At 39.2% G+C, this 70230-nt stretch overlaps 5 protein-coding genes and 1 long non-coding RNA gene across 11 annotated transcripts in view; 4 read left to right on the top strand and 2 right to left on the bottom strand.

Moving 5' to 3' along the window:
- LOC102313935 overlaps positions 1–546 on the top strand; it is a 1299-nt gene extending 753 nt beyond the window's left edge. Inside the window, exons 3-4 of the long non-coding RNA XR_315730.3 lie at positions 1–93; positions 180–546. The exon at positions 1–93 is cut by the window's left edge and continues 21 nt beyond it. This is a non-coding gene — a long non-coding RNA (uncharacterized LOC102313935). The remainder of the gene's footprint in view (positions 94–179) is intronic.
- An 11600-nt stretch (positions 547–12146) lies between these two features.
- On the top strand, positions 12147–21530 carry egfl6 (EGF-like-domain, multiple 6). Of its 5 annotated transcripts, XM_005921374.3 has the most exons (14): positions 12147–12280; positions 12386–12564; positions 13887–13993; positions 14338–14430; positions 14577–14696; positions 14800–14919; positions 17037–17171; positions 17253–17375; positions 17832–17894; positions 18372–18620; positions 19955–20029; positions 20288–20383; positions 20478–20740; positions 20929–21530. In XM_005921374.3, exons 2-14 carry the CDS (start codon positions 12491–12493, stop codon positions 21028–21030), a joined length of 1620 nt encoding a protein of 539 aa, XP_005921436.1. In that variant the 5' UTR covers positions 12147–12280; positions 12386–12490; the 3' UTR covers positions 21031–21530. The 5 variants fall into 5 exon arrangements, with proteins under 5 accessions (XP_005921436.1, XP_005921435.1, XP_005921437.1 ...); XM_005921373.3 differs by having other exon boundaries at positions 12161–12564; XM_005921375.3 differs by lacking the exon at positions 17832–17894 and having other exon boundaries at positions 12161–12564.
- Positions 21531–22220: 690 nt separating this feature from the next.
- rab9a (RAB9A, member RAS oncogene family) lies at positions 22221–24594 on the top strand. Its single transcript, XM_005921372.3, has 3 exons — positions 22221–22429; positions 22758–22878; positions 22985–24594. Exon 3 carries the CDS (start codon positions 23026–23028, stop codon positions 23632–23634), a length of 609 nt encoding a protein of 202 aa, XP_005921434.1. The 5' UTR covers positions 22221–22429; positions 22758–22878; positions 22985–23025; the 3' UTR covers positions 23635–24594.
- A 208-nt stretch (positions 24595–24802) lies between these two features.
- On the bottom strand, positions 24803–26633 carry trappc2 (trafficking protein particle complex subunit 2). Its single transcript, XM_005921371.2, has 5 exons — positions 26519–26633; positions 26156–26292; positions 25718–25862; positions 25128–25213; positions 24803–25030 (listed from the first exon to the last, which is right to left on the bottom strand). The coding sequence occupies exons 2-5, from the start codon at positions 26246–26248 to the stop codon at positions 24932–24934; spliced, it is 423 nt and encodes a 140-aa protein (XP_005921433.1). The 5' UTR covers positions 26249–26292; positions 26519–26633; the 3' UTR covers positions 24803–24931.
- Positions 26634–26704: 71 nt separating this feature from the next.
- On the top strand, positions 26705–39488 carry ofd1 (OFD1 centriole and centriolar satellite protein). Its single transcript, XM_005921365.2, has 23 exons — positions 26705–26816; positions 26979–27094; positions 28063–28266; positions 28346–28414; positions 28512–28539; positions 28630–28734; positions 28828–28964; positions 29065–29238; positions 29615–29721; positions 29824–29943; positions 30364–30437; positions 30522–30613; positions 30784–30973; positions 31702–31832; positions 31973–32084; positions 32481–33191; positions 33387–33543; positions 33644–33735; positions 34474–34593; positions 34786–34940; positions 35061–35234; positions 35330–35400; positions 35657–39488. The coding sequence occupies exons 2-23, from the start codon at positions 26999–27001 to the stop codon at positions 35700–35702; spliced, it is 3165 nt and encodes a 1054-aa protein (XP_005921427.1). The 5' UTR covers positions 26705–26816; positions 26979–26998; the 3' UTR covers positions 35703–39488.
- Positions 35880–53058, bottom strand: gpm6bb (glycoprotein M6Bb). 2 transcript variants are annotated; one of them, XM_005921367.3, is made up of 7 exons: positions 49508–53058; positions 42135–42321; positions 41286–41442; positions 41015–41183; positions 40327–40400; positions 40146–40211; positions 35880–37912 (listed from the first exon to the last, which is right to left on the bottom strand). In XM_005921367.3, the coding sequence occupies exons 1-7, from the start codon at positions 49554–49556 to the stop codon at positions 37763–37765; spliced, it is 852 nt and encodes a 283-aa protein (XP_005921429.1). In that variant the 5' UTR covers positions 49557–53058; the 3' UTR covers positions 35880–37762. The 2 variants fall into 2 exon arrangements, with proteins under 2 accessions (XP_005921429.1, XP_005921432.1); XM_005921370.3 differs by lacking the exon at positions 35880–37912 and adding an exon at positions 38311–39733 and having other exon boundaries at positions 49508–51322.
- Positions 53059–70230: the final 17172 nt, after the last annotated feature.

Below are 70230 nucleotides of genomic sequence, written 5' to 3' on the forward strand. Positions count from 1 at the left end.
ACAAGCCTGACGTCACTGAGGTTACAACCTTTGACAAGACTAAGCTGAAGAAGACCGAGACTCAAGAGAAAAACCCACTGCCAACCAAAGAAGGTAGGTACTACACCGTCTGACTTTAATCCAGAGCATGTCTGCTATGCTGGAACTCTGAGACCCTAACCTTCTACCTCCTGTTGCAGTCATCGAACAGGAGAAGGCAGAGTCATCATGAAGACCAGGCCTCCTACGTGCTGTACATTTGACAAGCTTTGTCTCTATCAAGATGCATTTCAAGTTTCATAACCTACTTGAGAAATGGCTGTACAACTCACACTATTCACTTGGCTTGATGACCCTCTGTACAGTATGGCAGTGTGGCTTTATGTCACCTTTAGGACCTGGTCATCTGTTTGCATCAATGAGCAGGGGGGAAACAACTGACAAATCTGCACTTGGCAATTTGTAGCCCTACTCCGGTCACCTGTAATGCTCACAAGCAAGCTGTTGTAAAACCTGAAATGCGCAAGATTTGTTTAATATGCACAATAAAAAAAAATGTAAATTTCACGTGAATGTGGTGTTTTGGTTTTTGGGGGGGCGGCGGTGTAACTTTTGCTCAGCCTTGGGAGCTAGCATTGAATGCCCTTTTATCCTGAGCAGGTTTGACTGGATGGAAGCTCTCTATAGGCGTTTCAGCTTGTCTGCTAGCTAAACTGAATCTGTACCAACAGTTGGAACTAAAGCTTGATCAGCCGGTTCCTTTTGAGCACTGGTCCAACAGAAGCTGGTAATATATTGGCTCTGTATTTTTATATATATATATTTTTTTAAATTGTGCATCTTAAGCACTGCAGAAATTGTATGTCATCCCAGTGGGCTTCAAAAACACAACTTGACAATGCAGAACTTTTCGGAAGCCTTCGTCAACATCCAAAAAAGCCAGTTATTCAACCTTGTGGTCTGTAAAGGTGTTGTGCAAAACATTGCTGCCCTATCTGCCACAATTGTACTCAAGACTAGTCCTATATAGTCCACTTTTTTTTGGGTTTTTCTACCTTGCAGCTGCACTAGGCCCCTGTGTTAAAGGATGCCAAAGCCACTAGCTGATGGACTAGTTCCTTTAAAATGCCAGTTTGGAATAAGAGCCATGGCTCTCTATTTTGTGAAATGCAATTGAAACTGTCCAGTTATTTACACCTGCAGATGCAAAACTCTAAACGTGTAGGTCCAGTTACTAATCTCTACCTTGCAAGAGAAGTTTAATACCGGTCTGCGAAATGGGTGTTTGAAATGAAGCTGCTGCGCCTTGAGGTGCACATGAAAAAGAAAGCTTTAGGATCTAACAAATTCTACATTTAGCTGGAAACCATATTCAAGAACCCTTAATCATGGTGACTGTTTAATGTGTTAAACCACAGTACTGGTGCGGCAGGTGTATTTGGAGATTGTCACCTCCAAAAAATGTAAAGGGGTTGTTTTTTTTTTTGTTTTTTTTTCTTTCTTTCTTTCAAATTAACTGAACTAAAACAAAAAGGAACTAATTATGCTGTTTACACACATCAGTTGTCTCTTATGTTTGGAAAGTGGTTACATAATGCAATGTGTCTACAGACCATAACAGCTGTGCTGAAACAATAGGCTTTGCTGGGGGATTGGCACAAGTTCATCCTCTTTCCCATAAGGCCATATTCAGGCTACATTTGTTTTTAATAAGGGAACAGGACATGTTAGTTTATTTTGTATTTGCTGTTTTTAAGGAGCTCATGTAGACATTTGTGATGCCAGGCCCTCCTCTTCACCATCTACCATCTGTATGTGCAGTCTGGTCTGACAAGAACTGTGTCCTATAATAGTGTGTACTGTTAGACAGACCATATAGAATTTATGGATTTCAAGACAATACTCTGTCACTGGACTGTTTCATGTTTTTCTTTTTTTAAACTTTCTTAGACAGACAAAAGTACTTTATAGCGATAAATTGTAAGGGTTTAGCACTAGATCGAATGTTGGAAAAATACAAAATGTGTCCCTTTAATAACGAAAGCACCATATTTATGCGATAAAAATCTAAGTCTTTCTATATTTTTACTAATTCTGCCTTTATGGTTCTGGTTTCCATGACGGTGTCTGACAAGTTGAGACCTGACGAAGTCTTTGAAAAGGAATGCAAGTGACATGAAATGGCTGATTGAGTTGAACTTGGCGTAAGAGACCAAACTGCCATCTGCCACTGTTGTGATGGGCACCCTCTGAAATGGCTGTGACTCAGGGGTAACTGACAAAGAACACAGATATCCCTGAGACTGCTTATAGCTGCATACTGTACATAATGTGCCAGGAGGATGAGACCACTCTGACAGTGTTCCTGCTCCAGTAGCTGTATTGTACAGTGCCAACGACTGTATTGTACTGTTGGGCTGAGTGGATATGAATAACTCGACAAAAGATATGCAGGATTGTATAGAATACACAACAAATAAGCACATCTTGCCCTTGTCTCATATAGCTGGAAAACATAGTATCATGAAAGTAAAAAAAAAAATCAGTTTTATAAAGATCACATTTTTTTTCCTATTTTATTATGAACTGTGAAGTCTACTTTCAGACAAATATGTTGTATTTATGCTTATTTTACAACTAAGCAGCCAATTCCATTATCAGTGCAGTCAGAGTTGAATGACTTTATTTTTGTGTGTAACTGATGCACACATTTGTCTCAAATGATTCCTTTGATACATTTTAAGAGACGCAGTGTATACTGCTGTCCTTTGTAAGTCTATATAGGCTGATGAACCTGGAAGCAATGGCATGGGAATAATCACACCATGAGACATCACAAGGGAAATAAAGCAAACCCCATGAAATCATTTTACTTGTCTGAACAGTGGACTTGTTTAATTTCTGGAATTTAGGCAAAGCATTTAGCTTTTACTTTAAAAAATATTTTTCAGTGAATATATAATATTAAAACCAATGTAACACAAAAACAACACAAATAATGAACACCCCTTATTTGTATCACTTAGGGAATTATCACCTAGGTCCCATTGTCTTTTTAAGAGGAAATGCTAAAATAGTGAAACAAGCCTGTTCCTATAAGTTTTATTTTTACATTCAGGAGGAAGTGACAGAATTTCAGCTGTATGGTGAGACTTGTTTCTGTGTTTCTGCTGCTCACAAAAAAAACCCAGTCAGGTTTAAGACTGAACTTCTACTTTTCTCTGTGTTTCCATGGCAGCAGATGAGATTTTCCACTGTGGATCAAACAGTGTTGTTCAAAGCTCTAAATCTATTCAATTCTCAAGAGGAACTAATTTTTGAAAAGTATTGCTTGATCAGTGCAAGCAATTGTGATTTCAGGAATTATCTTGTTCATGTATGATGGTTTTGCTCTATGTGTTGTTTTTCACACTACCCAAGCTTTATTTTACCTTTCTGTTTTTTGCATTAATATCAGAACTGAAAATAAATGACCACACCTGGAGGTTTTTATTGTGGTGTACCAATAGGTTATAAGGGATATTCCTGTAGGAAATGAATGCCCAGCTAGGAATATAATGAGTCGACTCTGTTGAGAACAGCTGCTACGGACAGCAGACATAAAACAAGACAAACTCAACTCCACAGTGAAATATTTTCTGTTGTGTTCACAGCAAACGCTCGACTATCTTCCTTCAGGCGATGATGTAAAAATGTGTCTACATGCCACAGCATGTCTCTCATGTTAAGACACAGCCTTGCAGTTTTTTAGGGCTTCAGGTATGAAGCAAAGCGTAAACACTGTTTAGCACAGTTTACCGTTGCGCTCTTATGTAATACATTACCTACGTACACTGCTGTCAACATATAATTGTGTTGTATTCCACCAGATGAAGAAACAAACATGATTTATTTCGGAATAATGATAAAACCTATTAGCAGTCAGGAAGACAAGCTTACAGGCAATAAAACTGTTTATTATTGTCAGTATGGCACAAAGTAAAAAGAAGGGTTTGGAAAAGTCAGCCATAAAGTGATATTATGAGCATATTAAGAGTTAGCCATTATTTAAAGTAATTTAGATAGTCCCACAGTAGCACCAACCTAGTATTGTTTTTTGAATTATCATGGATGTCTTTCTCTTCTGGCAGAATACAGATACTGGCAAACACAGCAGATAGCACCAAAGTATCTGAATTGTTTGATTCATTTTCTTATACTGTTATTCAATATCAGAAAATCTATCAGTATAACCAACAGAAGACGTTTTTATTTCATTTTTACCATTGACTATACAAAGCCGAAGCTGGGACAAAAGAGTTTGGTCATCTGCCTCGTTGTGTTGTCAATTCAGAACGCATAAAAGAGGGGACAATTCTTCTTTGTCTTCTTTTTTATACCCGTGGTGGGAAAAAGCAGTTGTGTGAAAGGTAGACACAAAAGCTGAGGGTGTGAGCTGACCGAGGCAGTGACACACAATAATGGTTCCTGTGCGTGACAAAGACACCCACAGAAGCAGTCTTGTGCTATAGCTGTAATCAAGAGAAGATATCTGTCTGCACATCGAACAAAATAATTGATTAACAATGTTGTGGAAATAGCTAAAATATCTTGCAGATTTTTAGAGGAAGGTCAGGAAAAAGAAAGACTTTTTACTCATTTATTTGAAACCCTTTTGAAATAGAGCACATAAAATGGCAAAGAGTTAAAAAAGGGTATTGGGATAGTTTACAATTTCTTATAGGCTTACTATCATTAGTTTGAGTGTATGTACATGATTAGTGAAGCACACAGACTCCATAACTGAGTACAGGTAGTTCAAATGTTGCAAAAATATTAACTGACATTATATTTAAAGATTCTACAAACAATTAAAATATACAGGTGGGAGGAATGGAAAGGAACACTTATTGATAGCACGAGTGAGTAATCATATGACACAGCAAAATTAAAAATCATCAGAGGAAAACCTAGAGGTTTCTCCTTTATCAACAAGAACAAACTAACAATAGTATCACTATTCCGACCCCCAGTGCCTTACCCATCCCCTGACCCCTGAGTTCAACTCATTTCTCTACTAGTTCAACAGGCCTGTGTACAGATATCAGCCAACAGTTTACAAAGCAACGACATCATATGAGAAATGTATGCTCAAAATAAGGAACAGGAAGTTGAAGTTAACCTGCTGGCAGTTAATACATCCAGCAGCCTATTTTAAAGTACTGAGGTCAAGAGCTGTCAAACCAATGATAGATCAAAAGCTGTCAATCCAACTGGTGAACAAGCAAACAAAAAACCCCTTCAAAACGCTTAACCTTTTATTTAATTGTATAAGTGGTTTCAACCCTCTTCCCCACAACTGTATTCTAAATGCTGCTAATATAGACATCTGTAAAGTAACTTCTAAAACAGATGTAAAACATCAACACTAAACTGACCACAATATATTAATTTGTTATTTCAGAACATTTAAAGATAAATACAAATGTTTTAGGTTGAGCTGCACAAAGAAAACATAAAACCAGCTCTAACTAACTAGTGACTATGCTAGCTTGCAGAATGGTGTCTGCAAACAGATTTGGTGCAGAGATGTAGGGAGTGTAGAAGTGATTCAATGTGACATGTGCATGCAACCCTGCTGCTGTAGGAGAGTCAGCCTCTTGTGCATAGTAGCTCACCAGATGTGAGTCTGTCACTTCAAATGTCGCCGCATTCAGCGGCACTATCCTCGTGGTAAATGCTTATAAACAGAAAGATTTCACTGTGGTGCCAGTTGTGACTTTAGCCCCACCAGCCCTATGTGACATAAGCAGAATAAATGAACAAGGTGAGGGTTTAGGCTACTATGATAACTGTAATCAAGCTAACTTGTGGTTACAAAATCATGTGCAACATCTGAGACAGGAAGTGAGAGGACTAAGTATAGAGTGAATGCCAGTTTGCATGTTTTTAAAGAGGGAGACAGAAGTTTTGCAGCACCAATAGTGGGATGTAAGCAGAGGAAGTGAGTGTTTTTGTTCAAGGGGCAAAAAAGCACAACAAAAAGCAGCTCCTGGACAAGTTGTAGTCCAGATGTCTGCAGATGTGTGGCCCGTCATGGACCAGCTACTTGATAACACATAAAAAAGCAGAGTAAGTCCCCTGAGCTCCACATACCAACTTCTACGTCTTACACAGTAAATTAAGCTTCTGTAACTTACATTGTAGCTTTTTTAACTGGTGAGATTCGCATTTCTCTGAAATGGTTCAAAGTATGCTTCTGGAAACCTGCAAGGCACCTGTTATTTTGTGTCTGTGGTGACATTTGATACTGGCCAAGCAATCGCACTTTAGGTGGCAAAGAAAGATCACCATCGAAGACAGAAACGTCTTACCATACCCAAACTGTTAAATCTCCTTCGCATCCCACGTTGGGCAATTTATAGCTGTGTTAAAGTAGCTCAATTGTGAATTTGTCTGAGTTTCAAAGGTGTGTGACAGGATGTGGTTAAAGAGCTGCAGCACCAAACTGAAGAAGCAAAACTCCACAGTTGAGTTAACTGAGCTGATGGGCTTAAAGCATAAATACACTAATATAGTGTTGGAATAAAACATAAGCTTCAACTGACCTGATTCCTCTTTGCTGAACTTTGTAATTATTGTTTGTAAAACAGGTCAGTAGCTATAAAGTATTATAATTTTTAAAAATGTGCTTGTTTGCAACTTCGACATGGGCTGTGAACACTTCTGTTCTCTGTTCACACGAGGTTTAAGACAGAGGCATGTGCAGTGACTTAAAGCCATTTAAAGTGATGCCATCAGGATGTTTACTGTGTGCACTTCTATTTTATACTCTCTACCATGTCACAAACTGCCCCAAATGTCAGACAGTCATAAAACTATTATGTCCAGGTCAGTGGATCATATACCAGGAAGTACAATGATCTGTGAAAAGTAAAGTCAAAGTTGATAACTCATTAGCAAAAGCTCAAATGTTTGGAAATTCAGACAGCATCTCTGAGGAATGTGCATAGTGTTCCTATAGCGGATGCACAGTAAAGTGGCTAAATGCCTGGATCGATATATTGATTTTTCAAAAAGCCTCACAGCTGTTTTAACATTTGTGACCATGTCATATACACACACAAACTCTCAGGAAGTTTAATGTATTCCGCAGCTATGTAGAAGTTATAACAGCTTGTTGAGAAACAAGGCATCTGAGGCCATGGCATTCAGATTTGGTCTAGTTTAATCTCCCCTTAATTAATATGGATAAGCTCTGGTTGTGTGTGTGTGTGTGTGTGTGTGTGTGTGTGTGTGTGTGTGTGTGTGTGTGTGTGTGTGTGTGTGTGTGTTTTTGAGTGTACAGCTCAAAGTGGGTCTGAGGAAGCTGTCAAGACAAAGCAGGGTTTAAGTTTTTGCGCTGTAATTTCCGACCTCTGCTATTTATGACAATGTCTCTCTTCCTTTTTTCTCTGTTTCTAGTGGGCTGTTTCCACGTCACGCTGTGCACCCCTGCAGAGGAATCTGCATTTACATAGAGTAACATACAAGCCTCACCTCTTTCTGCACATATATCGAGCACTATTAAAACATTTACCACTTAAATGCTTAAACGGCTAAAAAAAAAAAAAGGGAATGAATGAAGTCTGCATCAAATGAATGTGCGTAACAATGATATTATATACAAGCCCCCAAAACTATAATTATAAGTGTGCTTAAAAAAAAGAAAAGATCCATGACTGGATTTTTATTATCCCTGTCTTTTCTGCATACGTACAGCAACAGCTTTAGAGCTCATTCTAACCAGAAACAGGAAATGAAATCTGGTTGTTTTCATTTTCATAGACTTTTGCTGATAGCAACAAAAGTCTGTAATAACAGCACAGCCATTTTTAAGGTATTATCAGTGGCCCTACCATAGTGCAGGAACATTACAGCTTTTGTACAAAGACATAGCAGGAGGTAAAAGTGATACTGCAGCATGTCCTATCATGTTAGGCATGCAGTTTACATAATCACTACACCAAGGTGAGGCTGTTGTCTTCTTAGGGTACATAGTTGTGTAATTATATCCAGCACAAACCTCCACAGTTAAAAGGAATAAAGGAGAGCTTTAAACTCTGACCTTTAGGGTCAAATGATTTAACAGTAAATTAACTTCTTACTAGCTTCAAAGAATAAGGAAAAAAATGGATATAGTACAAATCCGTATTATCTTGACAGGAAGTAACTATCATATTAACATGTGCCTTTGACTCCATATGTCTCATATTACAAAGAGAAAACATAGCAAGTATGACCTAGTTTTGTCAATGGAGTAATGTTTGGGGATTTTTGCTTAGAAAAATCTGTTGTCAGGGGTATCACAAAAATAAATAAATAAACACAGCAAATGCATGAGTTATTTTAAAGTATCGAATTATCATTTTTAGAAGGTTAGAAAAGGCCGTTTAAAACAGATATGTGTTAAAATATAGTTACATGGCAGGAAGTGCAAGAGGAAAGTTCCCCATTAAGTAACCACAGATTTTGAAGAACGACTCAAAAGAACATAATGCAGCTTCTGCAGGCACAGTACAGGTACATACAGTTTTCATTCTAATGTTGTATGTGGAGTCAGCATCTGCCAAGGAGTGAGAAACACTGAGAAATGAATTTCCTACATGTCTGGCAATATGCAAAGCACCTCCATCAGGTCTGCAAAAGACTGTGGCAGACTTACTATTCCACTGCAATGTTCTGAACAGGCAAGCCCATTAATAAATTATGGTAAGTCGCACACACTGACCCTCTTGAGACATCTGGTGCTACCCATCAAGCCAGCCTGAGAGCATGGCACAGCTGCGTCTGCTCCTGCATTATCACTAAAAGGAGAACAGGAGGTGTCCAGCTGAGGTCAATACTTGCATTTACCTCATCCTGCTAATCAAATTGAGGTGCATGAGTGAAAGTGTCTCCCAGACAGCTTGAATTCCCCAGGGTCTGTCTTTCTAGTTGTACTGGGTTCAAACTCCCTTAACATCAGTTCATTGTTTATTCTATATGCAGCCATCATTTTAGGGGGAACACCTGCACCTAAGATCTTCTGTCTGCAAGTAAAAGGAGATTTCTGTCAGGTCGCAAAACAAACAGTGCCATTAAATTACAGCTGCAGCAACAAAATATCAGAGGTGGAAGTTTCTTTGACTAAATGTTTGAGTCTCTTAAGCTACTAGTTGGAATGTGACCATCAGCAATACCTCCTAGATTTGTTGTATTAGGTTTCTACTCATGCAAGGTGATACTTTATGCACAAGCTCAGTATTAAGTTTCAAATTTATCACACTAGCCCTGCAAATAATAGGTTCTCTAATCAGAACTCTACACAGGCTGTCAAAATGATTTCTCAAGATCGCTTCGTTTACTGCAGGGGGAAGTAACAGTTCCCTTCCTGAACCGTGGCAGAACTTCACAAGTTATCAGATTTGATGAGTTTTAGAGAGACCACACTATAAAGTAAGCAGCTAATTAAGCTATTTTAAAAGGAAGCAAATGTTTGTTTTTAAACATGACTCATATATAGACTCTGGCCAAATCCGGACAACAGCGCTCAAAGATGTATTACCTCAAACTACATTAGCGCTGTGGCAGCGGCCCATTTCTACAGCAGTTAGTATTGTCTGCAGTGCATTCATTGCTCATGGCATCTTCCACTCAAGGCAGGATGTGGTTGTGTACACACATCACTTTCAAAATAACTCTTCAACAGCCTTGTCTCTCCTTTTATAGTAAAGGCCGTGCTTATTGCACCATAGCCCACAGTGAGGGACTCACTGGATGAAATGTGCGTGCCCACATAGAAGCAGCTGATTTTCTCTAAAAGTGGCATGTATCTTACAGGCAGAGGGTCAAACAGGGGTTTGTTATGCCCTGTACTAACAGCACTAAAAACTTCTAATGAGAGGGGAGTGCTGGCCTGAGAGGTTTTTAGGAAGTGGGGAGGTGCACTTCCTGAAAATCACCGATGCTGAAACAAGGTTCTGCATTGCATGAAGCAAGATTACAGAACCACTTTTAAAACACTAAGAGACAAACACATAAACAAAGACAATATGTAAAAATAATTCAGGTCTTTATTTTCTGTGCATGATCTAACACATGCGTTTGAAATGATCAAATTAATGATATGCTGCAGAGATGGTGCTGTTATTAGTAAGAGGGAAAGATGAAACTCCTGATCAACCGATAACTGTCCCTTTTTTTTAAACTGCCTTAACTTTGTATAATGCATCTTACTTCATTCCAAATCATATACAAACAGAGACTTTAGGTAATGGTTAAAAAACAAAGGAACACAGATAACGCATTTTAACTTTCTGATTACAACAGTAGACATAGGAACTTGTCATCTTTTTTCAGTTCCTGCTTCTTTATATTAGTAACTGGCTCCACCTTCTGGTAAAACCTGTTTACCTGAAGAAAGGTTTCAATTTTATATCCTATAAATAATATTGTCTATAGTTGTAATTTTTTTAAAAAAGGAAAAAAAAATAGCCAGTGTTTGCAGGCCTTATAGTAGTTTAGTATAATTTCAACAGCATAAATGCGCTGTTATTATGTAACAGCATGGTGTGTTTTATTTACCAAACACAAATGAAGCATTTTATGTGTTTTTGTTTTTTCTCTCTCTCCTGTGTTTTTCATGATAAATATATTCACATCCAGCTTTTCAGAGAAGTGTTTAAAATTTCAGCCCCTAAACTTCCACTAGATTAATTTGGTGTCTTGGGCTAAACTTCAGAGTTTTTGCCAAGACAGGTGAGGGCGCTGTTGTCACGGAAATGCCGGCTTTATCAAATTAAACACAGAGTCAACAGAACAGCACCAAAGAAATAGCACTAATGTCCTGTATAGCACGCATGACCTACATGCCTGACATGTGAGTCACATTTAGAGTCACATTTCACACCACAAATGAAAGGCAGTGTGTGTGAGAGAGTGTGTGTTATTGGACAAGGTCTAATCATTAACTACTGTATCCATTGGAGCAAACTGCCAGGTCTTCTACTCTAAGCAGTCGGTTACAGATTGTAACTGATCATCCATCAAGCTTATTCATCATACTTAGACTGAACTTTGTGGAATTGATCACAATCAGGGGACGCCATCAGTGTGTCAAATTTCAAGCCTTTTTTCCCCCTATACAGCAATAAAGAAGAAGACTGTTGAAGAAGAAGAAGAAGAAGAAGAAGAAGAAGAAGAAGAAGAAGAAGAATGATAAATGATGAGGAATGATGAAGAATATGTATGAAAAACTGTACTGGTTCCTATCCAGCATTGCTAGTTGGCCTCTTGTTAATCTTGCGTATCCTCTACTCTGTAATGGATTGTTGTTTACATAGATATGTCTATGTTAAACAGCCACGCTTACCACGAATGTTTATTATTTTCATAATAAATCTATGCAACAACTGGAGAGTCCAGACTGAATTTATTTTACCCTTCTCTCTATGCAAGCTAAACGAGCTATAACATCTATTTAGCAAGCTGAAACGTTTCTCCCTCCTGACATGAGTACCAAATGTCTGGAAAAATAATCACAGGCTTCTATTGTTCGACCACAGTATTTAACTGCACACTTCCTTCTCATCTGAAAGCTATTTCCATTGCAATTTTCAAATCATGTTAAACCTCTTTCCCCGATGTGACTCTGAGCAAAAATCTAAAGTGTAAATAAAGCAGATTTTGGATTTACAAGAAAAACAAACCCCCTCAAATGAATTTCAACAACAAATGTAAACTAAAGCCTGAAGCTCCAAAAGGAACAAGACCTTTTCATTTCCAAGCAAGCAGACGAGCAGGACCAGATGTTAGAGCGTACCCTGAGAGTGTGCAAACTCATTAAACACTTTTATGGCTGAACTTGAAATAAACGTGTGTGAGAGAGCAAAGCTTTATGTGCTACCTGAGAGCAAGACACCAAAGGGTACAGAGCTGCTAAGCACAAGCCTGTGCATGTCTGAGTTTGACAGTTATTTGATACAGTTGATTATTAAATAAAACAGAATCATAAAAAGCAGCTAATGCACGTAAAATTCATCAAGGAAAAGAAAAATAAAGTTCATTTGATTTTCTTTTCTTTTTTTTTCATTTGAGCTTCTGCAGGGTTTGAGTAAAGAAAGGATTACCCCTTAACATTTTCCCCACCCCCCTTACAAACCCACTCCTACCTCCAGAAGTCACCACCTCATCCGTCTCAGTCCAGTGTCATTTCACAGTGACAGCCAACCTCTGGAATTTCAGTGTAGAAGAAAGAGAAGCAAATCATGGGGCACAGAGTATAGCAACAGCATTGAAAAGAGTATGACAGAGATATTTTTTCCCTAGAGGAGATTTTGACTTTGCACTCTGGAAATACATGAAATCCGGTGTGTCTTGTGAAAAACTGAGACTTGTTTCTGTCTAGGCAATTTAATGAGCGTAATCCCCCTGGGAGGAATAGTCAGAACGCAGAGCAACCAAAGTCAGCCCCGTGGGAAACAAGGCGTTACGGCTGCTCACTGTGACAGACATGCAGCCACTTACTTTGGTCGGTGCTCTTTTTCTCCTGCTCCACATCTCTGCTGGTAGCACAGACGCCTATAGGTAAGTCAATCAAGTCGAGCAACAGGCCGTGTGATGTTGTATGGTGTGCTTCTACTCTGAAAAATCTGCAGCAGGTGAAAACTTTGCTAAGTCAAGATTCAAAAATAAGTTAAAGTATGATGTCAGACAGATGTTTACGTACCAAAGAATTCAAATCACATTTCAGGAAGGCTGAATGCCAAAAATAACACAGCAATGTTAATTATAGTATCGGATAATATACAATTCAACCTGCTTCCTCTTAAAAAAGGTGGAATCTCTAACAACTGGAATATTAGTTTCTCCACACACTGTTATTTTAAGTGGGGTTTAAGGAATAACACAAAGCCCTCTATTTTGCAGTGTAGAATATACATAAACCTTTAACAGGGGAAACTGTTATTTTGAAAATATGTACACACAACCTTGCCCCTGCTAACAGAAGACTAAGAGAGTGCAACTTCTAAATATGGCACAGCAACTGTTAATAACTGAAGAGCACCTGTCTCTCTTAGGAGACCGTCTCCTGTGGGCTATTCTGGTTGATTTCTATAAAGACACAGATTCCTCTTGTCCTGCCTGGGATTTAAGTGTTTGGCTGTCAGCCTAAAAGCAAAGCTAACGATGCTGAAAGGTGCAGTCAGATTTGAATGCAAGATTCTGCTATTTTTGGAATCACTTGCTCAACTAAGTTATGGTAGAAATGTTAATCGAATTTACAAGTTAAAATGTACACATGCAATGTAATCTATATGTACCACAGGTTATTTTGAGCACACCGCTGACTCTTTAACCACAAGTCAGTATAACCTTCCAGTTGATATGCATCAGCCTCCAGAAACAAGACAAAGATCAAAGCCGATTTTTAAAAGGAGGAAATATAGTGTGAGGGTGCCAGTGTCTGATTAGTATGTTTTTCTCCATCTGTAGCCTACATCCTGTCAGCTGGCTGTTGCACCATGGGGAGCCCAGCTTCTAGTGCTAAGCAAGCCTTGTGAGGAAACACTTTATTTAGGTTGCTTGTTGTTTGGACCATAATTAAAAGTGGATGCCAGAATGCCTGCAATTGAGACATCTCAGTTAGTGTGTGTGGGCCTAATTAAACATGATTCTATAATAACCTAAATTCATAATCAGTGGGGGTTTTATTTTTTGCTTTCTGACATGAGATTTTGTTTAAAGGCTTAATTTGCTTCATATATATATATATATAATATATATATATATATATATATATATATATATATATATTATAATATATATATATATATATATATATATATATATATATATAACATCATACCCCAAAGGTAAAACTGCTTCTCTTCTTCTCCTCTGCAAAGGCACTACAGGCAAGTCCTTACTGGAAACCAACCAGGTGTGTGTCGCTATGGTAGGAGACTGGAGTGTTGCTATGGCTGGAGGAAAAACAGTAAAGGGCAGTGTGAGGGTAAGAACAGTATGCATTCAAAGGCCAGTTTATAATCAGTAAGATAAAAATCATTACGGCACTTAAAAAGCAAGCAGGCTGAGACATTTAAACTAACATGAAAAGCTTTCTCAATAAACAAATATTTAGAGAGAACGAGCTTTACTGCCAAAAAACTGTATCCTGACTATTGTTAGTCTTTTCATGGGGGATATTTTTCTAACCCCCAAAAATGTGGAGGAAATTACATTCTAGATTTAAAAACCTTGCCTGTATAATAGAAATTTGTGGTTTTGACTGCAATCCATCATTTTCCACCACTGATATTTCTGGTGGTATTTTCTTCATCTTAAATGTTTTACCAGCCCAGTGTGAGCACGGGTGCAAGCACGGAGAGTGCGTTGGCCCCAACAAATGCAAGTGTTTTCCAGGATACTCCGGAAAGACATGTAATCAAGGTGGGTATTTGAGGTCATTAAATAATGTCTGGAAAGCAAACCGGGTACACAGACTAATTTATGGAAGGATTCACTTTTCCAGAAAGAAAATGTTTATCTGCTCGATTGATTGATTTACAAAAAGTAAAGATCTTTCTTATTCTTAGACCTGAATGAGTGCGGCCTGAAACCTCGTCCATGTGAGCATCGCTGCATGAACACCTATGGGAGTTACAAATGCTACTGTCTCAACGGATACACCTTAATGGCCGACGGATCCTGTGCCAGTGAGTCCCAATGTGGATACATACACTGAGTGGAAATGCAGAGAACAGCTGCATATCAGGATGCATATCTGATAATTTGTGTTATTTGTGTTTGGACATGTAGATTCTAGGACCTGTGCACTTGCTCACTGTCAGTATGGCTGTGAGGAAGTACAAGGAGAGATTCAATGCCTCTGCCCATCTGCAGGGCTGCAACTGGGGCAGGATGGAAGAACTTGTGTAGGTGAGCGGTAACAGATCATGCGTGCAGAAAAATGAATGTTTTAAGAAGTTAGTCTTATGCAAACAATGTGTTATATGAGGCAACAGCCTTTATATGAAATAAGAAACACAGAGACTCTTTCTATGTCACACAGATTGAAGGTAACTGCATACTGGACACACTGTGTGAGGATTATATTACATGGTTTTGGCATGTTTTGCTTGTAAATCAACTGAATGCAATTTAGTTATATATCTTCCAACAAAACTGCTTGAGCTGTGGCTGCACCAGTCTGTCATGATCACACAGGGGAGGTCATATACAAGTTCAGCGGCATTAAATTTCACGACTGCCACGAATGCAACACATTCAGAAACAGATTTACAACAAAAACATACTTTTTATTCCAAAAGCAGCCAAATTCTATTTTTACCACATGTACTGTACAAAAAATGAATTCTTATGAGACACATTTATCCTGATTGTATTCAATGTGACATTCCATATACTTTATAGACCCCAACTGGCTTTAGGTCCACACTTTCAGTTGCTAACCACAAATATAGTAGAAACATTTTAAGCCATAGCAGTAAAAGACAATCATTTGTCAAATGTAAGCAAAAGCAGAATAGAATTGCAAATAATTTGCAGAATGTCTATGCCCTATATTTGATTAAACATAGGGTATAAAAAATCAAATGTAAAACATTTTGCTTTTAGTTAAATTTTGCACACTCGCCTGAATTTTGGGGAATGAGGTTTTACATTAATTACTATTACAATTTAAAATAAAACCCTTCTTGTGCATATGTCCTGTTATGTTGAGCTGTTAATAATTATATGCTTATTCACCACAGACTGCTGCTTAGCTGCTTGCTGAGCTCCTAATCAAACACAATTCAGCAATGCTACAAGGCTTTGAGAGTTCCTATTTATGATTATCAAAATGATAAAGCCCCAAAAACAGTAATTAAATCTATAGAAATAACTGGTAACACACCCCTGGCAAAGCAAATAGCAAAGAGGAAGTGTTATTGACCAGAAGGTACTGGATATGACTGCATGTGAAAAGGTTTTCGAAGGACTCTATGCAGCTTTGAAAAACTAAGTATGCCCCATTATTAAGTGGCTTTTTTCGTATGATTTTAGCAATCTCTCACATCATTGTGGAGAAATTTGCTACTCTTCTTTGCAATGTTGCTTCTGTTTTTGCACTGATCTCTTAAGATCACTCAAAATTTCATGTAGATTGACTTTAAATGGGCCATTGCAACACGTTGATTCTTTTCTGTTTCAGACATTTTGTTGTAGATTTGCTGCTGTGCTAAGGATCACTGTCCCGTTGCATGACCCAGTTTTAGCTAATCTTTAGCTGTCGGCAGATGCCCTCACCTTTGACTCTAGAATACTTTGGTATACAGTGGAGTTCATGGTCAACTCAATGATTGCCTTTTGCCCAGGGCAAATGATTGCAAAAAATCCCAAGTCATCACCCCTCCACCATTGTGCTTAGCAGTTGGTATGGAGTCTTTGAGCTTGTATGCTATGGTTAGGTTTCACCAAAAATAGCACTATGCATTATAACCAAATATGTTCACATTTGTCTGATCTGTCCAAATAAGATTATTCCAGATGTCTTGTGGTTTGTTTTAAACCTAAACTGTGCTGCCATGTTCTTTTTAGAGAGAAGGTGTTTTTTCTTGGCAGCCATCCCAAACAAGCCATATCTATTTAGTCTTTTTCTCATTTTAATGTTATGAACTTTAACATTTAACATGCTCAGTGAGACCTGTAGCTCTTGGGTGTTTTGCAGTTTCTCCTACATTGAACCATCTGATCTTGGGGTAAATTTGCTTGAACATCCACTCTTAAGAAAACAGGGGCATTCTGTTAACACACACACCTGAATGGTCCAGACCAGCAAACTGCTAAACCATCTGCTTTTATATCAGTGGTCACATTTAGTGATGAGCAATTAATTAAGTGCATTTGATTAACAGCCTTTGGCTGCTAGTTACCCTCTTGATTTTTATGGAATTGGTAAGGGTGTACTTAGTTTTTTCACAAGACTACAGAACTCTTGATAATTATAAAAAACATGGGCTCTTTATTTTTTCTCCTGCTTTGTTTCTCTTTAGATATTGATGAGTGTGTAACTGGGAAGAACCTCTGCCCATACAACAGACAATGTGTGAACACCTTTGGCAGCTACTACTGCAAGTGTCAGGAAGGCTACGATCTGAAATATGTCAACGGCAAATATGACTGTGTAGGTAAGGTATACATGATCATTAAGGGGAGTCATCTCCTCACTTCAATTCCTAAAGGTACAAATAGGCTTCTTCCAATTCCAGACCTTGATGAGTGTGCAGCCGGCACCCACAAGTGCAGCCACCACGCTGTCTGTGTGAACACTCAAGGATCCTACAGGTGCAGGTGCAAGTCTGGCTTCAGAGGCAATGGCTTTGAATGCTCTGGTGAGATCCGAGATTCGCTGCAGAGAATTACGAATAAAATAATTTTAGCAAAGCCTTTCATTTCTACTGAGATTTGTCAAATTAAGGCATTCACGCTTGATTTAAAAAACAGACGAGGGTAATCAGTCAGGTAGGTCAGGAGAAGTTTTACAGCCACATATTTCATTTGGACTCTTTAAACATCTGCAAACAGCAGTCCTGCCAAGGCTAGTTTCCTGCCTTCAGACTCCCCTCCTCTTCACAGATGTTAACACCAGAGAGGCACAGATTGAAAACACACCTGTGTAAATACGACACTGCATTGTAGCTAGCCAACTGAAAAAGGAGAAATAAAGATAGTGCTGTACTCTTTGAACCAGACCCAGATAATAACAGGTGAAATCTCATGCAGCCAAATAACAAAAAAAAAGAGGTCAGGGCTTTCTGCGTAAATGAAAATGCCTTTATTTTCTGTAGTTAAGCCGTTTTATCAGAGTTCGTGGGATGGAGAAAAAGGCAGTGCAGATGATTCCCTGAATGGTGAGATTGTATAGAATCCAAGACTCTGTTTCTGCTATTCACTCCCTGCCCTGCAACCCCATTCACTCATCCCTTTCTCTTGTCTATATGTAAGAGCACCTCCCCCACCTCTCTCCCCTGCTCATGGCTGAAAATGTATGTCCATAGCACCCGCAGTCTGAGACCTTAAATCCTCAGCATGGCCTTATACAGTAAATTGCTTGAGCATTTAAGAAACTAATTTGAGCTGTGCCCGCTTATGTCTTATCTGCATGCAGTAGGAGAATCTGTTGTCTTAGCATGTTAGTTTGTTATAGCTCTGCTCCTGTGGAAAGCATATTATCAATGGCCTGGTAAGTCACCGCAGGGAAATAATAAATAAGAACTGCATCTGCAAAATACATGACAAACAAGAAAGACATCTGAAGTCAAATACTATGTTTGTCAGTCATGATTGCAGAGCCATATGTCTATTCTGATTCCTCTTCCTGCCTGCAGCCATCCCAGACTCCCAGGCGAAGCCTAGGATTCTGGGAGGTAAACTGACTGACGAGGACATCAAAAATGTAATCCTCGAACCAGTCGCAACGCCATCTCCCAACATCCCCCTGCAACCTTTTGACTATGACGGGGAGGTCTATGTTGGCACTACGACTAAAGGAACGCAAGAGGAGGGATTTCCTGAGGAAGAAGAGGAAGAGGTGGAAGAGGAAGACAACCAGCTTAATCCAAGAGGAGACGTTTTCAGTAAGGGGCATATTGTTTGGCAGCGCTATGATAAATGAGTTCCACTATTCTGGGTGGTCTGCAAAGTAAGTAGTAACCATAAACAGACTAAACAAACTCAGTGTGATTCAAAAGAGACTGTCCCCTCATGTTTACATGACATCTGAATGTAATTATGGATTTTCAGCTGAAATAACTGTCTGAAAGGGCAGCTCTGGATTAAGGCCTTGACCAAAGAAGAAAAGGGGGTGTTGCTTCAGATCTGCTGTTAACCTCAAACCCAGAGTTATCCCAGTCTCACTGACTTATCTATAAAGGATCAAAGGCACTATGATGATTATACTGGTATAAATAAAATAAATTGTCAACCTAATTTTTTTTTCTCAAAATCCTTGAATTCTTACTTACTCTGCTATATTAAACTATTGGTCACAACAGACTGAATGTAAATTCCCAATAATAACCCAACACTGTAAAATCAAGACTTACCAGCTTACATTTAAAACCTTCAAAACCCCATGAATGAGGTTGTCTTTCACTGATAATCTTGAATTTTATGGAAAGATCAGAGGCTGTGTAAGAACTCAGAAAGCAAGAGGAGACAGGCCCCAAGACATCCATCACCTCCAGGGAGGAATGTTAGTCTGCTGGCATGTGAGAGCCCAAGGATACAACTCATCCTGGGCCTGCTTCCCCATCCCTCAGGTGGAGGGGGAGGCGGGATGGGAATTTACAAAGCCCCTAAACCTTTTATTATGTTTTCCCCAAAACAGCTGTTGTGCAAACAGACTTGCCTCCTTGTAGGAAGGTCTGTCATCAGCACTCTAGACTTCTCTAAAACAGGCCTACTCTGACTGAGCAGCTTCAATAATCCCAGCTGTCACTCATCAGACTGTCTGTGGCTGCATTTCATGGGGGTGATTTTCTGCTAGAGCTTTAAATTGCTTGGAGGGGATATATGCTAAAGTTGTAGCTCCATTTTATGGTATGAGTGACAGCAGGGCAGGTCTTTACCTGTTGGTTAAAAACCCCTTTCTACCTGTCATCTTGAAAAATCTCTTTGCTGTATTATTTATGCATTAAGTTCTTTCCATTGCATATTTTTTAAGAGTAGTATCAGAGTTGTGTCAGTTTTTGCACTCATTATCTTAGTCTAGTTCGAGTCTAATACAAAATCCATCAGGAAATCACGCCATCAGCTTAAGTTGAAAGGTATAATCTAAATGAAGTTAGGATTTAGAGCAAAACTTTTGAACCAATGAATACCAGTTTAACTTAGGCATGCCTAATAGCTGAAAGCTTAAATGTGTATATTAAGATGAATTCACTCCATTTTTTTTAATCTCTAAACACAGTATCAGAGGACTTTGAGTCAGTGTTCGGACCAGCCACAGAAGTCAAAGAGATCCACATAGCGCCAGCTCAAGAAGGTAATCAAAAAGTGTGTTCATGTTTCATTGTTCCCAGGAAGTTGATTTTGTTCATCACATTGCGGTTTCATTGAGAGAAAAGTTTTGTCAATAATTCAAGTGACTTCTTTAGTCTCAAGACCAAAGTCGTCCAGATGAACAGAATTAATTTTCTGGGATTTCCTTACCTGGATGATTTAGCATATATTAAGACGTGTTATTGTTGTATAATCGCTACTCAGCTAATTTAAAAATGTGTTCCTAACATTTACTTTCTAGAGTATTTCATGGATTGCAACTTTGACAAAGGGGCGTGCGAATGGATCCAAGACAAGTCTGATGACATGGACTGGAGTGTAGCATACCATGACAATGGTAACGACCTGATGAATGTTACTTTTTCAAAGGAGAGGTATTCATTTTTGTGCATTCAGATACTGTAACTTACATCAGCTACAAACCTTCTCAGGTGGTGAGTACTACATGGCTTTGAGTGGGCTTGTAGGGGAGCAAGAGGATGTGGCCAGGTTGAAACTGCTTCTTGGTGACCGGTCCCAGTATGGCAGCCTCTGCCTTACCTTTGACTACCGTGTGGTTGGCCCTGATGTGGGCACGCTCAGGGTACTGCTGGACAACAATGTTTACCCAGTATGGGAGCAGAGTCAGAGCAGGGAGCAGGGCTGGCAGACTGAGTTTCTCACAGTGGCCTGGAAGGAGAAGGCCCCAGAGTCTGTAAGTCATTTACACACATTTTAGAACATTATATTTAAAATCTTCTCAATACTTGTGGCTAGCTATGATGGGATCTTGGCCTAAAAAGTAAATTCCTTTGATGTTCTGAAAAGGCAGCCATCACATTACTAATTTACTACTCAGATCAACAACCTTAATGTACAACTGTATGTCGGTTTGTGTTTCAGGTTATCTTTGAAGTTCAGCGCGGGAAAGGTCTTGGAGGTGAGATTGGGCTGGACACTGTTGTGCTGACATCAGGAACGTGTCAAGAGGATCCAGTCTTTTAAGAACATATGCCTTGACATTTATCCATGTTATGGTGTGTTTCTTGTGGATTTTTTCCCATTATTCCCTCAATGCAGACACACAGTCTACAGGGAACAATACATAAACTAAGTGCAGAGAAATTCATGTCATCACAAAGCTGCTACATAGAAGCACCCTGCTATAGTTTTTTTGTGATTTTCAAAATCATCTTTTATGGTACAGATAACTCAGATCTCAGGAAAAGGTGAAAATGCTAACTTTGTTAGTCTGGTCCAACAGTATTGTGCTTAAACCTTTGTTATGTTTGCAACAATGCATTTCTGAAGTTAATAGTTAAAAAGTTAATAGTCCACAATATGTAATGTGAATTGTTAGGTTAATTATATCTGCAATTTTAATTGATCAACGTTTTTGAAGGCTGTTTAGTTTAACCAATTAAAAAAAAAACTATCAGTGCATACATTGTGTAAGATTTGCTGTATTATTATACCATGTTATTACATTAAATGTTTTTTTCTAACTTCCTATCATTTATTTTTTTCCATGTACAGATTCCATAATGATGATTATTTTACAGTACCAAATGTTCAAAAGGTTTTGAGCTGCAACTAATTTCTTTACAGTTTGCTTCAGGCACTGGCTACTTTTTTAAAACAAATTTTAAGTCCAGACCTTGTACCTAACGATTTTTAATCAGTTACAAAAACACATCATCTACTTCCATATATTTAGTTACATCTATGAAACGGACAACGCTAACACGGATTAACGAGCATACAATATAATTTTAACAAAGTTATTCCCAAAGAACTATTATCACAAAATCCGGCATAACCCAGCAGGGGGTGTAGTGTCCTTAAAAAAATGCACATTTTCCTAGTAAAATATAAAGAAACGAGAGCCCCAAACTCCTATTATCTACTGCAGGTTTCTACAAACTGGGTAAAAGTATTGTGTGGTAACAGATGACAGCTACATGTGGCCCTCTGTTGGTGTAGCTTAACTACTGCAAAGATGTTGCGGTTAACTACCGTAAAATAAAGCGATGTTACGGCTTACTAATCTCACTCAAATAAAGCAAAAACACGAATGACTTTAAAGTCTGTGATATTTTGAACATTAAGAGTCATGTGTACGCTGTGATAAAATATTAATGTACATGTTGTATAAGTAGTGGTGGCCTGAGAGCGTATCTCGGCGCTCGTTGGTTGTTTCGTCCTGACCAGATCACATGACCCGACGTTACCAGCTTGTTAGCAGCTAGCTACGTTAGCGCCAGAGTTTACCAGGAAACGGAGAGCCCTGACGTTACCTCCAGACACGCCAAGGGAAGGAGCTGCCAAACAGATGTATTAAGATCATTTAAGTTATCTGGTGGCTTATTATTTTTATTCAACAGCTGCCTGGATCTACTGTGAGGTACGTGACTTACACTCTTATCTGCATGAAAACCAGGCTAGCTGATCTGGTACCCTACATTAACCTAACTCCAGCTGTTATCTTGTTTTCCTTCTTCACGATAGCCAGCTCAGCTAACTAGCCGGTAGTACCAACTTGGTGACTCTGTTATGTTACAGCACGTTAAAATATGTTTCGTATTGTGTACCATGTAACTACAAGCTAAACTTTAATACCTTGTTTGCATCTTAATGTAACGTTATCGCATGTTTGGTGGCAGATACGTTATTGCAGTGTACCTGCTGTCCCGGGCCAACAGAAAAACTGAGCTCTTATCTCTGTATTACAGCTAGCTGAACGCTACCTGAATGGCCTGACTCTTCAACATTAAAGAAATGAGCATGTGACCAGGGACTGGGGTTTAACAGCACATGATCCAGACCAGTGGATGAGCTCAAAATCAACCTAGGGTGAGAACAATGTTTTCAATGCCATACTTCTTCTTGCTGCAACTTTTTTTTTGTGTGTAATGGTGTACAAATACTAACAGTATCCATCACACACTCTTTCTACTAGGTAAACTATTTCAAAAGTGGTGGATTTGGGAGTAAATAGCCATGACAACAAAGACATCCTTGTTGAAAGTAATTCTGCTCGGTGACGGTGGTGTAGGAAAGAGTTCCATCATGAATCGCTACGTGACCAACAAGTTTGATGCACACCTTTTCCACACCATCGGGGTTGAGTTCCTCAACAAGGACCTGGAGGTAGATGGCCACCAGGTTACCCTCCAGATCTGGGACACAGCTGGCCAGGAGCGCTTCCGCAGCCTGAGGACTCCTTTCTATCGTGGCTCTGATTGCTGTCTGCTCACCTTCAGTGTTGATGATAACCAGAGTTTTCTGAACTTGGGCAACTGGAAGAAGGAGTTCATCTACTATGCGGATGTCAAGGAGCCGGAGAAGTTCCCGTTCGTAGTACTGGGCAACAAAGTGGATGTGACGGAGAGGCAGGTGTCTACCGAGGAGGCGCAGCAGTGGTGCAAGGAGAATGGTGACTACCCCTATTATGAGACCAGTGCCAAGGATGCCATCAATGTAGCAGTGGCCTTTGAGGAGGCAGTGCGTAGAGTGTTGGCAGTGGATGAAAGAACGGACCACCTCATCCCTACAGACACAGTCAAGCTTCACAGAAAGCCTCGCTCCACTGCCACTTGCTGTTCGTAACACCCAGGAGTTATCACCAACATGAATTCACTATTAGGCCCATTAAATGAGGATGTAGGTGTACAGTTCTGTAGTAACATCTTATTTAAACAAATACACTGTTGATGGTTTGATAATGCAAAGTGTTGGATTTGTTTGGGGGAGAAAAACAATGAAAAAACACTAAATTAATGCTAGTGTCATTACAAATACAATTAAAAGCATTTGACTCAACACTGCCAAAGGCCATTAAGTCAGGCTTACGGGAAAAAAAAAAAAAAAACATTTTGTGTTGACCCAAGACAACTTATAAATTAGAGTATTTTTCAAAAGGTTAAATGATTCCATTTTTTTTTTTTATTTGTTTAGATATGTGCAACCTGGAGAGTGCAATTACTGTAGGGCCTCTACACTCCACTCCCTAATATTGTAATGCAGAATGGTGACATGATAGTAATGAAATAACTGCAGAATTGAAATAACATATATCTACCAATAAACTTATTTCTGAAAATTATGAGGTAGCTAAGGAAATTCTTTGTATGACTAACAAATGGAAGCTTGTTATTAATGCACATTTAGGTCTTGTTTGTGCACATTCTGCATTGTGGATAGATTATGGCTGTGTGTTGAAAGCAATGAGGGATGAATTAATTCCCTGAAATATTAAAACAGATTTAACATGCATGGCATTTGGAATATTTCTGTTTCTGGAAACTTTTGTATTTTGTAAGCTCTTTTTATCATTGGAAAAAAACATGAATCTAACTATAAGCAGAATAAATAATGGAGTAGTGACATTTTTTTCATTGATGGGATTATTTAGCTAATGAATGCACTTATTTTTTAAATATATTTTCAAGTTGAAAGTCTCCCCATAGTTATTTAAAACTGTGAACCATATGTTTAAGTGTCATTTTTTTTTTCTTTCAAAGTTGTACTACTGGCATGCCAAGTGATGAATAAACCCCCTGAAAATTGCCTGTTATGCATGTTTTGTAGACTGGAATCTAGCTGATAAATCAGTTTAATATTTCCTGTGAACGTATTGGACTATGCTCTGCAGTAAGGCAACACTAACTTACAGATATTTTCTTTCTGGATATTTTTGCAGTGCACATGAAATTTGAAGCCATAATGTTACACAAAGCAGCCACATCCACTCTATTAAAAAAACAAAACAAACACGCACAATGCAAAACACTGTTTATACAAATCCACTTTTGTTCTGAACACATTGAAGATTTTTAAAGAACAGAAACAACTGTATTAACTATATACAACATAAAGACACTATTGAAATTTTTGTGTGAAGTGATTAACTCAGGAGATGCTTCTTCCCAAGGAACTGGACTTTCCTCTCAAAAGCAGTTGAGCGGATGGGCGCGTTGATTTCATAGAATGGATTCATTGCAAACTGAAAGACAGAGCAGGATAAGATTAAATGCTAAAAGCAAAATATACCAAATGTCACATCATGCTAAGATACTCTTATCACCTGGATAATGACTTACCTTGATGTATAAATCATAGACGTCGTTAAAAAAGTTTTTGATTCCATCTTCTTGTCGCATGTCGTGCAGCATGATGAATCTTATATGTGTTGCAAATAGTTAAAGAAAAGGAAGACATGCCCATACACTGAATCTGCCCGGAAACAATGATAACAAACTCATTAAGTCCCAAAATAATCACACTGGTGGCCCTGATTTCCATATTTATATTACATGTTAGATCATAGCTTTAAATCCCAATGATTTAAATGAATTAACATGTTTTTTAAGATGTAGATTAATAGAAGATTCAAAACTTGTGCTTGATTTTGGTTATTCAACTTGCTGTTTCGATTACAAATACTGTGTATAAACTACACCACTGAAATGAGATTATTTAACAAACGTACCCCTTTCATAAGTGTACAGCCCTTTGTTTTCAGCTGGGAGTTGTCTGAAGGTGCTATATAAATAAATTGCTTGCTCGCTTGCTATCAGTCTAAAAACAGTAATATCTTAATTAATGCTGAGCAAAGAAAAAATGTGTTTTCATCGGGCAACTGACACAGCATCAGGAAATAATTATCACATGAAACAGAACAAAAGGATATGTCCTGCAGTGACAAATGCAGAAACAAACCACTCGTTGAATTTGTCCACAGTTTTCAAGTACATATTGTTGGACAGCCACATATTTTCATCCACCAAATCCAGGGCTGCATGTGCAATGAACTGGTTTAGGTGACGATGATCATCCTGTAAGTATGATGTAAGTAAATGTAAGTAAGAACAGTTGTTTCATGATTTAATTAAGAGGGGGGCAATTATTTTTTTCCACATAGGGCCAGGTGGGTTTGATTAACTTTCTTTTTTCCCTTTAATAAACAAATTAATCGTTTAAAACTGCATTTTGAATTTACTCAGATTATCTTTGTCTAACATTGAAACCTGTTTGATTATTTGAAATATGTAAGTGTGTCAAATACACAAATAGAGACAAATACTGCGCTGTAGCTCAGTAATTGAGTGATTAAATTAAGCGAGGTTACCTTTGATTCGGGCTTCCCAGCTGGCAGGAACTCCATCTCAAACACAGGATTGTCATGATGACCAACCATGACAAAGTAAAAGCTTCCAGACATCGTCTTCTCCTCTCAGCAAAGATAAACTGATCTGAAATTAATCCCTCCACAACGAAATAAGCAAACTTATAAGTAGAAAATAGTGACAGCGTAACCTAAAATGACTGTAAACCCTCTGGATAGCAAGCTAGCACTAACCGCGGAGCTCCACGGATGCTTAAAGAAACTACATGACTATTGTAAGACCAAGATAAGCATTGTATGAATAGAAACAATAGAAAGGTATGTCATATATCTGTTTTTAAAGGAATAAAACCGGTGTTTGTTTACCTGTTAGTTGCGTTTCCTGGATCGCAAGAACAGCAGTCGCAAAATGATGACATAATAAAGTAGCGAAACTTTTTTGTACTAAATCTTTTAAATGATAATTATTTTCTAATGCACTTTTAGAAACAATGCTATATGAAACACTGAATGCATATAATTAAATTATAATAAATACGTTTTTGGTTTTTCGACGTGACGTCATAATTATGCGCATGCACGGAACCAAGCTTTTCCGTTGACGGTGGATTTAAATGTTTCAAGAACAAGAAAAGAGACGCGAAGGTTTGTGGTCGTCAGGCAGGTGAGTATTCTTCTTCTTAAGATACACATGGTGCACATGTTGCGAAGATAGAGGAATACAATTTTGATAACAACCAATAATACTTGGGAAAATTTTTGAAAGCGAAGGTTTTTATTCTCACACTCGTCGTCCAATTGTCTGCTTCTGTTTGTTTTATGTCAGGTCTCGCAAAGATCCCAGCTATGTCCTCCTCTAAGGAAGATGCGTTATCCCCTGACGAGCTGAGGAAAAGACTCTATCAGACTTTTAAAAGTAAAGGAGTTCTTGATACACTCAAGGTAAGCAATGTTAATAACGGTGCTGTTATTATTATACATTGCTGTGAAAAAGTATTTGCCTTTCTCGATTTCTTTCACATCACCATGGAGGACTTATAGTGCACTCTTCTTTGCACAATTGTTAAATTCATCCACATTGAAAGGTTTTTAAGCATTTATGGACTGTTTACGGTTATGTCAAAGCAATTAGAATTTAACATTCATCTGGCATTATTTTGAGGCATCCAGAGGTGGACTTCCTGGCAGGTTTCTCATCATCGTCCTGCTGCATAACCCAGGTGTGCTTGAACTTCAGGGCATAAACTGATGGCCAGACATTTTCCTTCAGGACTTTCTAGATCATAGACCATTACACTTCCACCACCATGTCTGTTGGTATGATGTTCTTTTTATGAAATGCTGTGTTAGTTTTAAGCCAGATGTAATGGGACTCAAACCTTCCAAAAAGTGAAACTTTCGTCTCATTATTCCGCTTTCTCCAAAAGTCTTGAGGATCATCAATATGTTTTTTTGGCAAATGTGAGCTGAGCCTTTTGCTCAGTGGTTTTCTCCTTGGAACTCAGTGACATCTTGAATGAGTTGTCATTTTGCTTTTAGAGTAATTCTGGTGGGCTGGGCATTCTTCAGAAAGGTCACCACTTTTTATAGCTCTAACAATTGGATAGTGAGACTGGCTTTAGTAGTGGTGATGTAACTCTTTCCACACTGATAGCGTGTTGCATGATGTGTTGCTTTTTGGGATCTTTTAGCTTACTTCACTTTGTGAGACAGCTTCTGTTTGAGTGATTACTTGATTCAACAGGTCTGCCAGTAATCAGCCAGGGTGTGGATAGTGAAATTGAGCTTGACTTTACAAAAAAAGATTAAATTACAGTTAATCAAAGGGGCCAAATACTTTTTCACAGCACTTTAGCAATGTTCAGTGTTTGGTCTTCATCCTTCTCTTTGACTATTCGGATCTTATTTAGGCACAGCTGCGAAATCAGCTCATCCAGGAGTTAAAGTACCCAGCTTTGGCAGGCCAAGAACCAGTTCCCAGGCCAGCACATGTGAAACATGAACCCATTTTAGTTTCAGCCTGTAACAGCATAGTGGCAGATCATCTCCAGAACTCAGGGTGTGAGTACACACTTTCTGTGTTCTATCCTGAAAGCGGATTATCTAAAGACAAGGTGTGTATGACTTTTTTATGTACATGTAGCTTGAGGTGTCAACAAGATGGAGATGAAGGTCTCTGATCTACTTTTACAGGTTTTTACAAAAGAAGACCTTCTTCAGCTTCTTAAAATATGCCCTGAATCAAACCTTTACAAGTCATTGGTAATTATAATTATTTTGAACCTCGAACATCTTTTTGATATAAGTATTAAGACATAGTGTAATTACTAATAACAGCGCCATTATTATTTTCTTACAGTCTTCAAATAAAGAAAACCATGATAGGGGTATGTACAGTGTCCTGTTCCTTCTACTTCTAATAAAACTGCTTTTGTTCCAGAGTCTCTCCAGTGATTTATTATGTCTTTATTTACCAGGGTTCCTGATCAGCCTTCTAACACAGCTAACAGATCATTATACTCGGAACCTGTGCCACGATGCCGACACTCAGACAAGTTTATCAAGTTATGGAGAGTCTCTTGGTATGAACTGATGTCTGACGGTGACTGGCCTTTTTATATTCATGCCCTCCAACAAAGAGTTTTAATGTGTTCTCCCTGTCTTTCCATTCACAGTAGAGAAGATGAAAACAATAGATCGGGAATACGAGGGTTTGGGGTACAATGAGGACAAAGTGTTTCCATTACAGTCAAAACTGTCTGCGTATAGAAAAGACATTGAAGTGCAGATGGAAACAGAAATGAACTTAAAGGTACACACTCGTAACAAACATGGTTTATTTGGTCACATAGTTTTTCCTCCAGGTTGGGTCGCCTCAATGTTGTCTTTTTTTTCTTCATCTTCTTTTGTAGATAGAACATTTTAAAGAAGTTGAAATTGCCAAAGTGAGGATGGAAGAAAAATCCAAATTTCATAAAGAATTTGAAAGGCTGAAGCAGGAGCTGGAGAGGACTTATGAAATGAAGACAAAGGCCCTGATGGAGCGAGAGAAAAATGCTATTGATCGATTGCAAAAACAGCAAGAGGTAAATGGCTGCTACAATGAGGTGCTCTTTTTCTCATATAAACCTTGAACATGTAATGTAAGATTTCAAAGGTCTGACACTCAGGTGAATATTTTACTAATAATATCACCTTAAATTTCTGGTGTCAGTTTGAGGATTCTGGCCTTCTTACCTAAGTTTCTTTTACTGGCTATCACTTGATCTTTTTAAATTGTTCTCAGTCCTCAAACCTTGCTGCTCATTTCCTGAGCTGTATGTATGATTTGTCATCAGGCTTCTATATCCCACTGCAATTTGATTATGGGTGGTTCTGAGCATTACAGTTTACATTCAAATTATTTCTCCTTAAATTTAAGATAGACTAATTATCTATTATTTCCACTTCGCTTCTCTATAGATTGAAGAAAAGAACTTATACATTGAGAGACAGTCAGTGCTGAAGGAAATTGAAACACTACGTAGCAGAGAAAATGAACTGAGGATGAGAAGAGAAGCCTTCGAAAAGTAAGAATTTTTTATGACTATTTATCTGAGTGAAATGATGCTGCACTCTTCCATTGTGGTCACAGGTTCATAGTTATTGCTGTTGTCTTTGTATGGTAATAGGACTTGTCAAATCCATGAGGAGAAGATCAAGACAGCTGAAGAGCTGCTGAGGAGGAGAGAACTGGCTGTGAAAACCATGGAGGACACGTATGACCAGAAGCTGAAGAATGAACTTTCCAGGTACTTGCTGTCAGTACTGTGTGTATACTATACAGTATACATTATCATCATTATCTGTGACATAAAAATCAATACAGTAATCCTGTTGGTGAATTTCAAATATTTTCCTGCTAAATAAAGCAGTAAATATATCTCCAATGACACTGAGTTAATTAATGTCCCAACCTTTATTTAACTTAAGTGATTTTCTTTTTATCAAAAGAATAGAGCTATCAGCAGCAACAGCAATTAATAGAGTAACATACACAAGAGGACTTTACCATGTATTTGACAGAGGACAACATTGCTTTTGCAAATCTGTAGTTGATCACTAGGTCGAGTATTTGCTTTGTGTAATGTAGAAAGAACAACAAGTCACGTTGTCTTGTACTGTTTAGTTTTAGTCCTGCTTTTAAATGTCTCATCTTGTCTTTAAATCAGGTATCAGCTTGAACTAAAGGAGGACTACATCAAGAGAACAGAAAAGCTCACAGAAAGTGAGAACAGAAACAAAGGCAAGTATGTCAGTCAGTGAAGGATTTATGACCAATTTTCTTTTGCCTGTGCTTTGTCTGCTTTCACATCTTTGTATTTTTCAGTGGAAACTGTCCGTATCCAAAAGGAGTCAGCTGCAATTAATGCCAAATTGGAGGACCACAGTAAAACGTGCTCAGAGCTGAAGCGGCTGCAGGTAAAGACCCAAATCCATCCATCCTTGTTAACTTCACCCTTTTCAGTGGACGTGAGGCAAAATGATAAATAATTATATTAGCATTCAGTTTAATTCTGTGATAAATGCATGCCATCCAGTGCGATTCGGTTCCCATGCTTTTAATATCCCTCGCGGGCTTGTTTTTCCAGATCAAGTTAGACACAGCACAGCAGCAGATTTCTCTGCTGACTCAACAGAAGGAGCTGTTAAGGGAAAGAATGGAGAGCATGAGTGACTACCCCCGCTTAACAAAAGAGAAAGCAGAGCTGCAGGGGCAGCTGCAGCTGCTAAAGAAACAGCTGGAGGAGGCCCAAGAGGAGAAACGGCTTCTTCATGCAGGTAGAGAGTGGCGGTTGCTCTCGAGTGTCTACCAGGAGAGTGTCCCTATTCAGTTAAAAACAGGAAAAACACAATCAGGCATACTCTGTTTATAATAATGCACATCTGATTATCTTATAGCCTGGGACTATATAACCAGATTTATTGTGTCTAAAATGCAATCCTAGTTTTGGTAAGTCTGAATATTTGCAGTCTTTGCCATAAGCGAGGTTCTTGAAGTTCCTGTGTTGCATTCAGAGTGCATGAGTATAGGCTCATTGTGAACTGTGTAAGGTGCAGTGTACTGTGAAGCATTTTTGGTAGTCTTATCCCACTGCCTCTGGCTGAGCTGAGTCTTCTTGAATGTGTCTTGCCTGCCAAAGTAGGGCCTCTGTGTCTTGTTTGTAGCTTTGCAGACAGCCAATGAGGAAAGGGGGATGAGTGAATGGGAGCAGAGACAGAGGTCCTTTTACCCATGGCAAAGAAAATCTTACCTCTCTCTGAGGCTTACAGTATTCATCTTGTCTAAAGATGGGGCAAAGGAGCAGTGGGCCTCTCTCCTCAATGCTAACAAAAGGCAGTGACATGATAATGGGCCCCATGTGCTGTAATGTCATGCTGGTCAAGAACTGCTCCATACAAAACCAGATGCTTTTTCATCTGACAGTTTTCCCACTGAAGACAAATGCATTGGGGGAAATGAGCTGTACTTTTATTTTATGTTTTAAGTCGTATATATCCTGTCTCAGATTTGGGCAAACCATCCAAAGAGCAACTATCCTTGCAGTTGGAGCTTCAGAGGCTACAGAGTGCTCGCAGATTGGATGCGGAAGAATTTGACAACCAGAAACAGGTGCTGCAGGCACAGCTCCAGAGTGAGGTCAGCTACATCACAGCTCCTTGCTGTGGGAAACAATTTTTCTTCACCTTGAAGAATTTGTGTTCGCAGTATGCCCTCAAATCTCTGGTTATCAAAAAATATACATGTCGTTCACTTTTGTGTCCATTTTTTTTCTGCAGATGGAGCAATGTGCCCAGTTCAAAGCTCAGCTGATAGAGTGTAGAGAGAAATCCCAGTGGATGGCTAACCATGTTGAGGACATTAAAATGCAGCTTCACCAAACTCAGCAAGGTACACTTTGATGTGGCATCCCTGTTAATGTGGCTAGTCACATCAGATGATCTTGCTTTAAGTACAGTTGACTTTATTTTTGCTTTTCACAAGCAGGCTTGCTTTCTTTTCTAGCTCATACAGTTCTGTACACAGTTACACATTGCACATATTGATTCATCCTTTTATTTGTATTTTTGATAGTCTTATAGAAAACTGAGTAAAAGCAAGAAAGAAATCAACACTACAGTATTAACTGCCTATTTTTGATGTAGCCCCATGTAATTATTTCTAATTAGCTTTGGGGGTTTTTTCTGATTTTTCATGGTGGATTGTATTGTGTAGTAGTACTCAACATTCATCGTGTTTGCCTTTCCCCTTTCTCTTCCTTTTCTGCGACTCATGTGATCCCGGCAGCTCTTGAAAATGAAGTGCTGCGTAATCCCAAACCATCTCTTGTTGATCGCTCTGTACTAGAGCTCGGCGCTGACAAGCTGGTTCCTCCTGACATCTATGTGGACAGAACTCTGCTGAGGGCCAGGGTGGGTTATGATGTTTGTGAAATAGATGGCAATCTGGGAGGAAGCAAATCGCCTTGGAGTGATGTACCAGATTCTGATTTGGAGTTGGTAGCTGAAGCTAAGACTCGGATCAAGGAGCTGCAGAGGGAGGCTGAGACTTTAGAGGAAGCTTACAGGAACTACCAGCAGAGGGCAGTGCGCTCCACCATCTCACACATGCTTCCCCCAAGACCTCTTTCCCCACAACAACCACATCCTTCTCATTTCCCTGACTCTCCTCTTAGAAAACACGACCCTCTCCGTCCACACAGTCACTTAGCCCACAAACCAAAGATCTCACACAGACCACTGTCTCCTCAGTCTATCCAATCCCCCTCCAATGGCACCAGAAAGACTTTACCATCTGCACAATCAAGAGTTACCTTCTCAGAAGATCATAACCAGCCACAGGCCACATGTTTTGTTGACCACAGTCTCTATTCGCTGACCGAGCCTTTGTTCCTAAAAAATGGAAACGCTCCAGATGAAAGCTTGGCTCTATCCAAGCACCCATCCCCTACAACACAATCTTCCTTCAAGAATAATCTTCAAAGAGAGCTTACAGAAGGTAATATGTTAAAAAACTGAATAATGGTTTTTGTTCTCAGTGCTTATATGCTGCACACATGCATGTAAACTGTATATTTTATATGGAAATTATTTGAAAATTCAGATCAGTCTGTCCAGATCTTTACACATCAGTCTCTGAGCACGTTTCTACCTCAGATGTGTTTTTTTAATATTAAGTCCTTCCTTCTGTTAGGGCCAGTCGTGTCTGCAGTCCTGCTTCCACAGCTGTCGTCTGACAGGCAGCTCTCTCCTGCCCTCCACAATGAGGTGGTGACCTCAGAGGACTTGTCCTCCGAGCTCAGTCCACCTCGCAGTCCTCAGCTCAGGAGCACAGCACGCGACCATTCCAGGTATCATCTGGCATCACTTTCAAGGACAGTGCAGTGTTTCGCATACATTTTATGATGAGACAGTGAATACCAATGCCTATGTTGCCACTGTGTCCTTCAGTCCACCAAAGCTACAGCAAGTCTTCTCCAGCTCAGAGTCTTCCCCACAGCCTGAGAAGATAAGCCTTGAAGATCTCACTGGAGGATTATCAGGTACTCAGTGTTGTTCATTGTTGTTAGTTGATTTTTGTTTAGTATTTTCCCCTTATTGTTCAAAGCATAATCAAACAGAATGTGGTCATGTATTTCTGAAGCCAATGTTTGCAGTGTACGTGACTCATACAACCGACTTTGAGCTTCAGCAGTCTGGTCGCGTCATTGCTGTTGAGGAAGAGGTTCTGGGCCATAAATTGTGATCAAAGGGGAGCTTTTAAACTGTTAGAACATAAAGTTCTTTTATAGTAGTGCTTCATGCTGTTTGACTAGCTACAAGACATTCAGTGGAGATGACAAGTTCCCTGGGGATCTATTGTAGAAGTATAGCTCTCCTCTTATACTGGAAAATCTTCACTGTATCCCAGGATAAACACTCATAGTTTATGTGCTGTTTATTTTAATTCCATGACTGCTGTGCATGATGCGAGTGCTGAAAAGTGTGCTGTGTGATTAATTTCTGTTTGCTCCATCTGTCACTAGAATATATTTCTAGAAAATGATTAACTATATGTTGATAGTGTTTAATCACTAATGTAACAAAATGTGTAATGTATCCAGTATGGAGGCCTAGAATTTTTGGATGGCTGTTTTTTAATGAGTGTGTGACTGGCCTTTCAGTGGCCCTGCACAATGGTGAAGATGAAGGACCGCTGATTATGTATTCTGTGCTGGTCCTCTGGCCCTGTTGCATTATGGTGGGGCATAAAAGATCTCTTTGTGCATGTCTCCCTCCAGAGCCCGGCCACATTCCAGAGCTTCTCCTGGACACTGCTGTTCCTCTCTCCGAGGAGGCCCCTGCTGGCCCCCACCCACAAGACCTCCCAAAAGACCTAATAGACTCACAGGGCCAAACGGGTAAGTCTTAGTTCTCTCATCAACGATTCATAATCTTTCTTGACTTCCAATGACAATACAAGCCTTTTTTCTACTGTGCATCATAAGTCAAACTGTAAAAATCAGTTGGCTCATTTTGCCGCCAATTTTCAGTAAACTGCTTTTTAAACCCAAAGGATCAAATTGACAAAGGATGACTCATGTTATTTCTAGAACTCCCACAAAGTTTGGTTGAATCTGAAAAGGAAGAAGATGAAGAACAAAGGTGGGAAAGAGAGCGGAAAGAAAGAGAAGAAAAAAGACAAAGGGAGCAGGAAGAAGCCAGAGAGAGAGAGCTGCAAGAACTTGAGCGACTAGAGAAAGAGATGGTAATGATTATCTTAGACCCACTTCCTGCAGAAATCCTCTTTATAAGCTAAACTATCTAAACTTCTCATAAAGGCGACCTTAAATGAATGTTTAATGTGATAACATCCCATTCTAATCAGCTTTTGCAAGAGGTGGAAAATCCAAAACAGGAAGAAGAAGAAGAAGAAACCGGGGTTAAGAAAGGAGTAGATGAAGAAATCAGTGGAGAGAAATATAATGAGTCTAAAAGTGAAAATCCACTGGACAAATACATGAAGATGGTCTTGGAAGCAAGAGAGAAGCAACATGCACAGGTGAGTTGCATCCATGTTTGTCTGAGGCTTCTGTACAAATGAAACAGGAGACTCGATGCAGACTGGAGTTCTTTGGGATTGTTTTTTTTCTACAGAGCTCTCGAAGAGAAGAGGCAGAATATGCAAGCCCAGAGGCCAAGAGTTTGTCTGAGGATAAAGAAGACAGGTAAATTAAAACCGTCGACTTGGCTAGACAAACTATTTCCGCTTTCTAATTCAAAAGCTGTGCAGGACTTTAATACATACATAAGCCTCTTTCAATAACATTTAATTGCTTTTGTGGTTTATCATGGTCGTACTTTATACTTGAGGGTTTTTTTGTTGTTGTTCTGGATTCATGTTGTTAATTTTAAACTGTTTTACTTTTTTTTTTTTAACTCTGTCCCTTGAGGCTTTCACTAATGAACTCAATTTTGTCTCAGCATTGCAGCATATTCACACAAGGATGAAGATGATGATTTTTGGTGAGCTGACCATCAGTTTGTGGCATCATAATCTGAAGTGTATAAAAACAGATATTTCAAGAATTTGCTTATCAGTCCTGCATGTTTTCTTTTTTTGTATGAAATTCAAATAAATGCATTTTTTAAATCTGTATACCAATCAATTCTATCATGCAAAGAACAAAAGCATCACAATTGGAAGAACGTTTTTAAAAAAACATTTTTATTTATTTTCATAAAAACAGTCAACAGGCCGGTGAAGTTGTTTCATAAAGGGGTTTCCAGTCAGACAGGATGGTTTTTGTTTGTTTTCTTTTAACTGATTACTGTCCTCCTGGTGATTGATAGATAGCCTTGTATTTACTTTTTTGGTTCATTTAACAGGAAACACAACATACAAAGACAAGATGTGGCGTACATTACCTTCATGTACATCTGTCATCTATCCGCTCGACCACACCTATTGCCAGTCCTACATAAAGCACTGTAGGGTCTGTACCACTGTATCAAACAGATACCGTTTAACACTGGCATTCATACTTTGGCTGAATTTACCATTTATAATTTTATACAACTGTTTAAAGGACTGTTGTTGTGGCTAATTGTTGCTTGACAGTTTTGAAAAGTTAAGTATCAGTTAATCATGAAGCCCTTGACATACATAGAAAATACAGGCATACTATCAGGCAACAAAACAATAAAGTATACTTCTCAAGTGATTAAAAGAACCTAAAAAAAAGATCTAACTAATGTGCTACATAGCTTTATATTCTGTTAGAAAAACAGGAAATGGGCAAACACTGCCAACTACTGAAGTCAGTATACATAACTGTACATCACAGGTCACCACAGAAGTGGTCGTCTTTATACAACAAAGTAACATCTCGAATTATCCCTGTAACTCAGCTAATAAAGATTACAAGTTGTTATTTTAACATTGTGAAAATTGCACATTAATATACAATTATAGAAAATTGTGAAAAAAGGTAAGAAATGAAAAAATGTGACCTGTAATAAATTTAACTGAACTTCTTCAAACGCATGTGACATAGTTATGCTTATTAATAGGATTTCCGTTAAATCAAGTCATTTTTGATCATATTGTGCATGTTGCAGATAATCACAACTCTTCATTGGCAAGTACTGATGTTTTTGTTTTTTCCTCCTATGTGCCTAAATGAATACGTACAGGTCAGAGTAAGTTTTTCTTGTAGCATTATCCAAAGTCTATAGTACTGTGAATCAGTTGAACTGTTGTGCATGTGTGGGGGTGTAGCTACACAAACCTATCTATGTCTTTGAGACATCTTTTTACAACTGGAATTGGTTTAATTTACACCTTGCAATGGGAATTGTTTGTCCATAGGCTCTAGTGCTCACCTGAGGTAGAGGTAATGTAGGCCATGACTTAAGTAGCTGTACAGCTAATAACTAATCCATAACTAATGAACAGCATTCAGACAATCACCAACTGAGATGGAAATGCAAGTAAATTCATAATCATCAAGGATTATAGATTTATAGTGCATGTATTACCAACTATTTTATAAAAGAATCTGGTGCAATAGTTTACTTTCCCTAAAAAGGTCAGTATAGTGTGACGCATAACTCAGACTGGATGTAAGGCTGTTCATTTGTATAATACATCTGCAAAACAGAACAAAAACCAAAATGTTTCATCTTCCTTAGCTGAAAACTAAAGAAGGATCGAGCAAGACTGTGAAACACTGGTGTGCTGTGTAGGAATAGTGCAATGTCACAAGCTTCACCAGCAAAAAAACAACAAAGGTTATAAAAACACACGAACATCAGAACTCAGATCACTCTTCCCTACAGAAAATGAAAAATAAAAATTAGCATGAATGAAACTTCACAGAGCAGTTGTGAAACAATTAGTGCAGAAAGCAACACTGATGCATTAGTCTGTTAGGAGCCTGGTTAGTACTGCACAGTGTCAGTTGGCATGTTATTTTAGCTGAGAGTCGCCTTGGTCCAGAGGGCCCACAGTGGTTGGCCACAGTGTCTGTTATTGTAAGTATGTGTGCTTATGTATGTGTGCGTGTGGATTGTAAGCTTGAAATATCCTTATGTGTAGGAATTGAGGCATTCCTTTGAGCGTGAGGTGATGTCCTGCAGCTCCCGCTCTTCCTTCATTTTGATGTCTTGGTAGGCATGCATATGACTGGCATCCTTAAGGTAGGCCCAGTTTGCTGAGAGAATCATGAGGAAGTGGATCTGGAAGAGAAGGGTGAGGTGGATGGCCGGTGAGCATGTCAAAGATGCAAAGCAAGCTACAGGAGTCAGAGCTACAGTACGTACATTACGGACATACACGAACGTAAAGTTATGCTTTTTTTAAACAAAAAAAAAAAAGGACACTGTGGAAAAAGAAATGTTACGGGTATTGTAACAGTGCTGTTACAATCATTACTAATACTTGGCGTTATTACCTCGCTACACACAATACTACAGAAATGACACTTAAAAGATGAGGTGATGAGTGGAGGAAGATAGCGAGAGGCTGTACATGCAAAATGAGCAGAGCTGTAAAAGCTTAGGTTAGTGCAAAGCACAAGATTCTGAAATTTGCAAATCTGAGCTGTAGGATATATAATAAATAGACCAGGTGGGGATTCTTTTTGTAAACAAAGATTGTTTATTTTATAAAGAAAGTAAAAGCTACAGTCTTTGAAAAACTTAGGAGAAATTTAAATATATGAAATATGGAGTATAAGTAACTATAAACAGATCAAAGTATCTGAAAACTGTAAGCATGCAGGCTCAGTGTTAAGATAAAAACAAATGGCTCTTAAATGGCACTTTGAGAAAGAATAAAGGAAAATGTATGAAACAAAACGCCAACTTCGTAGCTGGGGTAATATCAGGATCAGCTCTCATAGAAAAAAAAAATACTGTACTCTAAAATAGGATCATTTCTCTTTTTATAAAATACATGGAATTAATCCGAGTAATAGGGCCTCATGCAGATCTATATGCACGGTACTGGCCTAACCCTTTATTTCTGCTACTTTCGATATGTGCAGTTACTTTGAATTCTACAATACACAGCTGGTTGTGGTAATACTCATCAGCATAACACATTGAATAAAACATTTTAGTTCAGTTTAGAATCTAACTCATGACCCAAAAAATTAATAAAACTGAAGGTTTTCCGTGTTTCACACATCGGTTCTGAAAGATTTTAAGGCTAAGCAAATAAACCAAAGAAATACAAGGACAAGGCACTTTTGCCGCCATCACAGCTCATTTTACAGATTGTTTGTACTAAAATCCATCCACACCAAAATGCTAATCTGTCAATCAAAAAATATTAAGCCTGAGAACACCTTCAATATTCGTCATCAGATGCCCACGTGTTGTACGTCTATATGAGCCACGTGCAGTCTAGTGTATTTATCAGATCTCAGAATGGCAGCTTTTTTAAAACCTGCACACTTGTTTTACAAGTGTCTCAGGAGTTGAAGCTCGCCAGCTAATGGAAGGTGAATAACTGCATTCTTAATACTGCGTGTGTGTCTTTTTTTTTTAATCTAACTTACTCATGTGGTTTGTGCAGGCCAAAACCACCTTCACAAATTACAAATATAAATAACACTATTGTGGATTTCTAGCTGCGCACATTTCTATTTAAAAAAAAATAAAAATTCTGCTGGTGACATATTTCAATAAGTAAGTATAAAGGAAAGCAGAACAAACCAGTCAACTAAACACCATCATCCCACTCTGAAGACAACTCTCATCAGGTGTCCTCAGACGAGCATTATCCCTGGATACCAAATGCTAAGAGAAGTATACAGTCAGCTATTTACATGTCTTGTGATTACTAATGGAGAGATGTTGATTTTTTTTCTATTCTCAGATTTTGTTGTTTTTTTTTTTTAGTTCAACTGTTGTCAGTGGCAACGGTGTCTACTCAGCACAGCCTTGAATGGTGCACTGTGTTCCTAAAACGGTTTAAAACTTAGTGCAGCAGTCTTCTCGACTCTTAAACTTCAAAACAGCAAAGTTATAAGTAGTAGCCATCATGTAGATCAGCTGGTGGAAGAGAACAGAAAAGGTGGTAAGAGTACATGCCAGTGACCTCCTCGTCACTAATATTGTGACAAGTTAGTAAAGTGGCCAGTAAGTTTGCAGCAGTAAAATGTTAAAGATCATGAAGTATAATTTTATAGAATTCTAACAGTTTTTGTAAAAGTGTCATTTCTAAAAAAGAATCCTAATCATGGCACAAAAAAACAACTGTTCAAAATAGGGTCATGTCCATCTAAGCTGAGGGTAAACGGCAAAATGAAGTTGGAGCTTTGGAAAAGACTATGTTATCATCATTGGTTTGGCTACATTAACCATATGGGAATGAGAAGAAAAGCACTGGACACATGACCTGCTAATACAAACCATGTGAAGATGGACTAAAATGTGAGGATGGAGAGACCAAACGGAAGCTTACCAGAGCGATGACAGTGGCTCCTGCCCCGGCGCACGCTACGATGTACAGGTGATAAGACAGGTAGAACTGAAAAAAGACAGGCAGCGTTAACAGTGTTTAGTCTTCAATAAACAGAATCCTATGTCACCCTGCTCTGCGTGCCACTTCCGGGATGAGTGATGTTTGCACAAGCACGCCTTACCTCATTGGTGTTGCAGATGTCACCTAGCGTTGATCCACAGGCCTTGCCTGGTGTGGCATTCCACGGGATAATTCCTGTTGTCATAAAATTAAAAAGCACCTTTACACCTGCAACCAATAGTAGCCTTGTCTCATGCAGATCATGATCAAACCTAAGAAACACAACGCCGAGCTGCAGTACTACTAAGCTGATAACAATTCCGTGTTTCAGAGACATGCTCAACTTTAAACATGAGGATTTCCTCACCATCATAAGAACTGCAAAGACAGCAGTCATTAGGCTCAACTTGTGCACTTAACGTTATAATGGAAACACATTATAACCCTGGGGGTAACCTACCTAAAATTATATATAAATTATATAGTTATCATGTGCCATTTGAGAGTATGTATAAGTAGACTATATTATTTTATGCATTTATTTGTCTCTTAGTCTGAACTTTGTAGACTAAAACAAAAATAATAAATTTGGCTTATTTTTTATCAGTACTGTCCTCTTACCTTTTTCTTGTAAATAACTGCATAAATGAACCTTGTAGGACCTTTTTAATGATAATGAGGCCCCACACAGACCTGATTTTCTTATAAGGAGTAACAGTGGTGTGTATAATACGGTATTGGTCTGTATACTAACAGGAAGCTATTCACTGAGTGTATCTCAATGAAGAAAAACAGTGCTGTTCTCTCACCATACTGACGGGCATCCACGCAGATGGAATCAATGTTTGTGAAGTTGGCCATTGGAGACTTCATGGCAGCACAGGTAGACCACATGTTGTAGAAGAGGAAGACGGGCACAGCAGAGAAGCCAAACACACCGAGCCATGCCACACCCAGGATGTATGTGAGGAACACAAACTAAAGACACAGGAATGTCACAGTGTCATTAAACCTTTTTTAAAGTGTGCTCTATTTAAAAAAAAAAAAAAGAAAAAAAAAAGTGTGGTGGTATTTACATACCATTCCACTGATGCATCGTCCACAGATGGTGGTCTTGAACTCGCTGTGCAGTTCCTTGACTGCGCTAGTTGTATAGAAACCCTCAGCAAGCAGAATGATCCCATAGAGGAAGAAAAATGAAGCAATGCCGTAGATGATATACTGCATCAGCTGTATTCTGTTAAAGGAAATATTACATATGAGTTTATTTGTGCCAGTAAAGCTGGGATAAGTTTCAAACCGTTGGCCAAAACTGGCCTTTAAAAAAAAAAGCTAAAAATAGCTCCATACAATGCATATGCATGCATTCTATAAGGAGAAGGTTCATCTTTATTGTTGTGACAGACAGTTTCTCAGTGTGGACAGACAATAAGCCCAAATGTGGAGACAACAGGTGATGCGTGTCTCTGCAAATCATCTACCAAGAGACAGACTGAGGACGTCTTAAATTAAACAGTGCACTCTAAATCCACCCAAACACAAAACATATGTGCAGTCCTGTTTTATGTTATTCGTCTTTTATTGTCAGGACTAATGGACTGCATTGTAAAAAAAGGGTCCATATTAGGACTGCTCTCATGGATAAGGTAAATGTGGGAGACAACGTCATCTAAAAATAGCCTACATAAAGTCAACCTCATTAAAAGAGCTATCCATCTTATGGTTTGGACTTGTGTTTACTGCAATGCTTATGCAGAGACACTTTTACCAGTGAGCATGACGTACAATACATCTGATATTAAAGGGGAAATAATATTAAAAGAGAAAAAAAAAAAATCAGACTAACTGCCAAGTAAGTAATCCATCTGTCCGACTCTGGCAAACATTTGATGCAGCTATTTAGAGCACACAGAGTATGAGGCCACTTACATGTCAGTGAGCATGGCATTATCGCTGGTGACCTTGGAGAAGTGGTTTTCCAGGATGGTCACAGTGCCAGTGAGGGCCACATGGCCACATCCACAGAATAGGGCGACACCAGAGAAGCAGAGGATCGTAGCCACCAGAGATGCATAGGGCACGCCGCCTAAACATTTGATGCAGCACTCAAAGCAACCTGTGCAAAAAAAAAAAAAAAAAAAGCGGGTGTTATTCAGCATCATGTTTTATTCCAAATCATTTCACTTTGAAAGGCAATGAAATGAATTAATGTCAGCATCAGACCCCACTTCCATAAAAGGGAGCGTGTTTCACTTGTGGAATACGAATCAAAGAAAAATTAATTATGAGATGATTCATTACATTAATCATCCATGAAGCCTATCCCAGGGCACATTACCCAAGAGGCAGCGCATACTCTGAACTTATTACTGGTCTGCCACAATCATTTTGTAATCAATTACAATTTAAATTTTCTAAATAACGATGTTTCATCGTCATTGCTACAAAAGGAAATGTGCAGGCAGTCCCAGCACATCTGTTCAAAACAACTTTCAAAACATGTTCTTGTGGTTAATGCACTTCCTTCAAAAACAACTGCAATGCAAAGCACATGAGGAAAAGGAACAGTTTGCTCGGTGCCACTGAGGGGTTGTTTTTTTGTTGTTGTTTTTTTTTAAAATCTGCACTGCAGTAACGTTTCAGTTGACAATTCGTCACTTCACTCACAGGCCACTAATGGCTATCCAGCAGGTCAGGGTGATGCATGTGTATCAAGCTTTAAAGGAAATCAATGGCAGCTAAACATGAGGGAAATGAAGTGACCTAGATGAGTCTGTTTGATCCTATGTGCTCTTGTGCCTTGTGAAACGGAGCCCAGTCATCACAACACACTGTCTGTGGAAAAACGCAAACAAGCCACAGCCTTTTTACAATCAGATCCACATGTGTATGACAGGATGTTGTACAGCCACAGGACATCCAGGTCACTGTCTGTTCATGTTTTGAATCCCACACCTGGGCCTATGCCTGATTTCCCATCTTTATTTAATACATTTAACGCTGTTAGAAAGAATGTTTTTACAGTACCAATCACTCATTGGGCATCAAGCAGCAGCAACTAACCAGATTAGTGACTTGCTGATGAAACCAGTAAAATATTTAGCAGCTAACCAGTCAAATTTTTCTGGACATCAAACCAGATGTAGAAGGAATTTTAGATTTATATGTCAGGTAACCACAGACACATGTCCATGTTGCTATGTGTCCAGTGTTAATAACAATAAGCAAACTGCACTGTCACAAAGTCCCCAAAACAACAATTCTGTACAAACTGTATTAACACTGTCTACATTTAGATGATTAATTATCTTCACAACAATGTCCATTAAACATGATGGTAAAATGTATATTGTGCCCAGGCAGACAAATCTATCCACTGCTGCTAACACAACACCAGCTCTACAATTATCTACAAAAAACAAGCTAGCATAAAGCTATAACCTCACACCCAGAATGATGTTAAAGCTTAGCACATGGTGACCCCAGCCAAAAAACACAGTCTACTCGTACTCATTTCTGCAGTAGAATTGCAATTGTCACATTTTTCTGCAAAGTGTTCTTTGGGCTGGTTTTCACCAGTTAGCTTTCGTATTTAAGCTAATACTTACAAACGATAAGAAAGCTCTTATATGTGCATTCATTAGAATAGGGATTTATGCCAGTCTGTGAGTATCTGTTAACTGTAAACATCCAACAACAGAAAGGCAGCAGTAGATGAGGTGGCAGAATAGGTCATCTGCCAGTAAAAAAAAAGGTCACTGGAGCAATCCCTGGCTTCTCCAGTCCATATGTCAAGATTCTGAACCCCGAGTTTCCCCCGATGCATCCATTGGCGTGTGTGAGAATATCAGAGAGAAATGTAAGAAACGCTTTGAGTGCTCAACTTGAGTAAATAGGTGTTATATAGGAACCAGTCCATTTCCTTTTTTATCTTTTTCTTGAGGTAAGAGACCAAATGTCTATTGGGACACTGAAAGCTGATTTGTGTCCATGTGCTTTGCCTTCCTTGACAAAAGAAATTTACAGATATATGGCTGCTAGGTCAATACTTTTGCAGTCAGACTGTTTGTGTAGTACAGGGCGATTAAAAACATTTCTATCCCACAGTGAATGAATAGGAGTTGCCATGGCAGCATGTTAACCTCAACTCAATGAGCATACCCCACAGCAGAGTCGCTAGCTTCCCCCATAGCCCACATTTCTGTAATGAAAATGTCAGGCAGGGAGAGTGGGTTGCTGGGAGTCAGATCACAAAGCTCGACAGGATATTGAGCCCAGCTGCAAAGTAAATACAGTCCACTTAAATAAAGAAGGAGAGGGTACTGTCAGGTAGCTCTGACACACTGGGAAATGTTGGCTAAAAATCAACTTCCCGAGCCCCCATCAAGACTACGTAAGTCTCTATTCACAACTATGCACCACCCTATTCTTTTGTAATGTTTACAGCTCTGTGGCATGCAGGTGTTTCCAAGTGCAAAACCAACTAAATACTAGAAACAAATTGACAAAAGTAGTAATAAATGCCATAGTGTGAACCTTTTTCTCCCCATATTAGATCAAGATCTGGCAACATACCACCAGATGCCATGGTACAATAGTTTTATTAATTGCCTTACTACATCTGAAAATGAGAAGAAAGTCCAAACACATAAGGAAATCTGAAATTATAAAATGCAAAAAATCATATAGGCATATCATGGCAATCTACAGTCAAATTAATATATGCAAAAAGTTCATATTAACCTGACATGGCCAAGGCAGGAATCTGCTTATCCAACTAAGTGCAATTAAAGAGAGAAAATCTAATCATTATGCAGTCTGTTTAATCACTGTCCTTAAGCAGCTATCCAACAGAACTGACAATGTTGATATGTCTAAGCTATCACTTAGCTTATGCTTAATAACACAATTAATCACGGGTGGTATTTACACAGCTAAACTACTTAGGTTGTCATTTATGTTCTGTCTGACTGTTATAGTGCTCTATTTCTCTATTCACAAAGGCTTCTGTCAAAGCTTTACTTATTAGACAGAATCCTGAGATAGTCATTCCAGGTCAAACTGTATAACAGCCTGTTAGCATTGTTGACGCAGTAGCACAGCATCAGTTCAATAATGTATATACACTCAACAGCCACTTTGTTAGGTATACCAATGCACATTGATGCAAACATCTAATCAGTCAATCACAAGGCAGCACCATCTGGCCATGGTCTAGATGACCTGTGGAACTTCAAACTGAGCATCAGAATAGGGGAACAAAGGTGATTTAAACGGCTTTGAATGTCACATTGTTAGTGACTGGTCTGAGTATTTCCCAAACTGCTGGGTTTTCCCAAAACCATCTCTAGTGTTTACAGAGAATTGTTTGGGAAAAACAAAATCCGATGAGCAGCAGTTCTCTTGGCAAAAGTGTCTTTTCGATGTCAGAGGAGGGGAATGGCCAGACTGCTTTGACCTGATAAGGTAATAGTAACTTAAATAAACACTCTTTAAAACTAAGATATGCAAAAGAGCATCTCTAAATGCACAACAGGAAAGCATGGCTCTATCCTGCCTTTTGTCAAAGGTTCAGGCTGGTTTTAGTGGTGAAATATTGTTGGTGATATTTCTTTTATCTGAAAAATGCAAGCCAATGGCATGCAAGCAAGCATCCCTGTTCGTCATCACTGGAGATTTATGTAATCACTTGTTATTATACACCTAATTCATCCTGCAGCGTGGGGAAAAATGTGCTATGGAAATGTGAATTCATATTGTTTTATTTTGAGCTAACTATATGGAACTGCTGTGGAAAATAAAATATCTCGGTTAAAGGCTTGAAACTGAGTCTGCTGAAAGGACATTTATGCTGCTAAATATATAGTAAAATGCATTTTAAAACATAACCACTTAATCTATTAAGAAGGCATTTCATGGTGGTTAATGTTAACAGCATTTCTAAAATATCTCTAAGGAAACAATGATACTGGAAAATCAATTATGAGCTTTCTCAAGAAGTAACAACCATTAAGTCGGGCAAAGTAAACAAGAGTCTCACTATTTTTAGATGTTAAACAAGTACTTGTTTTCCTTTTGTTTACTGTCACTAGTTAGTAACCAAGATTATGATGGAGATGCGTGTTGTGGTGTTCAGAGGTTTTGGTCAACTGTACAAACAATAGTTCTTGGCTGGGAGCAAGAAGCAGTACTTCTTCATAGCAACAACTCCTGTTTAATGTTATTGGACAGTTTAGAGGATCATTGCATCTAACTCCATGAAAGAAGTCCAAAGGCCAACAAACGAATCACACAAAACTTTACAGAGTTCTGTAATCTGTGTATCTTATTGTAAAATAGATTGTTATCCGAGAGTACAGTGCGGGATTACATTGAATACAGGATGTTGCAAATCCCTGTGTTAGCTAAAGTCCTCCTCCTCCACGGGGGGATAACAGAAGGAGCTGGTGACTCTCTAAACAACAAGCTTGTAATGAAGGGATCCCACTGGCTCTGGGTGGATGACTTTAAATGAAAATCACATTGGACCCTTTTCCTCTGATGACTTTCACATGCTCCTGCTCCCTGACTAATACTCCTAGTTAGGCATCCAACCACTTCCTCTCACTCTATTGTCCATCTCTTTGTGACAGCAGTAGTAGTCTGGCCTTACAACAGAAGCTATATTTGACACATTTGTATCACGAGGATACAGGGAGAAAAAGATGTTTGTGTGATTTTTCTTTTAAAGTGTCTGTGTGGGTGACATTGTGTGAGAGAAATAGAAAAAAAACATGAAAAGAAAGAAAAAAGAAAGCGAGAGTCCAAGAGGCTGGATACAAAGAGCCAGTGTGTGCAGCCCCAGACTGTCCATCACACTGGACTCTCAGGGGCCATTCAGAATAGCACTGAACCACGGCCTTGCTCTTCCGGCCCACAGGCTGCAGGCCCAGGACAAGCTCACCACTGAGCTCCATCCTGTGTGCCCCTCAAGCACTGTACACAGCTTAGCCACAATGGGCCACAGCAGCCTCTTCACACTCCAGGAGGATCCTGTTTGTCAAAGTATCTCAGATTGTCAGCATGTGAATGAGATAGCTTATTAAGACCAACATGAGTTGCAAAGCAAGCTGGAATCTGAAGTTCTAACACACCGAGACGAAGACAGACAGAGACATACGGCTAATGAGAGTAAAGTGTGGAACTGCTTCTGGGTCCAAGACCTCCAGGGGTCCAAAAGCACCACAATTTACTAGGTGTCAGTTTTGTTATTTTGTCTTTTTGCTTGGTCGTTTTTTACTTCATTTTTTGAGCATTTCATTCCTTTGTTTGATAGCCAGCAGTAGCTCGAGACAATAAATGAGAAGAGAAAGAAAACTTGGGTGTCTCACTGGACTGGCAGATTCACAGATTACCCTTCAGGTTGATTCTTTATTTTTTTAATATTTTTTTCTTATTTCGGATGTTTGTTTTTGTTTTTCTGGAGTTGGATAACAAATAATTTGATCACTTGTAAATTTTGTTAAGGGATTATAAAGGGCAAAATCTAGTTTCATCAAATTACCACATACCAGTAGGCATACAGGGAGTAATATCATTACCAGTCTTTCCTTTATTTATCTGTCCAATGAAGTTACCACACACTGCCCACTGAGATCTGAGTCATCACTAACCCCTTCAGCTGACCTTGCTGCATCACTGCCACCCTCAATCCCTCAGCCACAGTCATCAAGCCAACATAACCATAATCAAAATCTTTAGCTGGGATGCTTGGTAAATGTGGAATAATGTCTATTTTCTGCTTTAGCTGAACAGAGAAATGTGGGCCACATGTGAGCGGTGTTTTGGAAGACTTTTCTTTTTTTTGGTACATACCAGACACAAACACAGTTGCACCTATCCAAACAAAGAATAACACACAGCACAAGCATAAACAAGCACTGCATAATCATATGCACATAGAAAAGTATGCATATGATATACAAGCAAAACCCCCACACAGATATAAACATACTTGGATACACACAATTTATAGTGAACAGTTTGCAAACCCTCAATTTCTTCCCAGTTCCCCGAACAACAAGCTGGCTTCCAGCTCCATTAAAAACACCATCCAGTTTCAATTTAAAAAAAAAAAAAAAAAAAAAGTCTAGGCTCATTGCTAACAGATGTGTTTGTTTACAGCTAATGCTAAGTATTGTTGTTTGTTGCTCCATTGGGGCAAACTGCCAAAACACCACTTATGAAAAAGAGTCTTATTTTTCCACACTCTCTGCTGAGTGGAGCGATAGTTAAAATTGCTCTAATGGCTATAATGGTAATTCTCAAGAGATGAGGGAGCATGGAAATTCGTTAGAGGTGGTCTCACTGTGCCTATCTCAGAAGAGAAACCTAAAGACTGATTGCAATTCCCCTGACTGCACATGCTAGGGGAGACTTACAAACATATAGGATGTGTTCATTAACGCTAACAGGCAGTGCTGACTGTAAAGGCTCATCATTTTTTATGTACATGTGGGGAGAAGGGAAATAAGGAATTCTGGGAAGCTCTGTCATCTGATTATAATTTCATTTGTAGTGTCATCAGTTTGAGTCTCTTTTTCTTCATTCTTTAACTGGGTTAAAATAGCTAAGCTATGCATCAACCAAAAATACTTTAAAAAAAAATGCAAAGGCTAGTTCTTGTTTCTAAGAAAACATGATAATTTGAATCTGCTTGCAAAGCTACTGACCTCATCACATTGTCAGCAACCTGAGACATATGACTATATTTTTTATTTTTTTAAATTGCTCGTCTTATTTCACAAAGCGCGACAGAAAATTCAAGGATTCCTGTTGATTCCTACAAGAAGGTGATGAGCAAGTTAATGACCCGCTCTCTCTCCCCCTTTAGTGTACAAACTACTCAAGGCTATTGATGTAACACTGCTAATGTCAGGTTCATTTATCTTTGTCCTCGCCCCTCATCCGCCTCATTAATCATCAGTCCTCCCCGAAAACACAACTCAAACGCACCCTGTGACGCTAGCATGATGATGACCTGCGGCAACACAACGTCCCTCCTGCTGCAGGAGTGGAGTCTGCTGAAAGCAGCCCACAGATTTAAACTAATTAGATCATACGACATGCACAGGCAATTTTGCGAATGAACTGAAAACTTTGGTTCAAACAAAACAGTGAAGCATGGATGTTGGTCTAAAATTTAAAAATCCCCCAAAGAGCAAAAGCTGAAACGAAACCAAGCATGCTGGAGAAGGTTAAAGCCCCAACAAACACAGCAATGAAAAGAACTGAACTGGCTCTTTGTAAGTGCTCATTGGTACCTCTTTTGTCCTGCCTCTGGTCTTGGTTTTCGTCTGATTGAGTTTCCATGGTTGTTTTTCTTCTACCCAGCAAAAATGTTTTTTTTTTCTTCTTCTTCTTTTTTCAGCAGATTCTCTCTTCCTTTCTCCCCCTGACAGTCTCGTTTCTCGTTCTCTTTCCTTCCTGCATGGCTCTGCCTTCTGTATCTCCGTCTCTCACTTTCCTTGCTGCTATGTTCCATCGTTTAATTGTGTCCTGCCTTGTGAAGGCAACTCTCCACAGTAAATCACAGCTTTTGTTTGAGATCTTGTCAGGTAAGCACTTTCTTGAGCTTACTACATGCCTTCCTTGACCAAAACTTTTATATATTCTCTTTGAATAAATCAACAGTTTCTTAACCAACAGTTAAATTAAAGTTTCCTCCTAATGACACAGAAATCTTTGCCCATGCCATGAACACACTCCTCATTCTCCTCCTCTTGGGCATCTCTGTCTCAGAAAGAAAAGCAATGGGAGGAAATCTGGTGACAACAAGAAAGTGGAAGTCACTACTTTAGCTGTGGGTGAAAACTATAGCTTAGGCTGAAAGCATATATGCACACAGTCATCTTTGTCTATCTCCCATGTGACCAGAGTCCAAGAGAGGGCGAGAGTGCATGCTGTGTGGTTGTGTTGTGGTCAAGGGTAAACCCTTCATCTTCTGATTTGCACCATATGCCCTCTGCTCCTGCAGCATACATTAGCAACCTCTGACCGGTCTCTTCCCTCAATCTGGTGGTTTCTAAATCATAAAGAGGACACATGAAAGGAAGGCACGTCTACATTTCCTACACGGGGACGCAGAGCATCCTCTGGGCTGATAGAGACAACAGAGGAAGCAGCATGTGAAAATTGAAGAAACAGAAAATCACAAAGAAAAAAAAGACCTGTAAAAACTTAAAGAGGGAGAAATTAAAGCCAAGACGACGACACCATGAGAAACAACTCATGAAAATAACAGGGCCAGGCCAAAATGAATGATGAGAGATGACCAGAGGAGACAGTGAGGAAGATATTGGCTGTGTTTGTTTGGCAACAGCAGGCCGAGAAGCCCCAGGGGCATGCTAATGAGAGAAAGGCCTTTCAGCTGAGGAAGGGGGGGCTGGTGGAGTAGAGTTGGAGTGGGGTCTTCTCACGGATACCAGACCTCAGAGATGAGGGGGAACAACAGGGGAGGGGAGCCTCGGGGGTCAGGGAAGTGAACTTAGCAGGGATCCCACAACAACAAATGCTGCACTAATCTTCAAGCGTTTTTACCATCAGCCCCATTAAAGCAAGAAGAACCAACATGTTCCTTATGTTTGAAGTGTTTGATCTCCGCATATGTGCGTTAACAGCTGATTCAGTGGATTCCACACTTGTGATTCACATTAGGTATAACAGGAGCTCAAGTAAAGCATCCAGTGAGCCTGATTATGTGCAGGACTAAATGTACTGGAGTGGTCGACACTGGATGCTTCATGTTACTGAGAAAAAATTAAAAAGTCAAGATCAATCCAGTGATCCATCTGCAAACCTTTAAGAGTGTTTGGACAACAACATGTTTATATCATTTGTGTGAAAGGAAATTTAAAACATGTGATCAGAACAGGTCAAAATGTGCTTTAGGACTTATTTTAATAAATTCTCGATTTTAGTACCAAAAACATGTGCCTTTCATTAAAAACTCTGACTGTGAATAAACTTTTGTTTTGGCATAAAGATCATAGTTATCACAGCAAATGCATCCATTACTTGGGTGAAAAAGTGCTATCGGGCAAAAAAAAGAAGTAGTATAAATAGTATTTACTGACATATGTCTTTTGTAATGTTTGTTTGTTTTTTTGTTTCTTTTATCTAAAGCAGGATGAAAAAAATGAAGCAAAGTGCTAAAAACTCCAGCAGAAATGAACATATCTAAATTCCATCTTTTTGAAAACTGTACTCACTCATTTAAATTTAATTATAGCTTAAAGTTATGTACTATTGGGGACATGGCCTCTTCAATAGGAGGATACCAAAACAGACAGTACATGTGAAATCTAAGGAAGCATGCTAACCAAGCTTAGCTGATAACTTATCAAATTTGGTCACTTGTGGCTCCGAAATGGAGCCTAGATGTTAAAATAGAGGCTTGAAATACAAAGATGGTGTGCAAAGGTCTTGAGGTTCACCTCATACTTTTACATTTTGCTTCCAAGGAGCCAGACGTTGTCGTAATTTTTAAAAGTGGTCTTGAGCCATAGTTCTTCAGGCCTTCTGAAGGCTTTTCTTTGGACAATGTCTGCACTTTTTTCACTCATTTTCAGTCCACTCCTTGTACCGGAGCATTTTCAGAATGTTGACAGAGAACAGAATAAATGACAACCAACATCCAAAGAAGACATTTGAATGTCCTTAAAGAAGCTGGGAGAACTGGCCGATGACCAGTGTTAAGGTGCCATAAGGTCATTTAGTTTGTCCACCAGATACCGGTACTGGAATTATGACATTACAAAGTGAGTGAGATACGATTAGTATTACATTAAATACTGCAGTTATCATCAGAAACGATATAGTGTCAATCCTTTGAATGTTGACTGGTGGTGCTTTTACAGCAATTAAATTAAAAAAAAAAAATGTCATGCAAAGTAGAACTCCGTATATGAGCTGAACCAAATGAATAAAGCCCAGAAGAAAGGCTGCACTCAGCTTTACCTAAAATACTAACAGGCTGTGGGAATAATCATGTGAAAGCCTGAGTGCTGCAAGCTCAGATTCAGTGTGGACACAGCGCCACGCCCCTACTTGAGGACACAATCTGAATGATGATGAAGCTCATACAAATGTGGGAGGCTTCATTGTGGGTCAACCTTTCATGGTGTGAGACTCGGATCGTGAATGCTCGCCAGTGTTCAGTCACCCATGAAGACCTGCACCCCTGTTTGGCTCACACTATGGAAGGAGTTCTCATGGAACCAGGTCTGTGCCCAGGCTCAAGCACTACTTACACCCATCAAAGGCCTGAGAAAGCAGGCTCACCACACGAGAACAGAGGAAGACAGTTTAAACCAAATGGGCATGTGGCATCAACTATGTCAGAAATAACTAACTGTGAAGGTTAACATCTGTTGTAAAGGTGAAGAAAAGCAAAACCAAATGGCGAGCTGGTATTTTGTGGTGCTCATGGAAAAAACTTCAACAATCAACATCTTTAAGCTTGAGATTCTTGTGAACTTTGTTTTGGTCATTTGTTGTAGTCAGTGAGTTTCTCTTTTCTAGTGGCATTAGTGACCTAGTTTTAACCGCAGTCCCTCTTCGTATCTCAATCTGCTTTGTATGTTTGCCTTTATGTATGGCATGAATCCAGGTTATTGATTGGTACAGAAGCATGGCACAGCAAACCCATTATGCAGATCCATTCATTTGTTTACTGACCCATTTTCATCTGCTCTGGGAGTCTACGGAGAAACAAAAGCCATACAAATTCTCTGACATTTACTGAACAATCAAACATATGATTTATTTGAAAATCCAAAGTTTTGTATCTAAAAGTACATCTGCTCCTGCCATATTATGATTACATGAGACAATTCAATCTATATAAGGCTCTGAGTTGTTTTACTACTACTTCTAGAAAAAAAAAAAAAAAAAAAAACCTCAGTGGAAAAAATGATTTTAACCAAAACTCATTATAGAAAGACATGCTCTCCACAAAACAGGGAAACCACAGAGTTTTTACTTCCTCTTGTCTTTTTTGAACAAATGAAAATCAATTTTTCCCCCCCTAATAAATTCAGTGTTTGAGCAGGTTCAAATTTGAACGTTATCAAATTCTTTAATGGTGCAATTCTTAAATAACATCTTGGTCTTGGATTTTTTCTGTCATTCCAAATGTCTGTAGTAATTAGTAAGATCCAAAGACAACTTGTGTCTAGGGCTTTGTATCAATTAATCCTTTGATAATAATCCAAATCCTGGGGTTTTTAAATGTCAGAAATGGCACCAATCCATAGGTTCCTTTAAACACAATGACTGATAAACAAAGATACTCTGCAATCTCATTTAAACAGCGTTTAAGATGATATTCTTACCAGATGTTGTTGAAGTTGAGCCTTAATTTGTTGACCTTATGAACACAAGACTTCGTTTCTGTAACCAACCATTACCCAACCTCAAAAATAAGGTCTTAAAACCAATCCCTGCATTCATTGGTGGTTTAAAAATACCATCCCATGGACCAATGCATTGTTCCTCACGCAGGAATTCCACCATAAGAATACAGCTGTTCATATTTTGTGCAGCACGGTAGCAAAACCTCAACCATGCCATTCAATTTATACCACTGTCAGAGACATACTTAATATCTTGGTATAAATGCCATCGTACAGATTCCAGATTTATTTTTTTCTCTCTGTATTTATTGCAAGCAAACAATGTCCATTGGTGTTTGACTCAGCACTTCTCTAATTGCATGTTTGTGTTACTATCGTGTCAGGGCTGGATATGGAGCAGCACTCACTCAGAGAAGCCTGGCAGCCATGTTTTTCCTCTAAAAGTGACTACACAACCCTGACTCTCTGGCACCTCCGTAGCCTGTGTGGTTTTGGCCTAAGTGTTGGAGGTAGAGTAAAAGACACAGATTCTTTGTATTATCCAGGCTTTCTAGCGTACAGTACTTTGGCTACCGTTATCTTGGCTTGGCCGCACAGACAACAATTTCCATACAGTATCAAATCCTTAAGAATTTTATAATTTCAGTCTGGAGTCAAAACAGTAAATCAGTGCCAGGAACCTTAAACCAATGATAAAATGATACAGAAACACATACACATCATATTTTAACGATATGTGCTGGCATTACTGTTTGTTCTTCTTTCAGCGTGCACTAAAACTTTTAATGATATCTGTGGTCTGGAAGAGGCTTTGCTATCTTTGTGTTCTGCCTCAATCAAGTTATGAACCCAGTCAACCAACAAGAGGTATGTCCAGTCTCAACTCCAACCTCCATTATCTAGTTTCCTAGACGGATATTCCAGGGAGTAATGACAACACGAAGAGTTCCCCAGAACATTTTTATATGACAAAAAAGTTTTAAAAAGCTGTTGAGGTTTTCCATGTTTTCAAATGATACAATAACAACACCATTAAGCAATTTGCTTTGACACTAAAGTAACATTTTGTTTCGTGCATGCCTCTCATTCCCTGACTCCTCGGGAGGAGGTGAAACAAGCTGTTGTGATTTAAGAAATAAGCATTTTAATAGTTAAATTCAACTCAATGTAATCTCAATGACATAAATTGATGTTAGCATTAGCATTAGCATTATAACATGGTTAAAGGGTGTTTTTCCCAGTCCGTCTTTACTTCTTTTTTTTTTATGTAAATTTATTGGCTACTCTAAATGCCGGTATTAACAGATTAGCAAATAAATAAATCTGTCAGGCTCTAATTCGAAGTGCTTTATATACGCAAAAATCTGAACTATTCAGAAACTAAAAATTACAAGAGGAAATTACCATAGAAATCAAGACAAAATAAAACAAATAGAAAAAGTTAGTTGAGGACCAAGAGCAGTTGGTAGTAGTAGTTCAAGATGCCCCAGTAAAAAATAAAATAATGATTCTAATCACAATATTTGATCTACTTTTCAAACTAATTTTGATTTCTGCCAAACCTTAAGTAAAAATGTCTACATGTTTAGTTGTTAGCTACTCCTAATCAAGTCTTCCAGGCAATCTTTTGCTGCCATTTGCTGAAAATGGCAGTATGCTAGGGCAGAAAACCACAACCAAAAATCACTGAGCTCATCACTTAGGCTTGAGCAGCAGCTTCTTTAAGATTCTCCTTATAGACTAAATGCAGTTATGGCTCCAAAGGTGTATACTACTAATCTTATCGAACCAAGCTAGTTGAAAGGTCCATTAAACTGCGCTAAGATTAAAAAGAAATCCCACAGGACTTCTCTTAGGGGTGTTAATCCTTTAAATACAATGCCTATCACTGTAAGCATGTTTATATTTAGCCTAGAACAAAAACTACTAAGATGCTTTCTTTGTTACTTAAGTGACTAGACAGCAGTTAAGTTTAATTATAAGGAAATTAATATGGTAGTGAAATTCTGGAACAATTCTGCTGATGACTGATGATACTGATGATATTTCTTCTGTTTGTTTATTCTGTATTTGCTGTCATCTGCATGTGTCTTTGTACCAGGAAATAATGAAATCCCCGTTATAATAAAAAAAAACCTGTTTCATCTCTGAACATTTAGTCAGTACACAAAACATGCAAGACATAAATATTAGCCAGACATTGGCAAATATCATTTTATTTGTAAAATGTAATATAATATAATTACAAGTAGTACAATTGAATTATAGGAATTACATTAAAATAAATGAAATTATTTTTCCTGAAAATGAACAAGCAGCTACAGTTATTTTAGTTATTGACGATCAGATGCATGACTAAACTGACAAAGGCATATCTTTTGAGATTAATGGAAAATGCTGATGCACACAAAATTTAGAGTATTACTTCAAAGGATATTTGTCAGGAAAATCAAGCCCATCTTGTAAGGAGTTTCTAGAAGCAGCAATAGATTTTCCCTTTTGATGTTTCACGGTCCATATGTCCCTCTTAAACTGGTGAGGACCTGACAACACAAACGTTCTCACACTTCAGCTGCTGTGATGCAAATAGCACCGTGGCTGGAGACTTTCGTATTCCTACTTGTTGCATAGAGCATACGCATATGAACACACGCACATGAGTGCGCACACATGGACACAATAGAGACATAAAGAAACACGAAGACAGCAGACGAGACTCTACAGCTAATTCTGGGGTTGCCTCCTGTGCACAGTTCCTACCCTCCTCTGTGTCTCCCCCGGCGGCTGGGACCTCTTGCTTTGCATCACTCCCACCGATCCTATTGTCCTCCGCCTCATGCTGCCAACCTCCAACCCCTGACCCAAGACTTTACCCTTTTCAAACTCTCTTGCTTCGCCCCCTCCAACCCTTATTAGATGGAGCCTTCTTCTTTCAGCTCATTCAGACCCCTTCATGTCAGGATTCACTGTGAGCACTATGACAACAGAGAAGCCAGAACACATACTACTTTAATACCATTGTTACATGAGGCTCCTCCACTGTCTCAAAGTCCCACATCCTAGGCTGAATCCTGGAAGGATGTGAAAGTTGGTTGCAACCTGAATCTGATACTTCCAGCCCCGCAGAGATGTGTTCTTCCTTATGTGGGCTAAGTGCTTAACAATATGCAGTAAGTACAGAGTATCACAGGAAAGGAAGAGAAGTTAATCTCTCTAGTAACTCTATACACTCCATTCTTGCTGACCTCTGTGAGCAAGGGTCAGTCCATTACTTTATTGCTTTAAGCACTAATTAGCAGTTTTCCACCAGCATCCTGCAACATCCTGTTGATCCAACTGGACATTACAATGCGTCTCAGCATATTATCTATGGCACCATTTGTGACGCTATCTTATTATCTGTGAGTAAACACTAACCATTTCCCACTGTTTTATCCCATGATTATGTTTTGCTCTATGCAAACCAATAATGCATAATGCTTTGGTAATTGATCATTAAACATATTGCGCTTTTCATTTCTGTAGCTTTGCATTATTTTAGAGATTAATAACTGTCTAAAGTGCTTTGCTTGTACTTTTTTGGCACCTTGTTTTTGGAGATATGAGAGCTCTCAGTGCAGCAGGAAACCAGACGAGTTACTCACATGTTATTGAACACATTCAAGTCAAATTACCAACAATAAAAGCAGAAATATTGGCTATGAAAATGCAACGCATATAAATGTGATCCATGTGACTAGGGGGTCTAGTTCCAAATATGAGGCATGTTAAGCATACACCAAGTATTTCATAAACTTTTCACACATAAACACACGAGATCTCATAGGTTCAGTTGCTTAAAGTTTACTCTGTACATTAAATAGGATTTTTTTCCAACATTATTTCCACTTTCTGCTGCTCTATGGTTACACTACTGTTTTCCCATACGGTAGAGGCCAAAAGCTAAGATGACTTATGAGACCTCTCAGTGGTGTAGCTATAATATTCATACAGCGAACTGATCTCTCCTCTGGTCTGCGTGTGGTTATAAGGTCAAGCTGTTTTTCAGACAGAAACATCTGGGATTTCCTCTACCCCAAAGCTGCTGTTCTCTATTGTTTTTCCACATATAGTAAAGCTACGACTGGCTTCTTGAAAAACAATGAAATGTGCACATGGTAAAAGACTCAAGTTGTGTAGTTCAAGTTAAATTAATGTCAAATCTAAACTTCAGTAATTTAGTCAAATTGAAATCCATCTTTTCAAACCTTCAATCAGTCTGAGTGTGAAAAGAAAAAGCCTTCCCCGACATTCTCCCCGAGCTATTGGGTTTCCTGCAGCTGTCGCTTCATAAAAGATCAGCCATGATTTTCATCTGCTTGGCAGAAGTGCCTCTTCCCGTCTATCATGCCTTTCTCTGGAGGATAATAAGCAGACAATGCAAACTCTCACTTGGAAATCTTTCACTTGGTCAGGAAAATGATTCCTGGCAGTAAAGAATGACTCCTCTTATCACATGTGGCACCCAATCAAAACAACATTAGCAAAGAGGACTCATGTGCATCTCCTGCATCTTACATGAAAGCAACAAGCTTTAATAATCAGCTTGAGAAGATTTTCTTCTGCAACAGCAGCACGATGGAAAAATCTTAATATATTAAATATGACTTTACACATAATTCTAAAAGGCCAATAAAAAGTCATAAAGGATTGCATGAGTATTCATTTAAATTCCTGCTTAATTCATCCCAAGCGCAGCACTTGGCTGCATCCCAGTGGTCCCAGGCTGTCTGGTAAGGCTCTTCATATGGTGAGCATTTCTCATTGGTGTGCTGGGGTACCCCAGATGCTTTTGTCTTACGGTTGTTTAGCAGCTGCGTAAAAGCACTGAGGACAAAGGCCTATCTGTGGAGGGTTGAATACACTCAGTGGGCACACAGCCAACAGCTCAACCCTATAGGCTCCCACAGTTGAAAAGCGGACTAATATATTCAACTCTCACTCCTGACAGATGATCTTACGGTGAAATTAGCTGGAGGCACCTTTATTTCTTTTCAATTCATCTAAGTAGTTTTACATTTAAACCGTGGCCCACAAAAGCCTATTCCCAATTGCTTTCCAAGTTTAAGAGAAGTAAAAACACTGAAAAATGTAACCAATGTCATACCTCTTCACTAAGTTCCACAAAATTTGGTTTGCTAGTTTTGGCACAATCTAGGCAAGCAAATAGCACTAAAACCATACATTGGCTTTTCCCCCAAGTGATAACCTCTGTAGGTTGAAAATCAAATCAAACGCAGTTCCTCTAATGACCACAACACTGGCTCAAAAAGTCAACAAATGCAGACTTCAAATGTTAAAATGGCCAATGTTACAGCATTTAAAAGCAGTCAATAACTTGAGTTTTTCATGAGTTAATTTCTAGTATTTTATTAGTTGTTATTTAGGATTAAAATTATCAGGTATGTGTGCCTGTGCATGGCATCCATATGGTTTATGGGAACAGCTCACCAACCAAGCTCACTAGCTAAATGATAACTTCACCCACTCCTTCAAATATGGTAACTTCAGGCTCCAAGACAGCAACTGTGAGGGTTTTAATTACAGAATCACTAACTAATCACTAACTTATTTGGTTTATAATGGAGCACTGTAACAAAAAATAATTTCCCCCAGGGATCAATAAAGTATTCTGATTCTGATAATGGGTGTTTTATAGTGATCGCTCCTTGGAGAGAACATAGAAAAGGAACTTGCACTTAAGTGTCCTTAACTGGTACACTTTCTAACACTTGCTAACTCAAATCTTTTATACACTCAAGATCGATCTATCTATCTATCTATCTATCTATCTATCTATATCTGAAGTTCAGTCCCCCACTGCCACCTTTCAGTTAATTGTACTGGTTTGGACAAATGGGTGTAAAGAAAAGCTAAGGCAAGCAATGGAAATAGTATTCCAAAGCTACAGCAGGCTAAGACACTTGTGATCAACCAAACATGTCTACATAGTCCAAATATCTTATGAAACAAGATAAATTTGTTTAAACCACAAACTCAGTGAGCCTGGAAAAATCCAACATCTCTCAAAGGTGGAGTGCTCAAAGTAGCTATGGCACCTGAAAGCAAACTGTTTCTAGCCGTTCCAAATTTCCACGAGCAATGTTTGGGTGAGAAGTCACACTTTAGAGACAAGACAAGAAGTATGGGTTTCACATGCTGTTTGGAAAATGTTCATGCCTGAAACATTAGTTAAGACAAAAAAATAGCCCTCTGTCAAAACAACTCAAGACAACCGTGTTTTGCACGCATGAGCCCTCCGTTTTGTATGTTTGGCATCTCCATATTTAACTGCCAATACAGCTTCTAAAGCACAGACTGAATTTGTCCTTTGAGTTCATGTCCTGCTCTAAAATTTCATTTTAGTGATCAACCCATGGCTCCAAACACCGAGCTCATTAGTCACCGTTCAGAGCTAGCGTAGATATCTAGGCTTAGTCATACTATTCTGTGTAAAGTAATCAGTCACCATTCCACCTCACTTGCATTACAATCAATTCACTTTTTTACCCATAACTCGCATTGATAATTGATTATTCTGGGAAAGCATTGTTGACTATTTCAATTCCCTGCTCATGTGACACATAGAAAGTGTATCAAACCACATGCAATGAGTGTTTTTGTTTTTAATGTGCTGTGGAAAATGTGGCCATCTAGAGCAGTATGGTATGGTTTACTGTAGATAGCAGAAAATGCTGCACTGGGGCCAAATGCCTACTGGATCAATGAGTAAATGTTCATCAGCTGCAGCGTCTCTTTGCTTTCCCCGAGCCATTATCTCCCAAAGGCCTTCTGGAACAGTCATCTGACTCTGAACAAAACACTGATACAGATTGCTACTCCACTGGCAAATATCTCCTCTACACTCTGCATACATGCACTAATGCCAGCATAATGCATTTCCAGTTTAACTTTGTTAATCATGGGTGTCTTTCTGAAGTCTAGCAGACAAGATAAAGGCCAGATTGTATCCTTGGCATATTTTGTTTCCAACACTGTTGCTTGTGCATATCTTAAAAGCTGTTTCCCCCCCTGCACATAGAGAGTATTTTCAATGCCATAGAGTTTTTAAAGCATATGGCAGAATGACACACACATACACTTGCCTTCCCCTTCTGTTTTACTGTGAATAGGCTTTTAGTAAAAAGTGGCGAGGGACATGCTTGAACAAGGATCCCCACTCATGAACGTCTATTCTTAACATCTAGTGTCACAATAGTCAATGGCTCTCTTTGTAGTCGAAGGACTTATTAGCGCAACAAATTAACATGAGTGCCTGGGCTAACCTGGCTGTCAGGAAGCAAACTAAAAGCAACTAAAAAGGGACATAAATGGGTTGAAGATGAGAAGAACTGGAGATATCAGAGGGCACAAATTAAACCAGGAAAAGGGGACAAAAGATGGAGTCTTGGTTGCACTAAAAAGGCATCTTTTGTGAGCTTCATGGGCCTCAACCACTGTACAATTACCAAAGATGCTCAGTCACATGCGTCGCCAAATGGAAAGCAGCCCAGAAATCATGTAACTATGACAGCAACTGCCTCATTATGCAGGGTATTCACAGTAATTAAAGATTGAAAGCTGAAGACAAAGGGATATTTAATTTCTGATGGTGATATAAAATGTGGGATTAGTTGTAATGTTTGAGCAACAAACTTTATATAGACTGAGCTGCACTTCAGACAGTGAAAATCTATGGGAATTAACAGCAGAATGCTTTGGCTTACACAAGCAAACACAAAACAGCAAAGTTCAAATTTGCTCTCAGCACTCTTTGAACATCTTTGCGGTGACTCATTCTCACAGTCCTCTGGGGGTTTTTTGGGGGGGGTTTTCTGTGCATATCTTGGGAATAGAAGGATGTGCATATGACCACCACCACGACCGTGACTCAACTAAAATTAGGGGAAAAATAGAAATCTAACTTTCTGTTATTGCTCAACCATCAGTTGACAAGTTTCTGGTTCAGAAAGTGCAAAAAAACATCTCTGCTGGCACAGGATTAGTAGTTTAAGGGTCTTTTCCCTCCTCAGACTCCGGACGCAAGGTCACAGCGCACACAGTTCACCACATGGGTTTGTGACAGTGATGTGTGACACTGCTGATGTGTAATTAGACACTTTCCAAACAGCATCCTAGGTCTGATGTAGACAGAGCACACACAAGTCACACCCAGCTCCCGTGTTTTTGGGTCATCAAAACACAGGATCGATTCTGTTTAAGCCTGGAAACTTCCTGAAAGCGTTAAATGTTCATGTGAGTCAGTGCAAACTGAGCCATGAAAGTACAGCAAAGAATTTAACTAAAGACACATTTAAAACTGTCTGCTATGATTAGCTCTTCTTTTCTTGAATTTCTCAATAACAATGACGTAACATTTGGATCTGTTTAGCGACCAGCCTTGATGAACTTTTCCACAAGGCCTCCACAGTGAAAACAGGACGGAGACTTGAAGCTTCACAAGTTTCCACAAGAAGGAAAAAAAAAAAAGTTGCTTTCTTTTTTTTTTTTTTTGCTATCAGGATCAGGCTCCAAGAAGAACAGACACTGTGTTATGTTAATCAAATAAACTGCAAAAGCGAAAATGTTTTTCCAAACATGTCTTAAATCCGACCAGTAAATTTAGTGAAAAATAAAAATAATCTTTGCTTGACATACTTGTTCACAATAGCTCAAGGCCTACAATCTGCATTAAAGAAAGTTTACCGGACATTTATGCATGACATGCTTTTCTTGCTAAAAAACAAGTGCGTGTTCATCACATGCGTGATAGACGTCTGTCATCTTCATGCCAGCACTCTTCTTTCAGATGTTTGGCTCAATGATAAATAATCAGCAGAGCCAACACTACAGTTTCTTCCTGTTTAGTTATCAAGGGAGCTAATAGCAGCCAACTACTGCTCGCTGGGGTAATAGTCACAGAACTAACACCAAGAACTTAACAAGTTATTTGCGGAAAATGTCTTCCTGTCTTCCTCTGAATAGAGCTGGAGGAAAGCCAAGTCATCCTCCCACAGTCTTCACACAACCCAGTTCACTGTTAAAATCATTCGGGGGCAAGGACAGAGGAGGATCTCTCTGAAAAACATGTCAGGTGGAGTTCACCAGAAAAACCAAATTAGACATTTAGTTACACAACCACTCTATGACCGCTACACTCCGTAGTCTTACACACATTCGGTTCATGATATCTATTCGAGGCTTTTTACATGTGATCCTTTTTGTGTTTGCAATTCTTCTTGACACGAAACAAAGCAAATCACTGCAGAGGAGCACAAAGCACTTCTCTGATTCAACCAAAGGGGACTTTTTACAGCATCTAACAAGTCTCCAAATCAATCTCCTCATGTGCACAACAGGCTGTCGTGTATTTTCTGAAAGGGCCACAGAGCATATTTGAATATAAAATGAGAGCTTTAGCTAGTGGACAATGCATAAAGGTTGATTGCCATGCAGAGTAATGTCCTCTGTGAGACACTGAATAAGGGTCTGTGGGGAATTAGTTCACAGGGCATCCGCTAGGCAACTTGCAATTCAGTGAACTTCTCTCTCTACATTAAGAGCCACTGAAGTCGCACAAAGGAGCAGCTCCAAATTAGGAGCACAAAGGCGCTTCTGTGATAGCTTCATAGCGAATTAATGAGCACTGATACACATTCTCACACAGTGTCCTTCCCTGGCCTCAGCTGCACTGTGGCAAACAACACATGGTATTAAATGTTACACAGACCCAATCCAGCAGCTCAAAATGGCATTAATGGCCACAATTATTTAGCTGTTTAATATCCAGCGCAGTGCAAGCTGAGAACATTTCATAACTAACATTTAATTGTTTTGGATGTGTTGCCAATTTATCACAGTTTTAACGTTATTAAATATCCATGGCATGAGCCCCTCATTCCTCCCTGGAGCCCCGCACCCCCGGGTTGCGAGCACAGATGGCAAACACTTGGTACTGTCTCAGCTCAGCCCTTCAGCAATTACAAGCTCTGGCACAACACAACAGCCGATCATGGAGCGTCTGACAAATGCAATATGCTGCTTCCAGTACATTTTAATCAAGCTTTGCCAGTAAAACACGCTGAGCTGTTTGGATGGGAGACGGGACAACAATGACAACCTTTCACCTCAATCAGCGCAACGTGATCAATCACCGCTGACCAATGTGATAATCGAGGACTGATAATGAAGGGCGTGGCCAAGTGAAAACTTTTAATCAAACGTTTTCCCAAACAGTTCAGCCTCTGTGGCCCTTTTTTTTTTTTTTTTTTTAAGTTAAAAGAGAAACAGTGAAGGCAGAAAACTGAACTGGACTTAACACCTCCGCAGACTCGCTCAGAGTTGACTGCAGGAATCCTGACAGTCCTAATCTGTCTAATCGCTTTCCACAAGTTGCTTCAGCAGGCTGCTCTAATGCCGATTCTCATGCAACCGGGTCAGGTAAACAACGTCCTTCTGTGGCACTAGTAGCAATAGTAAAATTTCACTTATGCGTACTTTAAAACAATCCGTGCACCTCGAAAGTTAGAGCCAAGTGTGATCTATGCTGTCATCACAAAAACAAAAACAAAAGAAACAACAGGCGTTCATTACATCCGTCGCGAACATCTGTTGGTAAAACTTACCCATTTTTCCAAGTTTTCCTTGGTTGTCTGAAGTTTCGCTATCAGCTGAAAGTTGAGCCCCAGCTACACTGATGTTGCGTCCTGGGATGCACACACTGACCGCCTGGCTGCTCCAAAACTCAAGGCTGTCCCTCTGGAGACAGCCCGGCTTACGTCACCACAGAGGGGATTACTGATGGGAGGACGGAGTTCACTCAGCCTGCCCCCTCCCTCATCTCTCCTCAGTGCAGAGCATTAAAAAAAAGTTAGCTCTTTACTCTCGGTGAGCAATTTTATCTTGACGTATTTGTGCGCACAAAGCCCCATATTGCGCATAGTGGATGGGTTATCGCCAACGCTGTCGATTAACTGATTAAATAAATAATTCAATCATGATAACAACCTAAAAAGTCAAGCACAAAATTAACTCTTGAGCCCCAAAATACAGAATAACGAGCTATTAGGACGCATGAGTCAAAATGAGAGGCCAGAGGTCACCAGAGGGGAGTGATTTCCTCTCCCGTACCCTGTTACATAATCGCTTGCTTTACAGACAAGGGTACTTGTAAGGTTCTTGAAGTATACCCCTACGAAATCTAGAGAACCCATGGTCTCTTTAAAGCTAATGGGTAGTTATTTATATCTTTATTTGGGGGAGAAGATAAAAAAAGAATTATGATTAGCTCACTGACGTAAATCAAATTGTTCTAAATGAATGTTTTGTGCATCTTTCAAGCCAGCCCTGTGACACAAAAGCATTTCCGACTTACCCCAACACCTCTACTAAAAGACAAGAAACACCCTAATTTAGTTCATCTATGGCCAAATGCATATAAAGCCTGCATGAAGAATTAAACATTGTATTTGTTTTGCAATTACGCTTGGTTGCGTGAGACTTCTGATTTTAAAGACACAGGGTCGGCTCAACATCAGTTCTGTGGATGGAGATAAACGGTGGCCTCTCAAAAAGACAGGGCCTTTAAAAGAAACAAAACCATCACCATCACTCCAGCAGACTGGCATCCGGTTTCCAAGGAGGTCTGAGCAGCCCCTAATCCAATCCAGTCTTTTCATTGGTGGCCAAGTGGGCAATTCTCAATGGTTTGTTTCATGGTAAACAGGGCATCTTCCCATCAAGGCAAACAGAAAAGTAGCCGAAAGGCAAATATTTAACTGGTCAGCTTCACATCTACAAGGAAAATATCATCCTTCTTTTCTCACTTAATATAATTTATATTCAATTCACCATCCACTTTCTTTTTCTAAAGTGCACATTTACTGAAAAGCTCCACTAACCTTTAAATCTTTTTCTTTATGCGTGCACAGTTATGGTGAGTAGTTCTTCAGCTCTACACAAAACATTTTTGGCTGATATGACATGAGTTTATTGTCATTAATCTGCATCATCATAAACGACTAAAGTGCCCCGATCACTTTGTGTGTGTATGGGTGGTGTGTTTGTGTGTTTATCTGTGTGTACATGGGCTGCACGTCAGTGAATAGGTGATCTGCATGGGAAACTTCCAGCACTGTGCTGGCTGTTACAGCAGGCACAGCAGCTGGCAGACAGTATGCCGGCAACTGTTATTAGGGCTGACTGTATAAAAACAAAGCACACACACACAATGCCCTTTTATTTGACATTACAGCCATGCCACTAACAAAGTGATCCACACACCATATGAAATTTGACTTTGTAGGTGGATGATGTAATCTTCAGAAACCATTACTGTTTATTGGGTTGTTTAACATCTCCTATTTCTGAGGGGGTTGTTTCGTGAATACTAACTTGGGCTAAGCACATTTTAATTTGAAGTTACATTCTGAAAATACTTTGAAAGGTAATTTGGACATGAAGTAGGTTTTTCTGTTCAGCACCAATGACCTGGATGTGTGACAATAATACCTCAGATATATGTTACAGACAAAACACTAAGGTTTTTCTAACCAGCAAGGCAATGTAAGGAATTACAGCCCAAAACCCAAACATTTCTTAAATCTTGAAGCAATTTTCTCTGCTCTAATTTATGTTATGTTCCTAATTAAGGATAAGCACAGTGAAACAGGGCTGATAGCAGTCAGCAGAGGCAAATTGAGGTAATCCTCGAGCGTCTAATTGCAAATAAAGAAAAGCTGCTGAAGCGCTGTACCAAACACAACAGCCACCATGGTTACAAACCGCAGATAAAATGGCAGACACTGTGAATGAGCTCAAAATGAGAGGCGGTTTAAAGTGCTCCGAGAGTGAAGCTGGCATCAGATCGCCGGTTACATGACTTGGTTGAACAATCTGGGTCTGCAAGGCGTTCCTTAATGTGTTGAATAGCACAACTTGAATGGCAAAACTCCCTGCTCAAATTTTCAAAGGATTACAAAGTTTCCCCTCTGTGGAGAAAGACAGTCCGGTAATGAATGTTTGCTTAAGACAGTTTAATTGATTACGTCAGTTTTTCCAAATTCTTTTCTGAAGTTATTCAGCTGGTGAGTAAGCTTTAAACATTCAATTCCAGCATACACTAAAAAAAAAAAGGTTCAATAACATTAGTGCACAAAAACTTGTTCCAGCTGCAGAGTTTTGTGGACTAATCTGCAGTATATGGACACACTTGAGTCTTTTCCCAGAATAGTCACGCTTCAGTGAGCAGATGAAATTTAAGCATTTTGAAAGTTACACAGGATCTGTTTTTCAGCATGTTCACTTTAAAATGGTTTGAATGTCTGCACCATTAAAGTGCAAAGTATCAACTCCAATTTGGATTGGTTTATGTCAGTGCTGAAAGAACCGTGTGTGAGACATAATCTATTTAACACACTAAACGTTTTACTGTTAGTTCATGTATAAAAGACGGAGAAGGGTTTGCATATCACATGCTGAAGACTAAACTGGACACAGAGACCGACAGCATTGTTGTCCAGTTACTCTTTGAAATTTGGGTGCTGTGTGTCATACACAGTCCTTTCAGTGCTGACACAGACTGAAGCGAAGACTTGGCGCTTGACACAAAGTGTCTTTGAGCCTTAAAATAAAGACTGTTTCAGCTGTTGATAATGTTGACTGAACTGTCTCTCTCTTGTGTACTCTATGTAGCTGTGCACTTGGAGTTCATGTTTTGGAATAAACGGAAAGATTTGTTACTCTGGTGAGAAATCCAAAGATTCTCCTTCCAGCTGTGTGAATGATGTTAAAGCTCTGTTCGCTTTAGAAAGTAGATACTCACAAACTCTAGTGCTGTTCCTCAGACTTTAACCTGGAACTGTAGTGAACAACATATGAGGTTTTAGTGTGGAGTCAACATCTGGTTTAGTATTTGGAAAGCAGTGGAAAATAATGTTCCATTGCCATCTGAGGGAAAATACGGAGGAAGAATGTTGTTTACCTCTACTCGCAAAATGCTTTCAAGAGAATCTAATCTATTCAGCTTGCCTATAAAACTAAATCCCACTTGCAAGTTGGAAGCATGCGCACTTAGAGAGAAAGCATGGTTCCAGCAAATATGCCCATGCGGGCCCATAGTGGGGACAATCCCGTTTGTTTGTTTTGCTTTTTAAGTGTCCCAGTGGGTGAAACTACTGTGGGGCCTGCATGGCCTAACCCACAGGTGGAGCAGTGAGGTACTCATGTAGGCTAACCCATGTGGGACCCATAAGAATTTTGCTCTTTTGGGTCGTCATGAGTGTTTTCATTTTAGGCTTGCCCACAGAAAAGCCATATAAGGGGCCTAAAAGGCTACACTTCTGTGGGCCTTGTATGGGTGATGAGCCTGGGTTTTCCCTGTCCACACAGCCCCACAGTTCAGCCACACCTACCTACTGTGGGCTCACATAGGCATGTTTGCTGGCAAATTATTTAAAACAAGGAAACATGATACAGAGACACGTGACTTATGTGTTTTAGTATACTTACAAAAATTTGAGGGTGATAGAGGTTAACTGATTCAACACACAAATCTCTTGGGTTGTCAGGAAGAGTATGTGTTATAAAAATCCGTCAAATCAAGTAGGGCAGCCTACGCCTCGAGGTTGCTGACATTTTATGCCAGTATTTGGGTTCACTTGGTGTATTGGTTTACACATTTGGCTAACAGCTAAAACATCCCTAGTTCAATTGTGGGAGGAGTTACAAATCCTTTTCAAGATGGACATCCAATATAAAAAAATCTGTCATATGAAATATGCTGAGCTACCTGCTGTAGTGAACCCTTGAGAATAAGAGGGCAACCAGAAGTAGCTTTAATAGGGCCCACAGTGATCCCACGTGTGCCCCAAGGGGTGAATGTTTGATGGATTTTTATCCAGTGTTTTTATTTTAAACCACAGTCCCACGTGACCAGACACTTTCTGATTATATCTTGATCAAGTTTAACAAAATAAAGGTCTTATCTTGGGAGTGTTTTCTAAGCATATCAGTCTCTGCAGGAGGCTCTGCAAACACAATGCGTCACCAGTGCTTATGAGCCAAAATAGACAATGGCGGTGACCGACCCCAGCAGGCTGACTGGAGTGAAGAACATGTAAGCAGCAGTGAGCTCATGTAATTTATCGCTCCCGAGGCCCCAAGCCTGAGGGTAGCCACAAAAACAGCTGGGAGTTGAGCAAGAAGTTAAACCCAGGCTAGTTTCGCTCTAAGCCCGTGTGAGGAAGGAGAGAATTAAGAAACAGGCAGGACAAACTGTGTTGCATCTGCTGTCCTTGATTTGTGGTGGTGTTAGAGGGTGAGAGGAGTGGCTAGATTTAGTAGACAGCTTTAACTCAGGGAATGGAAAAACCAAAGCAATACACACACCCTCGTGGCTCTGCCTCCAGAGATAATTGGGTCACTGTGGCTCAACAGCATTCCTCATAAATTAACTACCAGCTGTATTTTCTGATGTTCAAAGCTTTTTTTTAAAAAAAGATTGCTGCACATATGAAATAGAGATAGCACAATTATGCCAGGTAAGAAGCGCAGACAAGCATAAAATATGAGACCTATTGATTCTGACATGCAAACAGGACCTTAATACTGATGGAAACTGTCGCTGAATTTCTCCACCGCTCCCATCCTTTCTTGGCAGTAATGGCCATGGACAGGAGCAATATCACAGCATATTTTTGTGAGCTTTAGACCACATGTTACATGCTATTTGAAGCTCTTTAAAAAAGAAGATTTGTATAGGTAAACCTTTGGATTTCTTGGTAGCTGGGTTGATGGCGACATAGACGACAGCTTAACCCAAGTCTATACAATGCTGCCATCTAGTGCGTTATTTTATGGTGACTCAGAGACACGAAGTACAGAAGAAGAAGCCAAAACATAATGTAGAATTTCTCCTAAATCTTGACATGTCCATTCTCCTTGTTGTGATAAAAATCCTCATTTGTATAAACTCAGCAGTTTATAGGCTGCCCCTTTTATTTATTTATTATAACTGCTTCAAAAAAAGGCATGAACCACAGAGAAGACATCCGATTTCTTAAGTTTCACATTAAAGTCTGTTGTTTACAAAAATGTCACACTTGACAACAAATCTGTCCCCTGTCTGCTGACTCATTTACTGTGAAAGTCTCTCACAGTGAGCTTGAGTTTCGGGGTCCCGGTTCTGTGCGTGCTTGTCACTGTCCCACTGATTTCCTACAGAGAGGAAAGTGCTTTTATTTCTGTTGCACGATCAAAACTGTCTGGTGAATTTTATGCTGCAGCTTCACACCGGGATAAGTAAATAAATAGTCTGGTTCACCGTTTAACTGTGTCATTGCTCAGTGTCTGAGCTGATGTTGTTGGAGTGCATGTTTTATACACCGAAGTCAAGGCAGCTTGACAAGTAGGAGATTATCTAGATAACAACGTGGCTTTAGATGTCACTTATTAAGAAAATAATAAAGCACAGACAAATAAGAGTTAGTAAGAGTTAAACCTCATTAATTTCAGTGTTTAACTCCAACAGTGTTCCTCATTAGTTTGATTGTATAATAGAAGCAGACAGCTGCCTTTAGAAATCACACATATAC

Source organism: Haplochromis burtoni, unplaced genomic scaffold (genome assembly GCF_018398535.1).
Source record: "Haplochromis burtoni strain Fernald_Lab_line unplaced genomic scaffold, NCSU_Asbu1 Contig_48, whole genome shotgun sequence".
Lineage (NCBI taxonomy): Eukaryota > Metazoa > Chordata > Actinopteri > Cichliformes > Cichlidae > Haplochromis > Haplochromis burtoni.

What these genes read in the sequence shown, in the direction of transcription:
- egfl6 (XM_005921374.3), top strand. Translation starts at nt 12,491, where the DNA reads ATGCAGCCACTTACTTTGGTCGGTGCTCTTTTTCTCCTGCTCCACATC. An exon ending in CGGCAAATATGACTGTGTAG is followed by an intron (nt 17,172 to 17,252) that starts GTAAGGTATACA and finishes TTCCAATTCCAG; the next exon opens with ACCTTGATGAGTGTGCAGCC. An exon ending in AGGAGAAGGCCCCAGAGTCT is followed by an intron (nt 20,741 to 20,928) that starts GTAAGTCATTTA and finishes TTTGTGTTTCAG; the next exon opens with GTTATCTTTGAAGTTCAGCG.
- rab9a (XM_005921372.3), top strand. Translation starts at nt 23,026, where the DNA reads ATGACAACAAAGACATCCTTGTTGAAAGTAATTCTGCTCGGTGACGGT.
- trappc2 (XM_005921371.2), bottom strand. Translation starts at nt 26,248, where the DNA reads ATGTCTGGAAGCTTTTACTTTGTCATGGTTGGTCATCATGACAATCCT. An exon ending in CTGGGAAGCCCGAATCAAAG is followed by an intron (nt 25,863 to 26,155) that starts GTAACCTCGCTT and finishes TCATACTTACAG; the next exon opens with GATGATCATCGTCACCTAAA. An exon ending in TGCATTTGTCACTGCAGGAC is followed by an intron (nt 25,214 to 25,717) that starts ATATCCTTTTGT and finishes TATTTGCAACAC; the next exon opens with ATATAAGATTCATCATGCTG.
- ofd1 (XM_005921365.2), top strand. Translation starts at nt 26,999, where the DNA reads ATGTCCTCCTCTAAGGAAGATGCGTTATCCCCTGACGAGCTGAGGAAA. An exon ending in AAACAGAAATGAACTTAAAG is followed by an intron (nt 28,965 to 29,064) that starts GTACACACTCGT and finishes CTTCTTTTGTAG; the next exon opens with ATAGAACATTTTAAAGAAGT. An exon ending in AGACTCACAGGGCCAAACGG is followed by an intron (nt 34,594 to 34,785) that starts GTAAGTCTTAGT and finishes TGTTATTTCTAG; the next exon opens with AACTCCCACAAAGTTTGGTT.
- gpm6bb (XM_005921367.3), bottom strand. Translation starts at nt 49,556, where the DNA reads ATGGAAACTCAATCAGACGAAAACCAAGACCAGAGGCAGGACAAAAGA. An exon ending in AATGCCATGCTCACTGACAT is followed by an intron (nt 41,443 to 42,134) that starts GTAAGTGGCCTC and finishes TTCCTTTAACAG; the next exon opens with AATACAGCTGATGCAGTATA. An exon ending in GACGATGCATCAGTGGAATG is followed by an intron (nt 41,184 to 41,285) that starts GTATGTAAATAC and finishes CTGTGTCTTTAG; the next exon opens with TTTGTGTTCCTCACATACAT.